Source organism: Pseudogymnoascus destructans, assembly GCF_001641265.1.
Source record: "Pseudogymnoascus destructans isolate 20631-21 unplaced genomic scaffold scaffold_34, whole genome shotgun sequence".
In the NCBI taxonomy this organism is placed as follows: domain Eukaryota; kingdom Fungi; phylum Ascomycota; class Leotiomycetes; order Thelebolales; family Thelebolaceae; genus Pseudogymnoascus; species Pseudogymnoascus destructans.
The window spans coordinates 118,621-181,880 of record NW_020167553.1 but is presented as its reverse complement, the minus strand read 5'-3'; the positions used below and the strand labels follow the sequence as shown (position 1 = coordinate 181,880).

The 63,260-nt window shown below is 51.0% G+C and overlaps 15 protein-coding genes across 15 annotated transcripts; 8 read left to right on the top strand and 7 right to left on the bottom strand.

Annotated features, from left to right (window-relative positions):
- Positions 1 to 15,777: 15,777 nt before the first annotated feature.
- Positions 15,778 to 19,787, top strand: VC83_09210 (uncharacterized protein). Its single transcript, XM_024472655.1, has 4 exons — positions 15,778 to 18,177; positions 18,240 to 18,924; positions 18,971 to 19,458; positions 19,509 to 19,787. Exons 1-4 carry the CDS (start codon positions 17,632 to 17,634, stop codon positions 19,716 to 19,718), a joined length of 1,929 nt encoding a protein of 642 aa, XP_024319874.1. The 5' UTR covers positions 15,778 to 17,631; the 3' UTR covers positions 19,719 to 19,787.
- TSR3 (ribosome biogenesis protein tsr3) lies at positions 16,123 to 17,286 on the bottom strand (the record flags this gene model as incomplete). Its single annotated transcript, XM_024472656.1, has 1 exon — positions 16,123 to 17,286. The coding sequence occupies one exon, from the start codon at positions 17,284 to 17,286 to the stop codon at positions 16,123 to 16,125; it is 1,164 nt and encodes a 387-aa protein (XP_024319873.1).
- Positions 19,774 to 20,985, bottom strand: VC83_09209 (uncharacterized protein). Its single transcript, XM_024472654.1, has one exon. It carries the CDS (start codon positions 20,968 to 20,970, stop codon positions 19,921 to 19,923), a length of 1,050 nt encoding a protein of 349 aa, XP_024319867.1. The 5' UTR covers positions 20,971 to 20,985; the 3' UTR covers positions 19,774 to 19,920.
- Positions 20,986 to 21,045: 60 nt separating this feature from the next.
- VC83_09208 (uncharacterized protein) lies at positions 21,046 to 24,465 on the top strand. Its single transcript, XM_024472653.1, has 3 exons — positions 21,046 to 21,172; positions 21,223 to 24,118; positions 24,181 to 24,465. The coding sequence occupies exons 1-3, from the start codon at positions 21,083 to 21,085 to the stop codon at positions 24,330 to 24,332; spliced, it is 3,138 nt and encodes a 1,045-aa protein (XP_024319866.1). The 5' UTR covers positions 21,046 to 21,082; the 3' UTR covers positions 24,333 to 24,465.
- Positions 24,466 to 26,200: 1,735 nt separating this feature from the next.
- ASF1 (Histone chaperone asf1) lies at positions 26,201 to 27,464 on the top strand (the record flags this gene model as incomplete). The annotated part of the gene is made up of 3 exons (XM_024472652.1): positions 26,201 to 26,557; positions 26,633 to 27,029; positions 27,083 to 27,464. The coding sequence occupies exons 1-3, from the start codon at positions 26,449 to 26,451 to the stop codon at positions 27,462 to 27,464; spliced, it is 888 nt and encodes a 295-aa protein (XP_024319865.1). The 5' UTR covers positions 26,201 to 26,448.
- A 397-nt stretch (positions 27,465 to 27,861) lies between these two features.
- On the bottom strand, positions 27,862 to 30,946 carry VC83_09206 (uncharacterized protein; the record flags this gene model as incomplete). The annotated part of the gene is made up of 3 exons (XM_024472651.1): positions 27,862 to 28,589; positions 28,646 to 30,768; positions 30,828 to 30,946. 3 exons carry the CDS (start codon positions 30,944 to 30,946, stop codon positions 27,862 to 27,864), a joined length of 2,970 nt encoding a protein of 989 aa, XP_024319864.1.
- A 414-nt stretch (positions 30,947 to 31,360) lies between these two features.
- On the bottom strand, positions 31,361 to 32,838 carry VC83_09205 (uncharacterized protein). Its single transcript, XM_024472650.1, has 3 exons — positions 32,607 to 32,838; positions 31,956 to 32,536; positions 31,361 to 31,901 (listed from the first exon to the last, which is right to left on the bottom strand). Exons 1-3 carry the CDS (start codon positions 32,677 to 32,679, stop codon positions 31,782 to 31,784), a joined length of 774 nt encoding a protein of 257 aa, XP_024319863.1. The 5' UTR covers positions 32,680 to 32,838; the 3' UTR covers positions 31,361 to 31,781.
- Positions 32,839 to 33,913: 1,075 nt separating this feature from the next.
- On the top strand, positions 33,914 to 37,360 carry RNA14 (mRNA 3'-end-processing protein rna14; the record flags this gene model as incomplete). Its single annotated transcript, XM_024472649.1, has 5 exons — positions 33,914 to 34,702; positions 34,764 to 35,195; positions 35,247 to 36,270; positions 36,321 to 37,250; positions 37,339 to 37,360. 4 exons carry the CDS (start codon positions 33,914 to 33,916, stop codon positions 37,067 to 37,069), a joined length of 2,994 nt encoding a protein of 997 aa, XP_024319862.1. The 3' UTR covers positions 37,070 to 37,250; positions 37,339 to 37,360.
- Positions 37,361 to 38,542: 1,182 nt separating this feature from the next.
- VC83_09203 (uncharacterized protein) lies at positions 38,543 to 42,461 on the top strand. Its single transcript, XM_024472648.1, has 2 exons — positions 38,543 to 39,272; positions 39,324 to 42,461. The coding sequence occupies exons 1-2, from the start codon at positions 39,093 to 39,095 to the stop codon at positions 42,111 to 42,113; spliced, it is 2,970 nt and encodes a 989-aa protein (XP_024319861.1). The 5' UTR covers positions 38,543 to 39,092; the 3' UTR covers positions 42,114 to 42,461.
- On the bottom strand, positions 42,443 to 44,184 carry VC83_09202 (uncharacterized protein). Its single transcript, XM_024472647.1, has 3 exons — positions 43,295 to 44,184; positions 42,841 to 43,240; positions 42,443 to 42,789 (listed from the first exon to the last, which is right to left on the bottom strand). Exons 1-3 carry the CDS (start codon positions 43,965 to 43,967, stop codon positions 42,579 to 42,581), a joined length of 1,284 nt encoding a protein of 427 aa, XP_024319860.1. The 5' UTR covers positions 43,968 to 44,184; the 3' UTR covers positions 42,443 to 42,578.
- Positions 44,185 to 44,334: 150 nt separating this feature from the next.
- On the bottom strand, positions 44,335 to 44,978 carry VC83_09201 (uncharacterized protein; the record flags this gene model as incomplete). The annotated part of the gene is made up of 3 exons (XM_024472646.1): positions 44,335 to 44,426; positions 44,562 to 44,702; positions 44,801 to 44,978. 3 exons carry the CDS (start codon positions 44,976 to 44,978, stop codon positions 44,335 to 44,337), a joined length of 411 nt encoding a protein of 136 aa, XP_024319859.1.
- A 9,935-nt stretch (positions 44,979 to 54,913) lies between these two features.
- On the top strand, positions 54,914 to 55,462 carry VC83_09200 (uncharacterized protein; the record flags this gene model as incomplete). Its single annotated transcript, XM_024472645.1, has 2 exons — positions 54,914 to 55,127; positions 55,176 to 55,462. The coding sequence occupies 2 exons, from the start codon at positions 54,914 to 54,916 to the stop codon at positions 55,460 to 55,462; spliced, it is 501 nt and encodes a 166-aa protein (XP_024319858.1).
- Positions 55,463 to 55,644: 182 nt separating this feature from the next.
- On the top strand, positions 55,645 to 60,025 carry VC83_09199 (uncharacterized protein; the record flags this gene model as incomplete). The annotated part of the gene is made up of 4 exons (XM_024472644.1): positions 55,645 to 56,257; positions 56,306 to 56,772; positions 56,796 to 58,784; positions 59,786 to 60,025. The coding sequence occupies 4 exons, from the start codon at positions 55,645 to 55,647 to the stop codon at positions 60,023 to 60,025; spliced, it is 3,309 nt and encodes a 1,102-aa protein (XP_024319843.1).
- Positions 60,026 to 60,037: 12 nt separating this feature from the next.
- On the top strand, positions 60,038 to 61,037 carry VC83_09198 (uncharacterized protein; the record flags this gene model as incomplete). Its single annotated transcript, XM_024472643.1, has 3 exons — positions 60,038 to 60,070; positions 60,320 to 60,759; positions 60,794 to 61,037. The coding sequence occupies 3 exons, from the start codon at positions 60,038 to 60,040 to the stop codon at positions 61,035 to 61,037; spliced, it is 717 nt and encodes a 238-aa protein (XP_024319842.1).
- Positions 61,038 to 61,167: 130 nt separating this feature from the next.
- On the bottom strand, positions 61,168 to 62,500 carry VC83_09197 (uncharacterized protein; the record flags this gene model as incomplete). Its single annotated transcript, XM_024472642.1, has 3 exons — positions 61,168 to 61,521; positions 61,560 to 61,861; positions 62,308 to 62,500. 3 exons carry the CDS (start codon positions 62,498 to 62,500, stop codon positions 61,168 to 61,170), a joined length of 849 nt encoding a protein of 282 aa, XP_024319846.1.
- Positions 62,501 to 63,260: the final 760 nt, after the last annotated feature.

The window sequence follows — 63,260 nt, the reverse complement described above, 5'->3', positions numbered from 1 at the left end:
GTTACCACCCTCTCACTTCCCCGTTTATCCCCCATACTATCCTCTCCCTTCCCATTTCCCCAACTCTCACTTCATCTTCAACCCTCTCTCACTTCCCACTTCACTTCCACCCACCTCCCCTCTCACTTCCTACTTCACTTCCCCTTTCCTCCTCCCACTCTCCCTTTAAACTCTACCACTCCCCGTTTAACTCCTTCCCTCCTCCCACTCTCCCTTTAAACTCACCACTCCCTTTAACTCCCTTTCCTCCCCACTCTCCTTTAAACTCTACCACTCCCCATTAACTCCCTCTCCCTACTTCCCATTTTCTTCTCGCTCATTAAAACTCACTTCCTGTTCAAACCTCCCAACTCCCCATCTAACTGCCTCTCACTTCCCATTTCACTCCCCGTTTCCCTTATATAAAACCCTATCAAAATTCCAAAAACCCCATTACGTTCGTCTCATATAACTACCCTATTAACAATATTAAACCTTTTATTGACCCATCTTATTCCCAAAAATATATCTCGTCCATTATAATTACTGCTTTATATAACCCCCCCCTCCATCCCAAATTCAAAATTCGTCTCTCATTTTATCTCGTATCAAAATTCTGAATACGCCATTCTTTTCCTCTCCAAAAATTACCCCTATAACATCCCTTCACCTCCCGTCACCCCCAACTCAAAAACACACCCCCCCCCTACTTGACCGAAATCGAATTATCTCCCTTATTTAAACTTGTAATAAAATTCTGAAAACGCTATTTTGTAAGTCTCGTAAAAACTACTCTATTAACGATATTATTTTCGGATATATTTCCCTATCTTATTCCCAAAACTATATTCTCATCTGTTATAATTATTCCCTTATATATCCTACCCCCTATTCACACCAACTCGAAATTCGTCCCCCATTTCAACTCGTATCGAAATTCTGAAAAGCCATTCTCTCCGCTTGCAAAACTACCCTATTGACGATATCAAACTATTCCTCTACAATGTCCCCTTACTTCCCCTCATTCCCATCCAAAATAACTGCCGCCCCCCCCCCCCCCAAACTCAACTGAATTCGAAATTCGCCTTCCATTTCCACCTCGTATCAAAATTCCGAAGAAGCCATTCTCTTCCCCTTCAAAAACTACCCTATTAACGATATCGAACGCTCCTTATACATCACCTCTATCATAACTTATAATACCTCACTCAAATATTTGCTGCCTTACCTTTGCCACCCCGACGTAAATCGAAGTAACTCACCCATTTCAATTTGTAACCCTAACCCTAAAGACACCATTCTCTTCTCCTCGTATTTCTCGTCATTTCCTGAGTCGAACGATAAATTCTGTCTGTTGCTGGCACATGTTAACTTGGGGATAAAAATCGGGTCTTCCTGGAACCCCCCAAACCACCACCCGTCTAAATCCGGAATATCTCTCTCGTTTCAAATCGTATCAGAAATACGAAGATGCCATTCCTTCCCCTTGCAATCCTCTTTTAATACCACCCTCGAACGATAAATCTGTTGCTTACTGCAAAACTTATTGCTCTCCTTATACCTGCCCCCCCCACCCATTGCCAGTCGTCTAAATCCGAAATAACTCTCTCGTTTCAAATCATATCAAAATTATGAAGACGCTATTTTGTTCCCCTCCAAATTCTCTTTCAGACGTGATGCCGGAACGATAAATTCGGCCGCCTATTGCAATACTTATAGCCCCTCATCTGACATACCCTCCTCCCCCCTTCCGCCTGACCATATCCGGAATATCTCCACCGTTTTAATTCGTATCAAAAATCGGAGGACGCCATTTGATTCCCCTTGAATTCTCTATCATTGACGATGACGAACGTTAAGATCGGGTTGTCGCTTCAAAAGTTATCACCCCTCCAAGAACTATGCCTCCCTTCCACCCCCTGTCACCTACACCACCACCAAAATCCGAATAACAACCAATTTGAATCGTACTGAAATTCCAGAGTACGCCATTTTATTCCTCTTGAAACGCGCTTCAATTTGCCGTGTTGAACGTTAGATTCCGTCTGTCGATTGAGAAGTTATTGGCCTTCGAAAATTAAGGTCCACTGGCCCCCTTGCCACCAACCATCCGTTTAAATCCGCAATAACTAACTCACTTCTACTCGTATTAGAAATCGGAGGACGCCATTTTCTTCCCCTTGTAAATCTCTTTGAATTACGACATCGAACGTTACGCCCTTGCCTCTCGGTCCGGGTTTTATACCATCTCCGTTCCATGCCCTCTTCTTCTTAATCACCCATCGAAATCCGTTATAACACAATCATTTCAACTCGTATCAAAAATCGGAGGAGGCCATTCGATTCTGCTTGCAATTATCTTTCAATGGCGCTATCGAACGTTGAGTTCTGCGCACCGCTGCAAAAGTTATACCACGTCTCATATGTACAACCCCACCCACTGCTGCCCGTCTAAATCATAAATATCTTCACCATTTTAACTCGGATCACAAATCGGGATACGCCATTCGATTCCCATTGTAAATCTCTTCCATTAACGATGCCGACCGTTAAGTTTCGGCCGTCGCTGCAAAAGTTGGAATCCTTCTCACATGTTGCCATGGGGCCCCATTTCCTGGGCCCGGCCCAACAAATCCGAAGCAACTTACTTGTTTCAAGCCGTATCAAAAATCGTAAGAGGCCATTCGATTCCTCTTGTAAATCTCTTTCGAACGTTAGCTTTCGACCGTAGCTGCAAAAGTTATAATCCTTCAAAGTAGGTGCTCCACCACACCCACTGATTCCCCCAGCGAAATCTGCAATATCTCACCCGTCTCAACTCATATCACAAATCGGAGGACGTCATTTGATTCGTCTTGCAAATCTCTTTTATTAACGCCATCGAACGCACCGTCTGCATGCTGCGTCAGGTTCTTACAATCCATCCTATAACATGCCCCCCCCAACCACCCCTCCCATGCATCGCCCGACTAGAACCGGAATGTCTCCACCATCTGAAGTCTGATCAACAATCAGAGTACGTCAATTTGTTCCCCTTGCAAAGCTGCACAAGAGACGTCAGCGAACATTTACATCGGTCGCGAGGCTGTCAACTTACAGTCCTTGCAAGAACGTGAGTTCGAAAATGGGCCATGGGACAAGCTCCCTACTCCTCCTCACCTGGCTGCCAGTTGCTCTGCTTCGTGAAGAAGACGCAGGAGTAGCGCGTGCCCTCGAAGGGTGCGATCCAGTGCTCGAGGACTGCAGAGCGGAACAGGACAACATCCCCTGGCTGGAAGGGAATCTTATAAACAAGGGCTGGCAGGCACAGCTCCCCTCCTTCGAACTCTCCAAAGCAGGCCATCGCAACCCAGCCATCCCAGCACATCGTGGTTGTCCTTGTGTGGCCCAACCTGGGCGTTTATCAGGATCGCGAGGCAGTGCCAGCAGCTCCTGTTGCTGAACTTGAAGACCTCCAGCTCAGGCGTGGCTGCACACTCGCGGAGGTAGTTCTGCCTGTACTGCTCGTAGGCCCTGGGATCGATCTCCTGGAAGAGCCTCCCAATGGTCTGCGCGAGGGGGGCCATCTTCTTGTAGAGGGCCAGGGTGGCCCGAAGCCATTTCCAGTCCTGCGCATGTCAGAGCAGATGGTGGGAGGCGAATTTGTCTGGCCTGTGGCATGCCACAACCCAAGGTGGTAGACTCCCCACTTCTTCCCCTCGCGCTCAGCCTTCCTGGCCTGCTCCATCTCGTGCCTCTTGTCACTGCTGGGCTTGGGGGGTGGCGCGAGCTCCGTGTACTGCTCAATGGCACCAGCCATGAGGCGGCAGAGGTCCTGTTCCTGTCCGGGAGGCTCAGCCCCCCCTCATGTAGACGAGGAGCTGCTCTGGGTCCTTGTCAGCAGAGTTGAAGACGGTGACGGGCTGGATGTCGAGGCCATCCTTCCCACCATCCTTGGGGATGCCTGGAGCAGCGTGAGGTGCTTGCTGAGCTCGAGGCCCTGCTCCAGTGTGGTGGTGACCTTGGGGTTGGGTGGCGTGATGAGGTTGGTCCAGGCGAGGTCTGTGGTGATGACCCGGGCATTGCCGCGGAACTTGGCCTTCCAGTTATGGGAGAACTCACTCCTCTCCTTCCACTCATATGGCGAGTGGGCTGTGTGGTGCTGGTGGCGCTTCTGGATGGAGGGTACTGGTGGCATGGTGTCGCGAGCTCAGGTCTTGATGGTACCTCACTATAAGATGGTATAGTCTAGGATCCCCAAGGCAGATGACACAGGATGGTGTGCCCTCTTGACACTCGAGACTGAGCTGTGTGCTGGCGTGAAGAAAGCGTGGAAAAATGTTGGGTGGTTGTTGCGCGAGCTCAGGTTTTGATGGTACCTCACTATAAGATGGTATAGTCTAGGATCCCCAAAGACAGATGACACAAGATGGTGTGCCCCTCTGCCACTCGAGACTGAGCTGTGTGCTGCGTGAAGAAAGTGTGAAGAAATGTTGGGTGGTGTTGCGCGAGCTCAGGTTTTGATGGTACCTCACTATAAGATGGTATAGTCTAGGATCCCCAAAGACAGATGACACAAGATGGTGTGCCCCTCTGCCACTCGATACTGAGCTGTGTGCTGGCGTGAAGAAAGTGGTGAAGAAATGCCGGGTGGTTGCCGCGCGAGAAGGAAAAAATGTGTAAAGGACTAAGTTTGGACTTGACGGTAGAAGTTCTGATATAGACTGAGACGAGCCACGCCCGCTAGCTGCGTGGCAACTCACATGACTGACCACCCCATCAAAATTGGGTTGAAAAAAAAAAAACGTCGAGATCCGAGGCCGGGAGGAGCATGGCTGCGTTCGTCTGGGCGAGGGCTACGCAGTTACATGAAAAGGGGGATGGATTTGATGGCATCTCGCTAAGAAAATGGCGATCTCGTTAAAAAATGCCCCATCTTCTAACCCTGGTCGGGAGAGGCCATGGCAGTGGTGTGGACATGGGAGTTGCATGTTGGGATTCGTCCTTGCCAGTCTCACCTGGGTATGTAATTATAAGATAATCGTACGAGTATCAGAACTAGAGTATTGCCTCGAAATATCCCAAGGGCTAGTCTGGTATTCGAGCTATGGGGGTCTATAAACGCTTCCGATTAATTGGGGGTGATGGGGAGGGGCAGCCCATGCCCTAAACATAGCAACGATCAATGTTCGGGAGTGTCACAACCAAACGCGGTTAGGCGAAAACCTTAAAAAGATGTCAACCCTACATCTCGAGTTCGACGTTTAATATACAGCTTATATTGCTGTAATAAGATCATATGTATTGGCGGTATGTGTCATCGTCAGTAATTTAATGCAGTTCATATCTCGTCGAGGAGTGTGATTATTATAATCCGTTCCAATTTATTTAAATTGCAGAGAATAATATTTCTCAACTCACGACATAATTAATATGGCTCTATGGCTACAGTCTATATTATAAATACATGGCGCTACCAGTCGAACACCCATTCGCTAGTTTAATATGCCTCGAACTCGAGCAGCGCTGCTGCTGCGATCTTTACCCCCCAGATGCCCTTCCCACCTGCAAACTCGGCCACCTGCCCACACCATGACAGGAACACATCCACGTCATTGAACGCCCCTGCTGCCCCTGCCCTCACTGCCTGCTCACCGAACCTCTCCTGCAGCCACTGTTCGCCCCCAGTCTTGTGGAACACGCCGTAGCAGAGCGGCATCACGATGTCTGCGTACCTGCACTGCTCGAGGCCACTGGCCGGGTCTGCACGTTGACAGACCGACTGTGGGTTGTAGCACCAGTAGCACGCCGCGAAGCTGAGATCCATGGCCCGCGGCCCTGCCCCCTCCTTCTGGCCTGGTCGCGCGCCCTGAAGAAGTCGAACCGCTGGTGGCACTTGGTGAACTGGTGGTCCCACTGCTCCCCGAGCCCTCGACAGAGCAGGCACGTCCCCTTCACGGTGAGGAGGTCCTCCTTGTAGCGGCTGAGCTCGAGGTATGCCAAACGCCGCTTCTCGTGGATGGCTGCACTCCCTGTGTGCGGCATTGCCTCTGTGGCATCGTCACGGGCACGTGTGATGGGCTGGGGCCACTGCTGCAGACATCGCACGCCACATCATCCCTGGTGCCATCGCACTGCCGAAGCTCTGATGCCTCATCGAGGTGCGCACTCAGACACGTGCGCCTGCACTCCCGGCCTTCGAGGTAGCGGTAGAGTGCCCTCGTCTCGACATCCATACCGGCGTTGCCCGCCTGCGACTGCCACTTGTGCGGCAGGAGCACGGCTGAGTATGCCTCCCTCCCATCGCGCCCAGCCCGACCGGACTCCTGCGCAAAGTCGACGAGGGAGCGTGGCTCGTCCAGGTGCATGACGAGCCGGACATGTGGGTAGTCGAAGCCGGCGCTAAGGGCCGACGTCGCCACAATGTATGGCAGCTCGGGTGTGGTGAGCCACGTCCTGAGCAGCTCCTGCTTCTCCTCTGCCGTGCCGGCCATCGCGGTGTAGACCAGGCAGCGGAGCAGGCTGCCCAGGTCCTGTGCCTCCTCCCGTGTCCGCACGTAGAGTATGATCTTGGTCTCGGGTCTGGTCGAGCAGCCCCGCTCGCCCGCCACGCGTCCCTGGCCCTCCGCGCGCCCTCTTCTAGCAGGCTCCCCTGCCCTGTGGCCCGCTGCACGAGGTACGAGAGGTTCCGCCTGTTCGTTGAGGCCCGCACGACCTTTGGCTTCACGAGGTTGTTCTGCCTCTCGAACGCGGCCTGTAGCATTGGCGGCAGGGTGGCCGTCAGGTAGACGAACTGCGTGCGCACGCTGCGGATGAGGGCGAGGTCGGCCATGGCGTGACGGTACTCGGACGCCGTGATTGTGAGGTGCGCCTCGTCTATCACGATGCGGCCGAGCTGCTGCGTCGCGGCCAGCCTGTGCGCATACGCCCGGAACTGAGACGTGCTCGCGGCCTCGACCGTGACGAACACCAGCGGTGCGTCCCGCTCCTCGCCCGGGGCCCACACGAGGTGGTCTATCCGAGCTCCTGCACACGCCGCAGCAGGTCGCCACGCAGGGACACGAGCGGCAGCACGAGGATCGTCACGCCCGCATCAGGCAGGACACAGGGCAGCATGAACAGCAGGCTCTTCCCCTCGCCGGTGCCCAGGATGACGACGACCTGCTCCGTCCATGACATGACGACCGTCATCGCCCGCTCCTGTGCGGCCGACTTCCACTGCAGCTTGTCGTCGTGGTAGAGCCCCCTCGCGCACTTCAGCAGGGCTGCAGCAGACCACCTCTTCCGCGGCCGGTGCACGCCCACGGCAATCCTCTTCAGCATCCGCGGCCTGTCGGACCCTGCCACCTCTGCCACCTCGCGCTTCCTCTTCCCTGCTGCTGCGACCGCATCCCCGAGCACCGTGTCGAGATCCCACAGCCCCCTCCACAGGGATGACGCGCGCAGGTTCCGACGGATGAGGCCATCCCACACATTCCCAAAGTTCGCGTTCAGCTGGTTCGCGTAGCTGCGGTTCACCACCCGCGTGCTGTGGTTCCGCTGCCTCGTCATGGTCCGGATGTCATCCTCCATCTCCTCTGCATCCTCATCGTCGTCGTCGGCCCCGATGCCCTCGAAGCACGCAAGGTCGCCCGCAAACTTGGTCTTCACAATGTTGACCGTCATCTGGCGCCAGTTGGCGATGTGCAGCCGTGGCACCTTGGCCCGCACGCACGCCTGCTCCATGCACCGCGTCAGCCGGTTGTCGGCCCACACGGCCCCGTCCTTCCACCACAGGTACGCGGACATGATTGCGCGTGGGGAGGACTGGCGCAGGAAGGCCTGGCGGAGCGGCACGACGTAGACGAGGTAGTCCAGCAGGAGGTCTCCGATGGCGGCTGGCAGGAAGCGGATGTTGTCCTTGAACCTGCCCGTCTGCTGCTGGCCCTTGTGGTAGGTGGTGTGCAGCATCACGAGCCCGTGCTTGAGGTAGACGCTACGCCTCCGCTGCGTGTTGCGCCAGGTGAGGGAGAACAGCTCGCTCTCGCGCAGCGGCTGGCCCGAGGCCATGTGGATGAGGACGAGGAGCCGCTTGAGGAACTCGTCAGCGACGGCCTCGTACTGGTCGATGGCCTTCTGTCGCCACATGACCCTCGTGACCCCTGCATCAGCCTCTCCATCCTCTCCATCCTCAGCAGTAGGTGCAGCAGTGGTGTCGAGGAATGACGCTCGGAGTGACTGCGACTCCCGTATGACATTGCGCAGTGAGCCCGCGAGCGGCTTCAGCAGTGCCGCGTTCTCCCGGTGCTCGCCAAAGTGCCAGCTAAAGTTGTCGGCGTCGAGGTTGTCCTTGAGTGCCCACGCGCGCATCCGTGGCAGGCCCGCTGCGCCAAACATGAGCTCGCCGTGCAGCAGATGCTGCGCCTGCCTGAACTCCGACAGCAGCAGCTGCTGCACCTCGTCCATGTTCAGGTCGACGTCCCTGTAGGTGAGGATCTGCTCGTCCTCGTCCCAGTGCGCCTGGTGCGAGCCCACTCCGTCCTTCGACACCGCGAACAGCAGCAGGCGCCAGCCCAGTATCTCGCCCATGGGCGTCTCCGTGTCCGGCCGCAGGTACTGCTCGCAGATGCTGTTGATGTGCTCGAGCGTGCTGCCGGCGCCCGACCTCTCGAGGTATGCGGCCGTGCTGAAGATGAGCAGCTGCACAGCCCAGATCAGGCCGGACAGGCAGCTGTTGAAGTTGCCCGGCTCCTTCCACGACTTGGTGCGTGGCTTGACGCTCAGCATCGCGCAGAAGCTGAGGAGCGGCGAGCTGAAGCGGTCGCCGCCGAACTCGTGGCAGACGAGGGCCATGCAGAGGGATCGGAGGGCGTCGTTCAGCGCTAAGCGGTCTCCGTCGGCAGCGCACTCCAGGGCGGCCTCCCAAGCTGTCGTCTGCTCGTCCGTCAGCCGGATCCGGTCCTCGGGGCGCCTGCCCTGGTCCGCGCTCAGAGGTGGCGTGAAGTGGCTGCCGCAGTAGGCGACGCGGTAGCAGTACGCCATGAACTGCTTCCAGTACCCAAAGTTTGTGCGCAGTGTGGATGGCTCCTTCTTGGGGTCGAAGCCGCGCACCCTGCCTGCCCTGCAACTGGCTGGTGCCGATGAGGTAGGGGCGCCATGGAAGCGGCTCAGCGCGAGCTGCCTCGGCCACGTCAGCATGCAGTCCGGCCCGTCGAAGCACCAGCCGTGCACCTCAGCGAGGATCTCGTCCATGACCTCGAGCATCAGGAACAGCTCGGGCTCTCCCTCATCTGCGCTCTTCGGCAGCGCAAAGGCGGCGTGCATCTCGTCCTTCTCTAGGCCCCGCACGTGGTTCTCGATGCCAGTCCGCCTCAGCCACGGGACCGCAGCCGAGGGGTGGCTGTCGAAGCCGTGCACCTTGTTGCCCTCCGTCTTGATGTCGTCCGCTACCATGGTCGCGTCCGCGTCGGCCAGGTCGAAGAAGGCCTGCTCCTGCGGCTCGAGGGCGATGGCGGCAGTAGCTGCGTCCCCTTCCGCCCTGTCGTCGTCTGTAACCACAAAGTACCGGACATGCTCGGTCTTTGCGAAGAAGGTCTGCACCGTGCATCTCTGCCACGCGCCACCCTCACTCTGCTGCGACGGCTTCTGCCCGTGCTCCCGGGACACGTGCGCCCTGATGGCCGGCCCGGACCGGGTCAGGGTCGGCCGGCCGTCGTCGCAGAGGATGCAGGAGAATGCCGGATGGCGGCGCAGTCCCTCGATGGCGATGCAGGGCTGGTCTGGCAGGGCGACCTGTCCCGGGGGCCGCAGCTCATGCGTCGCGAAGAGGTCGAGCAGGGTGCGCAGCTCCGGCCCCTTGAGGTCGTGGGGTGGGTGCCTCAGGTGCCACTCCTGGCTGGCGCGCGCGGGCATGAGGCAGGTCCCGCAGTCGCGGCAGAGCAGCACCCCGTGAGTTGCGAGGTAGGAGAAGCTGGCCGCCATCCTTCCCTTGCGCGAGCGGTGTGTGTGCGCTATTCGCCCTTCGTTGCATGCTCTGTATGCGTGCTTGATGCGCCTGCGCCGTCCCGGGGGTCTCCCAATTTGCTGCACAATAATCGCTCCACAATGGCCCGTGCGCGCGCGAGCGACAGGGGTCGCTCGCGTGGGGATTCCCAATTTGCACTACAGATACGGCCGCTTCTAGGGGTAGGTTGCTGAATACACCAGGACGTCATCTAGGTAGACAATGGTAAAGATGTCTAAGTATTCGTGCAAAGCATCATTCATCAGTCGTTGCATGGATGCGGGTGCGTTTGTTAGCCCAAAGGGCATGACTTGATACTCGAATAGGCCATAGCGGGTGCGGAATGCTGTTTTCCACTCTTCCCCAGCCTTGATTCGGATCAGGTTGTATGCTCCTCGCAGATCTAGCTTACTGAAGATCTTTGCTCCTTGAAATCTATCGTGTAGTTCGTTGATTAACGGCAGGGCATACCTGTCCTTGATTGTGATGTTGTTCAACGCTCGATAGTCCACACATAACCGTAGGGAGCCGTCTTTCTTTGGTACGAAAAGCACCGGACTTCCTGCTGGTGATGTGGATGGTCTGATGAATCCTTTCGCTAGGTTATCATCGATGTACTCCTTAAGTACCTTCAGCTCCTTTTCCGATAGCTGATATATTGGTCCGAACGGTGGACTCTTGTCTTTTTCCAAAGGTATCTCGTGATCCCATGGTTGGTGCTTAGGAAGCGCCTCGTTCTTAGGGCCTTCCTGGAATAATTGCTCGTATTCCTTGTACTCCACCGGTATACTCGTCGGTGAGGATGCCTGGGCTAGGTCATCGAGCTCGGAGGTTGCACATAACTCCTTCCGGCCCTGGGAGGGTTTCTCCCGTTGTCGCGTGTCCGTCCGTTGTTCACACGCGCACTGGCTCATCACAACTTTCTCGTTCCACCAGTCGATCTGGGGGTTGTGTTTCTTGAGCCATGGCACACCAAGGATGCACGCATGGTTGTCCATGTGCACGATGTCAAACTGAATCGTTTCCTTGTGCCCGTGTAGCATGACCATTTCCAATGGGACCGTTTCGTGGGTCACCATTCCTTCATTAGTCGAGATGGGCTCTCCATCTACGACCATTAACGGGTATGGTTCGGTTTTCAATTGCGTCTTGAAACCTTGCGTGTCTGCTACTTTCTTTGTCATAAAGTTGCCCGTCGCTCCTGAGTCAATCATTGCTCGGAGGTGTCGCTGTTGTGTCATACTGACATTCGTTGCACTCAGTTTGCTATCAAACTCAAGAGCAAACTTAGAAATCTCCTCCTCAAACCTACAAGTCACCATACATATCTGGGCTTATCACACCAACAACAGAAGCAATACTACTCAACGATTGCTGAAAACTCTTCTACTACATCTGTTTATGCTACATACATCACGGCATATCATTTGGACACTCATTGAACAAGTTATTAAGAAAATCTCCTCCTTAAGGGGGTGGGCCAATACTACCACATGGCATATCTCTACCAACTAGAGGCCTAGGAACATGAACGATAGCTCTAGAAGCTTCTACAACCCTCTATGATTCATTACACGTCATCGCTCCTTAGTTACCCACAAGATTGGTTAAGTTATGACATAATTTGTCTATAGGTACTCTGACCTTGGACCTCCTTTTCACTTCCTATAGGCTAGGAACCCAAGAGATGGTTCTATGGGATTCTCTTACGTTCACTACATGATTAGCAAGCTAGTTGTGGGTCGCACTTGATTTCTAATACATTTACCAAGCCTGGTTAGTCATGGAAAGTCATGGAAAATAAGAGAACTACACTCCTTTGGCATAAATAGGATTGCCCTTTCCTTAAGAAAGGGCAAGCAGGCAATACAGTAAATCGACTAGCACATACTTCTACGTCTTTTCCAAGCTTCCAAGCATTGATCTTGTTATTCTCTGTTTTTGAAAAGTCAGTGAGGTGCTAACCTCTGACTTACCCCTGAGTTCTCAGACTCAACATTTGTTGCAACTTGTCTAAACCACTTCACCACATCATACACCTGATTGCTGCGTTGTGGAATAGTCTAAGCTACGACCCTTTGGCTCTGTTTCCTAAGACAGTGTGTTGTCTTAGTAAATTCATCCCTTCCTTGGGTGGCTAGATTCTCATATCTGGTGCACCCACCATTACATGTTGTATCTTAGCGACCACATATAGTTGCATGCTGCCCGTCGTGGCGCGTAGCTGGTCTGTACTAGGCCTCTTCGTGTCGCTCGCCGGTGGCCTACCGTCGAGGACTCCTAGTTTTTTGACTCGTCCGAGGAAGGATAGTATTCATCCGCTTCCAATGGTGGTCCTTGGGGAGATCATTTCCCTCGCTCTTCTGCTTCGTCTAGCAGATGTGGATATTTCTCGTATACCTGTTCGCTTTTGATAGGCAAGTCCCCTTCAGACTGGCTTCGCCTGAGGGCGTGAACTTGCTCTGCGTCTCTGAAGTGTATCCTGGGCGAGGATTGGGGAAACAACTGATTCTGGTGTTTCTTTTTCCAGTGGAGCTTGCAGTCATCTTCGCTGCAATACTCCCAGTAGACATACGCGTGCCAGGGATGATCAGTCTCTGTTGCGTCTGTCGTTGATAGTTCCCGCTGTCCTCTCACCCATGCACTATCTTCCCTCGGAGGCGTGGAGAACGTGTCTAGTTGCTCCATGGCTCTCCTTTCGATGTGTGGAGTGGGTCTCGTATTTTCCCGTCGCAGCATACCTCTGGCTTTCTCGTCGTACTTCTCCAGGGCTCTCCTGCGGTCCTGGTAGTAAAGTTCGACGCTTTTCATATACTTCAGTTTAGCCATATGCTCGACATCCTTCTCCAGTTCTTCTGCTTCTTGGGCTTCCAACTTAGCTACATCTGGGGACGTGCCAAGCAGCCTGCGGGTATTCGTTAGTTGGTCGTAGTATCTCCAGAGGTCATCCTTGCAGTCGTCCACCTTGCACTCTAACGGAAGTCCCTGTAACAGGTTCCCGTAGATGCCCTTAAGCGTGGAGATTCTCCTCTGGCCACTGGGCTTGTCTCGTTCGGCCCTAATCTTCGCGTGGGCGTGTTTTGCCATGCGTCTTACTACGCTCTTGCACCGTGGACTCATTGGTTCCGTAGGTGCGAGTTCGTCGAAGGTTTCCTGTTTCGAGACGGTGAACGATTCCGCCTCCGACCCTTCATCTGAGCTCTCGTCTTCCGGGGTGCTTTCGCCGTTTATTCCCCAGTCCTGTTTGCTCACAAACGTTGCATTCAACTGTCCTGTCCAGGTGGCATTGAGTTGTTTGCCGACTTTGCGTCCGCCGTTCCCTTTCTTTGGCTGTCTGTAGTCTCGGGCCATGTGGCCTGGCTTGGCGCAGTTAAAACAGAGTCGTTCCTTGAATTGTCTGTCTTTCTTAGGGTCACGGGGTCGTCCAGGTTTGAACGTGGCATCGAGTTCCATTGGGTCCGACCAACGGTTGTCTCGCGGGTGTTGATCCCGTCGTCTGCCCTCGTTTCCCCGGTAGGGGTAACTTTTCTTGGGCTTGTCATAGGTCCGACGTTCCTTCTGGAATTCGTATAGTCGATTGTCGATTCGGACCGTATGTTCGATTAGCGCTACCATGTCCGTTGGTTGTTGTTCCAAACGGGCAAGTTCCATACGTATATGGCTCTTCAGCCCACATCAGTAGTGGCTGATGAGTGCGCTGGCGTCCCATCCTGTCTGATTGCCATATCTCTGGAATTCTGTGGAGTACGTGAGGGCGCTGCCAGTCTGCTTAAGTGCAAACAGATGGTCTTCCGCGGTCTTAATCTCATCGATGTCTCCGAACATGCGTCGGATTTCCTTACAGAATCCTTTCCAGCTGCCAAACATAGTCTGCGTAGTTGCCATGCTTCCATTGGTACTCTCATATTTGAAATAATCCTTGAGGAATGGTTGGATCCATCGCAGGGCTTCCCCCCTAAGGTAGGACGCAGTCCACAGGGCATAGCTCTCCTGGGTGGGAAACTTCTCGTCATTGAAGTGCTGGTACAGTTCGACCTGTAGCAAAAACACCTCAAGTTCCTTTCGGTTGCCGGAGTAAGTGTCGGGCAACTTGACGCGTAGAGTTTCCTTGAGTTCGTTGACGGTGGGTGCGTCGGGCATCTCTTCATTCTCAGGCTTAGACCTCTGAGACGAAGTTGGCGTGGTGGGGGTTTTCCCCTTCGAACTGACGAGAGACATGTTGCTTTGTGTATGAGCCAGTGCCTCGTAGAAGTGGTGCTCAAAGTGTAACGCTGACTTCTAAACGATAGAAGGCACAGAGGTTCTCTTGCGTAAAGGTTTACTTATCAGAGGAGGCAGGGGATCAGACACAAAGGCTTCAAGTAACACGTTACTAGTATATAACAAATACTGTATTGAGTTGAGCACGAAGCTCCTATCTAAGAACTAACTATCTACTTATATAGTGGCGTCGTGCCTAGTGGACTCCTGGGAACTCACTCGAGTCCTCGGAGTCCTGGACTCTTAGGATTCTTCTCATCATCCTGCGAGTCCGTCACGTGCCTAGTGGACTCCTGGGAACTCACTCGAGTCCTCGGAGTCCTGGACTCTTAGGACTCTTCTCATCATCCTGCGAGTCCGTCACGTGATACTTTCGGAACTACTATTCCCCGCTGCCCCTCCAGGTACCAGGGCCGGTCTCATGCCACCTCCCTCCTTCCTGTCCTGTAGTTGGCCAGCCTTCTTGTTCCGTCGTAACACTCTGACTTACCCCTGAGTTCCCAGACTCAACATTTGTTGCAACTTGTCTGAACCACTTCACTACATCACACACCTGATTGCTGCGTTGTGGAATAGTCTAAGCTACGACCCTTTGGCTCTGTTTTCTAAGACAGTGTGTTGTCTTAGTAAATTCATCCCTTCCTTGGGTGGCTAGATTCTCACATCTGGTGCACCCACCATTACACTCGCCTAAATCAAGGCTGATAGCAAGGCAGAGCGAGAGGTAACTGGGGTTCTCTCGCCCAATGCAGGGCCTAGGTTTCTGGGTACCAGATGCGAATGATGAGCTATCGAAACTGCTACTATATTGTGAAACACAAGTCAGCTGGATGGATGCACGTCGTGAGAAATGTGTGTCTCAAGAGGCCAGACCTGCAAAGAAACGAGCGAGATAAGGCCGTGGACCGCGAGGCCTCTGCTCTGCTCGATGAGTAAGAAATGGGGGCGGTTGATCGAGAGGTGAGTTGAGATGGAAACAGCGTTGGATTTATGTTTGAGGTAATGCTAGCGTGGGCAGGTATAATGCGTTCAAGCAGCGAGGGCGCTAGAGCGGCCATGTAGGCTTGGCGGCGCTTTCCCTGTTGTAGACCCCCTGATTACCTGATACAGAATCGCCAACATGTATATAGCTAGGGCTATTATATTGATCCTTAGAAGAAGACATAGTTATAGTAAAGATAGTATAAAGTGTTGTTATAGTATAAAGTGTTGTTATGTATAAAGTGTTGTTATTGTTGCTTTTGTTTTAATAGAAAAGTTAGTTAAGGAGCAAGTTAAAGGCTCTATATATACCTAGATTATAGATTCTAGAATATTCTATATAGATATATTTATAAGCATTTATAAGCATCTTGAACTCTCTAGAAGTTTGTACAAGTTTGTAGAATTCTCTAGAAACATTTCATTTTTCTTATCTTATCTTTAAGCTCATCTGAACTATACCTTATTAGGCTTAGTTATTACCTAATTGGGTATAGTTCAGATAAGCAATAAGATAAGATAAGAAAAATGAAATGTTTCTAGAGAATTCTACAAACTTGTACAAACTTCTAGAGAGTTCAAGATGCTTATAAATGCTTATAAATATATCTATATAGAATATTCTAGAATCTAGGTATATATAGAGCCTTTAACTCGCTCCTTAACTAACTTTTCTATTAAAACAAAAGCAACAAATGATTTTCCGATAGAGGGGTAAGAAACCAGGAGCCTCCTATGCGGAAAGGATTTGGTTAACTCCAGGGTATTGCTTGTGCTCAGGTGCCCAAAGGGGTTATTTGCATATTCTAAAAGGTCCCCCCTCGCCAAAGATGCTTTATGGTGTATGGCGTCCCAAAATCTAGAACACATGCCGCGCAGACACACGCACACCACCCGTTCCACCTTTACACTACTTTTGCCCACCCTCTGCATACCCATGCCTACCTCTTCTTCGGCGCTCCGATCACCGTTCGTGAATAGCTAACGCTCGCAAGCGGAACATCCTCCCTCCTCGCCCTTTGCTTCGCTTCGATCCCCGTCCGGTCAGTAACAACTGTTGCATCAATAATTCTATCGAACTCGTCATCATCTCCATCGGATCCATTATCTGAATCCGCCTGTACAGCAACCGGCTCGGGGCGCGGAATATGCGCCGGAGAGGGTTTAGAAGTTGAGGCGGGGCTAGAGAAGGGTTTCGAGGCGAGAACCTGCCGGCGCAGTTCAGCCATCTCGGCTTCGTCGTCGGAGTCGTCAGAGATATCGAAGGGATCGCGGTCGTTTTGGGGGAGAGACAAAGATGGGTCGGAGGGGATTTTCGGGGGTTTGGAGCCGAGGTATATTCGGTCTATGCTACCCTCTTCGTCGTCGTCTTCTGCATCCTCATCGTCGTCTTCGTCGGAACTCACGGCGGCTCTGTGGTTGGTGTTCCCGGTCTTCCAAATATCATCCGCTGCCCCTTCCTCCCTACTATCCGTATATTCCTTCTCCAATCTCTCCATCCACGCCTCCTGTGCCTTCTTCACACCCGCTTCATCCTCACACGCAGCGTAACGCTTCAGGATACTGCTATTAATTTGCAAGAACGCGCTGCCATAGCTAAATGGCGCCAACACCTCCTTTGCCCACTCAGGATGTCCACATATATAAAACGCTGCCGCCAGGGCCTCCACGCAATTTAGCCGCCATGGCTTTCCGTAGTTCACCGAGTTCGCCGCCACAAGATAAGGTAGCAGACGCTCGCACTTCCCGCCGATACGTGGCCAGGGCACTTCGCTCGTTCGCGCCCATGAGCACTCTACCACCGCCGCGCCGTAGGCCTCCATCGTCTCGCGATCGGCGGGGGAGACGGTCGCCTTGCCGTTCGGGGTGATGATGACGCCGGAATGCTTCTGGCCGATCGCCAGTTCGCGCATGAGGCCTTGCTTCATAAGTTTGCGGCCGGAGCAACGCTTCGGATCGCAGTGACCGAGATCCCAGCAGGCGGCTCGAAAAGAGGGGCGGGCATGAGGAGCATCGGAGTCGTCGTCCCTGGGGCCTCGTTGGCGGGGGGCGTTGGCGTATTTCTTGCCTTTAGGGCCGAAGCCATCTTTCTTGTGGCGAACCATCGCAGGAGAAATAAACGTTGTTGTTTGTAGTATTTGATTTCTTAGATCGTAGCGAGATGGAAATCGTAAATGTGCCTTGCTTCGTCTTTTGTGAGTCGTATGTGTAGTTTGGGGCAGGTTGATATGCTGCCAAATTCTATTATCACGATAATAACATCGTGCCGCTCTACACCGCCCGGTGACTTGCCCCCGACCCTCCGATGTGGCTGCGCAGTGCCAAGCTATATCTAGGTCGACATCACCACACCACATCATAGCTCTCAGCTTCCTTCTATTTCGAATTTCTTTGCATGCCCTCTCCCCGAACCAGCTCACACCGGGCTTCATAACCACCCAAACCCGCCCATGGAAGCTGCTTCAGCGCGTATGGCTACGCGCGACCGCTTCTCACAAGCGGGCGACTTGGGTCCCACCCCGCTCCAGCGCTTCATCCAGCAAGCCTGCTCGCCCGAGTACTTTGAGCCGAACCTGTCGCTCAATCTCGAGATCGCGGACCTCATAAACTCCAAGAAGGGGAATGCGCCGCGCGAGGCCGCCGTTGCGATCGTCAACTATATCAACCACCGGAACCCTAACGTGGCCTTGCTGGCACTAAGCCTCCTCGACATCTGCGTGAAGAACTGCGGGTATCCGTTCCAGCTGCAGGTCGGCACGAAGGAATTTCTCAATGAGCTTGTTAGGAGGTTCCCGGAGAGGCCGCCTGTGAGGGCTACGAGGGTCCAGTTGAGGATTTTGGAGGCGATTGAGGAGTGGAAGAGCACTATTTGCCAGACAAGTCGGTATAAAGAGGACTTGGGGTTCATACGGGATATGCATAGGCTGCTTAGTTATAAGGGCTATACGTTTCCGCAGGTTAGGAGGGAGGATGCCGCGGTGTTGAATCCGAGTGATGTAAGTACTTTGGTTCCTTGCAATTTAGTTCTCAACAGCTGGCCGAAACTGACACGTAATAGAACCTCAAGTCGGCAGAGGAGATGGAGGAGGAAGAGAGATCTGCGCAATCGGCAAAGTTGCAGGAACTGATCCGGAGAAGTGGGCCGGAGGATTTGCAGGAGGCGAATCGGTTGATGAAGATAATGGCTGGATATGATACCCGATCGAAAACTGATTATAGAGCGAAGGCAGCCGAGGAGGTGGGCAAAATTCAACAAAAGGCTAAGTTGCTAGAAGAGCGGCTTGAGGCTTTCCAGCCCGGAGAAACAATGACCGAAGGTGATGTGTACGAGGAGCTTGCCGCATCACTGCAGAGTGCCCACCCCAAAATACAGAAGATGTGCGAGGAAGAGTCAGATGACCATGAAGCCGTGGCGAAACTATTCGAGATCAACGATAGCATAAATCGCACGGTCGAGCGGTATAAGCTAATGAAGAAGGGAGATATTGAGGCGGCATCGAAAATCGCTAAAGGGACTCTGGGAACAACTACTGGAGTGGCAAAGAACGCTGCGAATGAGCTCTCATTAATCGACTTTGATGCCGATGGAGAGGGTGTGGGTGGAGCTTCTTCAAGTGCACCACCGTCAAAGCCAGGTGGACTCGAAGACGACCTGCTTGGGTTATCAATGGGTGAAAGTACTATTAGCGACGCCCCCTTTGGGCAGTCTGGTGCTATTGGACTTGGCTTTGGTGCAAACAGAAGTATGTCATTTGGTCACACCCTATATGGCAAGGCTAACATATTTAGACATCCCTGGGCCATCATTGATATCCTCGACCACGGAAAACAACAGTGCGCGAGCTCCAACTCCTGCGGCGTCAACGGCGTCGCCAGCATTAACACAGGCAAATTATGCCGGATTCCAGCCTCCTGCACAGCAACCGCCCTCTGATCCATTTGCAGCTCTCACTCAGCCACTCAGACAGTCGACGCCACAACTTTCTTCCACCACTCCTTCCATGTTTGACTTCGGTTCCAATACATCTACCCCAAATCCAAACGCCACAAATCCGCCAGTGTCCACAGATGATGATGAATGGGAGTTTGAATCTGCACTACCAAAAAACAACGGGTTGCCATCGAATGTGATCACTTTGACCGACTCTGTTATAAATATCACAGCTGAAGCAAGTCGTAAATCGAATTCAGATCCGGCTATCACGATATCCCTAAGGTATTCCAACAAGACCCCCATGCCAATCTCAGATCTCGAACTCAGGGTAGCAGTGCCGAAGGTATACTCCCCCACGCTCGTGTCATCCCATGCCTCACTAACTTGAAATAGAAGTTGCAGGGAATTTCACTCAAATGGGAAACTCTGACAGGGACAACTCTGCAACCACTTCAGAAAGACGGAATCTCACAAGTGGTACATCTTAATGGCGTAGCACTTGGACAGGGAAACAATGTTAGACTGCGGTGGCAGCTATTGTACAAGCTCGGCGGCGACTCTAGGCAAGAACAGGGCGAGATACCAACTCTTGGTGTTGCATAAAAAGCTGGTATTATAGTAGGGGTAGGGAAAGCGTTTTAGACTTGAATCTATGTAGCGGCATTGCCAGCGTCTTGATTTTCAAGAACATAACCATGTCCCAACTGCAGTTTGTGAGGTGTCCATATGTATTGTCCTTAATTACCCAAATACTGGGCACTCTTATGCGAATATATATTCTATGTTGTTGCATATCATAACCCCACTATGCCATATCCATGCCAGGCATCCCTTGCATTCCACCCACCCTCGCCCAGAACGCCTCAAAGTCTACTCCCTCCCTTTCAAACAATTCGTTTGCCTTCTTCATTGTTTCCTGTTGCCTCTCGGCGGTAAACCCGCCTTCCCGCGCACTCTCATACTGTACAAGCTCGATCCAGCGGAAGAACAAGCTCTCTTTCCCCATCAATGTCAGCTCGTCCTTAAATAGTACAATCTTCTTCCGCGCCTCTTCTTCCTTATTGCCACCCTGCACGTTCTCATCCCAGGTCACCCATCCATAAGCTGGGCTATGCACCAAGGCCTGTGTCTTAAAATCTGGTAGCACAGTATCCTTGGCATCTATCATCTCCGTAGCATATATCATGAGCTTCCAATCCAAATCCCACTTTGCATTCAGAAGCATGTATCCAGTCTTTTCGTGCATTGCCATCACGCTCGTTGCGCGTCTGACCTCTTCATCAAAAAGCTTTCTTGCTGGCTCCTCCTTTTCTAGTACAATATCGACACTGGGAATTATCGCTTCGACATCCCAAGCCTTCGATCTTCGGACTATGACTTCGCTATTCCGGAAGCCGATGTTGGTTCGCCATAGGACTGGCGATCCGTGCTTCGTGCCCAAAAGAAATTCGCGCGGCCATATGAGTAAGAAGTAGTGGAAGTAATCGATCAAAAAACCCAGGAATCGGTTTAATATGGAGGAGAGTGTGAGAGGCGCGGTGGTGTCGTTCCTGGCGAAGGAGGTCGCGAGGGAGATGTAGAGAGGTAGCGTGTAGCTGATCCGCCACACGATGAGGGCAACTATGGCTAGGTTCGTAAGGACGGGTACGGCAAAAACTTTCTTTTTGAATGGTTGAGGGGAGGCATCGAGGGAGAGTAGATAGATGTGCTTTTGGGAAAGCTGGGATAATAGAGGTTCGAGTTGAGTCGCTGCGAGAGAGAATGGCGCCGGGGGCGTTGAAGAGCGCGGATTCTTGGGGGTGGAAGACGACTTGAATAATGCCTTTGAAGGCTTGCCTTTGGATTTCGGCGGCATTGCGAGGATGAAGAGTGAATCAATTGTTTATAAATTCAATCAATGTTCGAGTGGCGATGCCGTCAGCGGCTCTCACCGGAACATTTCCGCGCCGACTTTCGTTTGGACCTGGATGTCCCATAATAAATTTTGGGAACCAACGTCGCTTTCAGACGCTGAACTCCGACGTATCGCAAAAATGAGAGTCGGAAGGATATGGAGTGTAAGTTTACATATTTGAAGCGTGTAATTGTCAATGCTGATGCTTAATAGCAATCCCCTCGCTCTTCGATTTGCGCGTTTTGCGCCCATCGACTGGGACCAGCCAGGGCCCCGTCACATACCTCACGACGCTTCCTACAAACATCGAACTCGAAACTGAATTCATCGGCGGCTGCAGAAGCGCGCCAGTTTCAGGGTGCTGATGACAGAACACAGCTGCCCACGTCTCAGTCCGCAAAATCCAACTTCTCGACAGGGGGAGGATTCGGTCGGCCTACATTTGGCAGCCGGCCAGCATTTGGAAACACAGGCGGCGGGGGGGGTGGCGCGGTTGCCAAATCTGGACGTCCTGCATTTGGCTCGGGGAAGATTGAGTTGACTGACGATGAAAAGAGGTTGAGGGATGCGCTGAAGACACAAGGAGAGGCTGAGGGGCAAACCCAAGCCCGGTCAGGACCGCTAAAGATACGAAGACCAATTAAGGTATATGGTGGGGCTGGGCCTGAAGCATCAAGGGCAGGACGGCCACAGCTCCTCGATCGTGTACAGAATGCGGCAGTTATGGCGAAGGAGGCACGACTGGAAAGGGCGAGGCAAATGGGTGATGGGAGGCGAAAACGTAATGAGGCTCTACCTAAAGATACCGCAGATGGTACACCACGGTCCTGGAACCAGCTGAATAGGCGTATTTTAACCCAAGGCGGAGGCTCCGATAACATCTCCAAAGCTGGATCACAGGATGGCGAGCATCACGAGTCAAGGGGATATACGTCGCCCTCTGCAAGAAACCGATATACGCGCCAACAGCAGCAACCCGAATTTTCTTCCCACAGGCAAATCTCTATAAACAAGTCGTTTTCAGAAGCGTCTGCGCCAGGACTTACACCGGACCCCCCGTTAACTACTTGGCGAGCTGCACCCCAGAAAGTCGAACCTGAGCTTAGCCCGGCGGTACTAAGGTTACGACAAGAGGAAATAGAGAGAGCAGCGGAACTAGAGCAACGACAGAAACTACGTGAGCAACGCCCACTGCAGCGCTCGGCCGAACACTTGACGTCGTCTTCCCGTGAAAGCGAAAACCTTGGCTTCAAGGGCCGTGGTAAAGACAAGAACAAAGATCGCCGAAGGGAAGAATTTGCCACAGAAGAGGACAACCACGTAAACGCTGTCGCCGACCGAAAGGCAGAACTAAAGAAGGAAAGGAAGGCGGCGAAGGCGGCGAAGAAGGCTGCTGCACCTGCCCCGGTGCTATTGCCGGAATATATCAGCGTTGCGAACCTAGCCACGGTGCTGAAGGTTCGCTTAGAACATTTCGTCGAGAAGATGGAGGAGTTGGGCTTCGAGGAGACGGGAACTGACTACGTTCTCAATGGCGAAACTGCTGGACTCATCGCCCAAGAGTATAACTTTGAGCCGCTCATTGACCGCAGCGAGTCGGAAGACTTGAAGGCTAGACCAGCTGCTGAGGATCCGTCAATTTTCCCTCAAAGAGCCCCGGTCGTGACGATTATGGGACATGTTGATCATGGGAAAACTACGATCCTAGATTACCTGCGAAAATCTTCTGTTGCGGCAGGTGAAGCAGGAGGTATCACTCAGCACATTGGAGCCTTTTCAGTGTCTATGCCATCCGGAAAGGTCATCACATTCTTAGATACCCCAGGTCACGCGGCATTCCTCAATATGAGACAACGAGGTGCAAACGTCACGGATATTGTCATCCTTGTCGTTGCAGCAGACGATAGTGTCAAACCCCAGACGATTGAGGCAATTAACCACGCTAAGGGCGCTCGCGTCCCCATAATCGTCGCCATTAACAAGATAGACAAGGAAGACACCAACATAGATCGCGTCAAGCAGGATCTCGCTCGTCACGGCGTGGATGTTGAAGATTACGGAGGCGATACCCAAGTTGTATGCGTGAGCGGGAAAACGGGACAGGGCATGGATGAGCTTGAAGAAGCTGCCCTCACTCTCTCAGATGTTCTCGATATGCGGGCCGACACTAAAGGTGCAGCTGAGGGCTGGGTCCTAGAAGCTAGCATCAAATCAATGGGCAAGGTTGCCACGGTTCTAGTCCGGTGCGGCACGATGCGTCCGGGCGACTTCATCGTCGCGGGAAAGACCTGGGCACGCATCAGGTGCATGCGCAATGAAGCAGGCGTTGAGATTACAGAAGCTGGCCCAGGAACCCCAGTCGAAATCGACGGGTGGAAAGAGCAGCCGCTTGCTGGCGACGAGGTTCTCCAGGCACGTACGGAACAGAAGGCAAAGAGCGTGGTGGATTACCGAGTTGAGAAGGAAGAGCGCGATCGCTTGGCAGAGGATATGGAGGCTATTAATGAAGACCGCAAGATGACGCATGAGAAGAGAACGAAGGAGAAATTGGAACTCGAAGCCTCGAAAAGGCGCACCGCTGAAGAGAATGCCGAGCATACTGCCCTAGAGGAGGTTCTCGAAGAAGAGCATGGGCCGAAGCAGGTCTATTTCATCCTTAAAGGCGACGTCTCTGGATCTGTCGAAGCGGTTACTGACAGCATCGCTGCAATCGGCAACAGCGAGATTCGGCCGGTAATATTGCGTTCGGGCGTCGGCCACCTCTCCGAGTTCGACGTTGAGCACGCGGCGGTTGCGAAGGGATTTTTGATCTCGTTCAACAACCCCATCGACCCTATGATCCAGAAGAAGGCCGATGCGGCAAAGGTCAAAATTCTAGACCATAACATTATATACCGACTTGTGGACGACGTGAAAGGAACATTGTCGGAGTTCTTGCCGCCGATTGTGAGCCATAAGGTCTTGGGAGAGGCTGAGGTCGCGCAGGTGTTTAATATTACGATTAAAGGACGCAAACAGAAGCCGATTGCAGGGTGCAGGATACGCAATGGAGTTGTGGGACGTAACAGCAGGGTTCGGGTGTTCAGACAGGGAAGAAAGGTTTTTGATGGTGAGTTTGATATACCCGGCTGCTTTATTTTCTATCTAGCGGGAAAAACTAACAAAATCCAGGTGAACTTGAGAGTTTGAAGAACGTCAAGAAGGATGTCGCTGAAGCTAGGAAGGGTGGTGAGTGTGGTATGAGCTTCGAGGGCTGGAATGAGTTCGAGGTTGGTGACCAGGTCCAGTGCTATGAGGTGAAGGAGGAAAAGAGGTTTTTGTAAGATGGAGAATGCTGTACGATGCGTTGTAACATATAGAGTCGCTATAATTTGTGTAAGTAGAAACGAAACGATAGGCACCGGGTGGATTTGGAAGACTATCCATAGCATAAGGGCACTGGAGGAGTTTGGGACACATACTGTACATATAGATAGAGACTGAGATAATTCTCCGCTGCGCAAAAAGGCCATTTCCAAGAACCATAAATGCCCGGCCAGCTGCAGTTCCCATCCTCTTCTCACGTCCGGCGGATCGCTATTGTTCTCGGCGGACCCCAAATACCACAAAAATCCTTCCAAGCCTCCCTAATCCCAGCATCCCTCTCCCGCTCTTTAGCACCCTTTTGGTCTATCACCACGGCCAGTGCAATTCTCATTCGGTCCACCTGGACGTTTGATGCTATTAGGTCCGTTATCTGTAGTATTCTTCTTTCTAGCTCCGCAACAGGATTCACGTGTGTTGGCGGCGGAAACTCGGCAAAGTAGGCGGCTCTTTCGGCATTGACTTTGTCACATTGGACACAACGTGGGATTGAGCGGTTAACTGAACTGGGCGAGACTGAAGGAAATACAGATTCCAAGGTCTCGATCGACGGAGGGAAATAGAGTGTATCGGAGCATCTTGGACATCTGCTTGAGGTCGAGGCGAGAGGAATGGAAGAGAGAGCTTCAGAGGATGAAGAGTTCGATGAGTGTGCCATGCTGGATGGATGCTCGTCTGGGAATTAATGCTGTAGGTGCCAATGGTGACGAAAGGAGGGTTGTCTTGACGGAAGGGAAAGGTGACGATTTATAGATACTGGCAATTATTGGAAGATAAAGATATAACAAAGAGACTCAAACGAGGCGGAGTGAGTCGAATAATAGTAGATAGTTCACGAGGGGAATCTTTTGTCCAACAAAAGGCCATCGTCCAACAAAGGTCATAGAGGCAAACAAAAGAAGCCCCAACATGGACAAGGTCGTTGACCGGTATTTCCTTCCGTACCAATGTTGGTAATTGCTAGCCACCTTGGAGGCCAAATTTATTCCGTGGTTCTTTCCTCAGACTATATAACTTGCCTTTTGCTGAGATTATTCCTACTGACCCTCGTTTATGAAGTAGTCAGCGTTATCTGATGCTGACTGTATTGGTTGTCAGTGATCCAGTAGCCCAGTTGACCCCCGTCAGACATAAACCAGCCATGGTCTTACCCTCTGTATCTCACACAGATGGTAATTAAAGACCGAAACAAGTAATTATTTCCCTTTCATTCATGCCCGTCGGGACTACTCGATTAACGTTCCAACAACGGGGGCGCTGGTTACTCGACCCAACGTTCCAGGTCGAAATGTCTACACTGCCCAACAACATATCGACCTTGACATTGCCCGTGTTGTATTCTGTCTTGGGGTAGAGGTCATATGCCATGTAATGTTGGTAGATACGTAAAGTACGTTCGACCCATCCTAGACAGAGTTAATGAGGCCTATTTTCGCTGTTGGGGATAGATAAAGTACCAAAGCTGCCAACACTCGTTGTATACTACATGAATAGCCCAAAGCAATCTCTATTCGATGTTGTCCTGGCAGCGTCAATAGGCGCCGACGGCCTCGGCCACCAAAAGTAGTAGTCGGTTCCCAGTTCTATAGCCAGAATTTGAGAACAACATAAAGTATTTTGACTCAAGCCCGGCGTAATATCACAGCTTAGAGATGTCGCTTCAGTTGTATTTGAAGCGCGCGCAAGCATGGCGCCATGGTGGGCTTCAAACATTCAAACAACCAACCTTGAGGTCTGTTTGATACTGGCGAGGCTGAGGCGAGGCTGAGTTGGTCTCTCCAAGCGCTCAACCAACTTACCCCTCAAAACACAATTCTAACTGTATCTGATTAGCGCATCTCTAGTATGTGATCAGATCGATCATGGGCAAACGCTGAAGGCGGTCTGTCGCCTTAAGTTAGTCGCGCGCCTGGTCTCAAACGCGGTTTCTTCGCCTACGAGCGCGTTCGATCTCACCACATTCCCACCCACATCAACCTAAGACAACCAATATCAAATTCTGTTCCACTATAACTCATCTTCTGCATCCGCAACTTTGTACAAGCTGTACAGTTGTACAGCCAGCTATTTGACACGATGTCTGTGGTTTCATTGCTCGGCGTTAATGTTCTCAACAACCCCGCCAAATTCGGCGATTCGTATGAGTTTGAGATCACTTTCGAGTGTTTGGAGCAACTCCAGAAGGGTTGGTCTCTCCCATTCAATACATGCAATATCAGACGATTCAAAACCACAAACCCTCACTAACATCCCGTAATAGACCTAGAATGGAAGCTCACCTACGTCGGCTCTGCCACCTCGTGCGTTACCCCTTCCCAACTCCACCCTTCGGCCACTAACGTCCTCAGTGACGAGCACGACCAAGAACTCGACTCCCTCCTCGTCGGCCCCATCCCCGTCGGCGTCAACAAGTTCATCTTCGAAGCCGACCCACCGGACACCAAGCGCATCCCCGACGCTGAGATCCTCGGCGTCACCGTCATCCTCCTCACCTGTGCCTACGATGGCCGCGAGTTCGTCCGAGTCGGATACTACGTCAACAACGAATACGACTCCGACGAGCTCAATGCCGACCCGCCGGCGAAGCCACTCCTCGACCGCGTCCGCAGGAATGTGCTCGCTGAGAAGCCCCGCGTCACTCGCTTTGCGATTAGATGGTTTGCGTACACCCCACGACGCGTTCGAAATAACAAGCTAACTGGTTTTTTAGGGACTCGGAGGAGTCTGCACCTGCTGAATTCCCACCTGAGCAGCCAGAGGCCGACTTGGTAGCCGATGGTGAGGAGTACGGCGCCGAGGAGGTTGAGGACGAAGAGGAGGAGGAAGAAGCTGCCGAGGGATCTGGTGAGGCTAGCGGCACTGCCGAAGGCGATGATGAGGCTATGGCTGGCGTTGAGGGAGTGGCCCCAACTGAGGAGGAAGACGATGAGGGAAGCGAGGATCTCGAGGGCGAGAGCAGCGGCAGCGAAGCTGAGGAGGATGAGGAGGAGGAGGGTGAGGGCGAGGCTGATGATGGCATGGAGGTTGACGAGCCTGAGAAGGCAGCCAACGGCTCCAAGGTGGCTGTGTCTGACGCCGTCATGTCCCATTAGCGGAAAAGTTACGATACCCCCCTACGCCGTTTACTGGACGAAAGGATGTAATAACTTCTTTACGGAATCTTGTTCTTTAGATGGGTTCGGATTTACCGCTTGGAGTATTTCAGCGTAGAGTCTTTGATGTTTTGAGCACAATTCATCATTCTAAATGTGCTTACTTTACATGACCTTGTGCATGCTCAGGGCTACATTCGTGTTTCAGCACCAGGGAAATGTACAATATGAGTTCAACATGTGGCATGTTGGCTTAATGTCATTTTTATTCATAAAATCATTTCCTTTAAACGCACAGTCAACGCTAGAATCCGTGCAACCATTTTCTGGTCGAGACATGCTCAAACTGGTCCCTTGCCAGTCCTCTATTGGCACCCCAGTCCCGCAGTCCCTGCTTTTAAAAGAACTTCCCAGCCACAGACTTAAACAAAATATTCCTCTTCTGCTTGCTCACAAACTTGCTCGCATCATCCGCCCACCCGGCACTGCTCTCATGTGTACGCTCCATCGTATCACCCATAACACCCAGCTGCTCCGTCCTCTCATTAAACTGTCTCGTCATATAATCACCCCAGCCCTCCGTTTTGGCACTAGGTCCTGGCCGTGCTTGGTTCGACGCTCGCTGCTCCTCGGCCGCCGCCGCCATCATACGCTTGCTAGGCGGGCGATCCGGCCCTCCAATGAGTAAATCCAGGTCTGTGGGACTGACATACATCGTCCCTGAGATCCACTGCATGTTGGAGATCGTCGGTCGCGGCGGGATAAGTGCCTCGATATTGAACAGCCGGTCATCAGAGCGCGCGAGTGGCTGCCCGGTGCCCCAAGCGTTCAGCATCGCAAGCTCGGAGGGACCGGCCCAGCCGAATATGTCGCCTGAGGGCGTGACGATGCTGCTTGAGATGCGGGATTTGTCGAGCATCGGCAGGTTCTGCACACCTAGCTCTTTGAGGGCGGGGATAGAGTAGGCGCGTGCGGTACCGTCACCGAAGACACCAACGATGGCGTAGCCGTGGAGGAGGAAGTGGGTTACTGATGCGGCGTGGCACATGACTGTCGAATCATCCCAAGTTTTCTGCGCTCCCTTCGCGGTAGCCGGTTTGAAGACCCGTACTTCAGCTTCGGTGACTGCAAAATTGGGTTAGCCCCTTGTAATACTACTATCAAAGGGGTAAATAACGTACCGACTACAAGCATTCCAGGGATGATTCGTCCTTCGCGGAGTGATGCTACTGTGGGACCATCGGCTACAGCTGGCTGTCCAGAAGTTGCGATAATCGGGCAGATGGAGACAACACGGTCATTCAGCTGTGAGACTCCCGCAAACTGTGCCGTGTAGCCTCCATTGGGCTGCGGCAGAATCTTAAATGTAGCTACTCGCCCCAGGTTAGTGCCAACGAAGCAGCATATGCTTGAATATTCGTCGTTGTCGAGGGTCAAGACACCAAAGGCAATCGAGACAGCCCAGTCAGCTTGGGGTCCACCGTGGCTGCTGCTTCTGTTGAAAAGGCTACCTCTTTTTTCTTGCTTCGCAAAGTCATTTAGAGAACCGTCAAATATTATTGCTGGGCCCCGAAGATCGATAATCGCGAAAGTGCCATCTTCTGATCCAACGCTGATGAAGCCCACATCAGACATCTTCAACGCAGAAATAGGCCCATGAGCCATGTTATAAAGAACAAACGGTTGCAAGCCCTCCCTCAACCCAGGCTCGACTCTGTCGCTAATATTCTCGATGGTTCCTGGCCTGACAGCAACAGGAGGGGGGGGCTCAAACCCCTTGAGTTTGTTTCCACCCCACCTATAAATGGCAACCTCACCTGACTTCGTGCCAACAGCCATCTCTCCGGTTTGGCCAGCCATATTTATGGCCGTGATTTCAATGTTTTCATACCGTCCAAGTGATCGAGCTACATCAATCTGAAGAACCCCGCTATTCTCCAACTTGTCCGAGGTTCCTGCATCCCAGATTCGAACTGTGCCATCGCCATGTGCTGTCTGTATGATTGTCCTGTCTTCGTGTTTGCGGACGCTTTTGCTTCCTCCCACGCCGCCACGCAATATGGGGGGACCTTGCTGACGTTTCTCCGTCATTCCTAGCCACCTAGTTCTATTGACGGTTGTGACTGAACATGAAACAACAAATGGATGAACAAATGTCAGCGACGGGTGCAGCTGGTTAGTGGGCGATATAGGATGCCCACTGGGAAATGATAGTGTAATAAGCTCCCCTGATGACAATAAGGCGATGACAGCAATAGGATCTTGTGCGCCGTCAAAATGAGGTGAGGCGCGAGGGATAAGGCAGTAATCAATGACCTCTGCACCGGCCGGTGTCTCGAGGAGCTTCTGCTGTTTTCCCTTGAAATGGTCGGTTAAAGTTTGCCATGACGAAGTTGCATAAACCGGTGTAGGACCAAGCTCCAAAAATGTAAGTCCCTTAGTTTGCGCAGACATTGGAACCCCACCGCCGATTAACAAGCCCGTGTCATCAGGGTTGGTCTTCGCACACCATGAAATCTTAGAATACGGCTCTTTAATAGACAGGCCCCCTTTGGAGCCACCAGGCTTGTTACCTGGCTGATCTACGTGTAGATCGTCTAGAGTGCGAGCCATGACAACTCTACAATCCTTTGGATCCCAGAAAACAAGGCTGCCATCTTCATGTGCCGTAAGAACAAATGTCCCAGTTGGATGCCATAAACACTGTGTGAGCCGGGGCCTGCGGGCATCTCTAACGACGTTAGGGTCGGAGGCACCCCCTGGGGCGCCGGGTGGAACTTCATACTGAAAGAACTTCGTAGCTTTTGCCTCTTTGAATGAATAAATCACGGCACCTTCTGTGTATCCAATAAGAAGCTGGCCAATATCCCTGGGGTGTAATTGCAAGGTAACAACAGATAGAATCCGAGACCTCGGACTTCTCTCACGCCAAAAGTTTGGCAATCGGAGCGGCGCTGCCCTCTCACGGTCAAGATCAAACGCAACAATTTCGCCCTGTTGTAGTCCCAGGAATGCCCAGTCAAGCATAGGATCTGTTGCCAGGCATGTAACTATGCCAGGTGCTGTGTAGCTGCAGATCTTCTTGCCGCCTCCGATTAGGTCCCAAACCGTCAGCTCATTCTTCGTGTCAAGGCTCAGCAATTTGTCTGCACAGAACCGCAATTCTTTGACCGATGCTCGCCGAGACAATTTAATTGTGACTTGGACTCGGTCCCTGCCGAATATATAGATTTGTCCACTTCCATACTGTGATTCGTTTGTGCCAACTGCCAGCAGTGATTGCACCGGGTCGTACGCAAACGTACTGCGGAACGGGTGGAATCAGTTACCAGTCCAGATATGAGCATTAGTAAAGCGGATTACCTTATTTGTGAGTTGATGCCATATCGAGCTTCGTCGTCAATTGTAAACAGTCCGGGCAAGATAGACGCAGACAGGTCAGTCTGCATGCCAGACTGCTTGGACCGGATAAAGGCGGCCATAGTGGGCTAGTTCTCTGGTATATCACCCGTATATGGTTTTCGAATACTCTGGTCTTTAATCTGTATTCTTTTTGTGTGAGGAATCGATTTGTCTGCTTGATGCAACAAAGCATAAAGGCCAAGGCGACATGTGGTTCTTGGTGATCCGACAATGTACAGTACAGTACGTAACTGCCCCGCGGGGAAACGGCACAAGGCTGGAGCCGTAGCCCCTGCTGTCTCGGCCTTGCGCCAAGCGTGTTGGCGACGTTTTATGATCTAAGAAGCCAGAGAATAACTGTGCGAATGCTAAATATATTAATAATAAATCTAAGAGACTCCGTCTTTGTATTTTGAGCTGATTGTACTTATGCTCATCTTCACAAGCTCACATTTTCCACGACGGCAAAATAATCAGATGATTCATAAATAAATGGCGTAGAACCTATTAAAGTCAAATAAATCACAACGAATAACCTTCTCCCTTGGGTTTACAAGACAACAGTGTCAGAAAATACCTTTGGCGTGGCATAGCAACTAGAGGCTAGATTTGAGATGAAGGGATAAATTCTTGGTCCGAATTAAGAGGTGGATAGGAAGAAACAGGACGAGAAAGATAATAACTGGCCGAGACGACCGCCCCACGAAGCACTGGCATCAGCACCGTCCACCATTATTTGTCATAGTAAATCTCATATAGTATAATCTATGTAAGAGAACGTATGCGAGATCGTTATCCACTCTCCCACGATGATAATTCCAGCAGGCGGCTGGTAAAAGTTCTGTTGAAGATGTCTGGAGGACCCAAGCTTTCGCCTTGTGGGCCTCTCGAACTAATCTAAGAACAGCAGCAAGTTTACTTCTTGACAACCTTCTTCTTGGTGGGACCCATGGCAGCCTCCTTCCTCTTCTGCTCACGGGCCTCGATTTCCGCCTTCTTGGCCTTATCAGCCTCTTCGCGCTCTTCCTTCTCAGCCTAGAACCGGTTAGTATCGTGGGTATCAAATCGGTATCATCGTCTATAACGTACCTGCTTCCTCGCAGCCTCTGCCTCTCTCTTCTCCTTAATCAGCTTCAGTCTTGCCAAATCAGCCTTCGCTTCATCGGTCTTGCCAGCCTCATGCATCTTCTGATATCTCTCCTTGGCCTGCTGCGCTTGTAACGCCTCCCTCTCGCGTCTGCTCAACTCGCCAACTGGCTTTGGCTTGCCCTTGCCGCCGACGCTAAGGCCCTTGACACCGTCGGCAGCCTCGTCCACACTGATAGGTGGTGCGCTCGCCTGGTTCCTGGCCGCCTTGCTATGGTTGGGGTTCGCAGGCATATCGTCATCCTCGCTATCCTCCTCTTCCTCCGAGCTGCTTGGAAGATCGCCGGGCTGTGCCACGGTGTTCTTCTTCTTCGCGATAGCAGCCTCTTTCTTGGCCTTAGCAGCGGCACGGCGCTCCTCACGGGTCATCTCGGGCTTGTTGGCGTCTTCCTCGCTCTCCTCTTCAGAGTCGCCCTCCTCTTCTTCCTCAGAGGATTCGGCAGCCTCAGCGCCTTCACCCCACATTCCGAGCTCGTTTCCATCGGCATCGAGAGGTCGTAGGTTCTTCGAGAAGTGCTTGCCGCCTGTAGAGAAGGGTGGATGGTCAGCTGGTAAAAAGAGAGAGGGATACAGGCTGAGTTGATGGTAACTAACCTCCGCGAGTGAACTTCTTGAACTTTCCGCCACGTCCTCTGCTGCTGCTTCCTGGGGGTCCTCCTGGCGCCATTTTCGGTCGTATGAGGAAGTATTTGAAATAGAAAGTGTGTTGTAAGTTTCAAACTTGAGAGAGAATAACAGTCAAAGAACTGGCCGTGTTAGTTTTGAAGTGAGGTGGTATTGTTTACCTGTTTACTTGCTTTTGCTTTCGTTTTGGCGTGAATCACAGTTGCTGCCCGAAAAGGAGGGGTAGTTCACCGCCCCTCCAACCTGTGTTTTCAAAAAGCGCCAAGATGCATTTTCGCGCCATCCCGAATCTGGCTCTAGGGCACATGCCTCGCGCCAAGACATCACACGTGATGAGCCGAGTGAAATTTCCGACTATTTAATCTTCCCTAATCTCTCGCTCTTCTTTCTTCTCCACATAAAACTATAATCCTTCATATTCACTCTGTTCCTTTCTTCTCAGTGGAGGCTTAGAGGGGAAATGACAGGAAAGAATACATTCCATTCTGCGTCGACTATCTATCCTTGAGTTTTGGCGTGCAAACGCGTAGGCTGGAGATTGATGGCTGGCGGTACATTCTTGCTACAAGACACCCCTTTTTGATATGAGGATTTGTTGGCTACCAATATTCTGATACCAGCATTAAAAGTAAACATCTATAAGTAAACGTCTATAATGAAATCCGAAGAAGAATACAGACTGTTACATATCTCTTGTTGCTCAGCATCGCGTTTTTGACATGCTGTTGTCCTCGGAACTTTCCTGGCAACTTTCACGCCTGATATGCCCTCCAAAGAGGCTCCGAACTTCGTCTTGACCTGGAGATATTGAAGATACACCTGATACATCCATCTGTAGAGTACCATTGCAACGTTCCTTCCCTTCTGTTTGCCCATAAAAAACTTCGCTGGTGGTGTTGATTGTCCTAGCAGTATTTGTATTGGAGGCATTTTATTGGCTGATTTGATTTGAGCCTCTCAACACTTAGTAAGCAGCTGTCATTGATTGGAGATGAATGTTGCGCCTCAAATTGCTTCGTGACAACTTCTTTGACGATATCAACTTCACAGCTTCTAGACTGAAATACCGAATCTATTCAGTTTTGATTTACTTTGAGCTAACGAACAGACTCTGCGACAAGATCAATTTGCGATGACTGCTGCTGTTATTACGCGCTTCTAGTTGCCAAACTCCCGTATGATTTCATCTCTTCCTCCAAACCACCGAGATCATATCAGCTAATGAACAACAGGCCTCGAACTACGTACCCTTTCAAGAACATTTTTCAATTGGCAGTATGGCGGAGGATGATGCGGAGATTGCGCTGTTGCATCAGATGCAGAGTGGGCAAGAGAGCGTTTCGTGGGGACAAGGCGCAGATGATACAGAAGAGGGTGTTGATGCTACAAATACAGAAAATAGCGACCAACCTGTGAAAGAAGAAGAAAAAGATTTCTCCGATGATCAAGTCCTTTGTGCTTTATCCCCATCTGATGCTCTGTCTGATGGCGAAGAATATAACCCGGAATCAGCCAATCCAATTCCAAGTCACACAACTACGAGTCTAGCTGGCACGGGGCCTCCATCGAGAGCGTCTCCGGCGCGGAAGTCCAAGACCATTGGTGGGTTTTTGGCGGATGAGTCTGACGACGAAGATGATGTTGAGATTGCGACGTCAAAGTCGGCTACACTTCTCCAGCTCCCGACCAGTGGTCCAACTCGCTCTGTGTCAAGATCTCCTCTACACCTCGAAGCTGTGCCTCAAGACTCTGCAGCTCAAACCCCTGTTCCAGCTTTGGAGACTCTTAACCCTCTAGGTGATGGTGAACAAACTAGCGCTGGTGTCTCCAATCAAGCTTCTACCCCCAACGCCTCAGCAACTGTCACTGCACCAATCGCAGGTACTAGCTTACCCAAAGCACGACTTCCCCATGATAGAGTAGGTATCTTAGAGGACCGAATCAAGGAAGATTCAAGGGGCGACTTGGATGCCTGGCTATCTCTCATCACAGAACACCGAAACCGCAATAAGCTGGATGATGCTCGGGTTGTCTACGACCGGTTTTTCAAAGTGTTCCCTATGGCGGTATGCAATCCAACCCCCAGGTTCTTATATCTCTAGGAATTTTCGCTAACATCAATGCCAGGCTGATATTTGGGTCGCATATGCTGAAATGGAGTTGGGCATTGACAACTTCTTCGCTGCGGAGCAGATCTTCGGCAAGTCGCTACTCACAGTACCCCATGTCCAGCTATGGTCCGTCTACCTCAATTATATTCGCCGCCGCAATGACTTAACCAACGACGTTACTGGATCTGCACGGGCGACCATATCACAGGCATATGATTTTGTGCTGGCAAACGTTGGTATTGATAGAGACTCGGGCAAAATCTGGCAAGAATATATTCAATTCATCCGCAGCGCCCCTGGACAGATTGGAGGCAGTAGCTGGCAGGACCAGCAAAAAATGGATCAAATGCGCAAAGCTTATCAACGTGCCGTTTGCGTCCCAATGTCTAACGTAAATGCTCTATGGAAAGAGTACGACCAGTTTGAGATGAGCCTGAACAAGATTACTGTGCGTTCAAGTCTATGAAGTGGTTAATAATCGCAGCTGACATGTATTTAGGGCCGGAAATTCCTCCAGGAAAAGTCTCCATCGTACATGACAGCAAGAAGCGCAAACACTGCGATGGAAAGAATTACACGCGGCCTTGTGCGTACTAATCTTCCACGCCTCCCTCCGGCACTCGGGTTTGAAGGGGACAAGGAGTACTTGGAGCAGGTTGGCTTTTGGAGAAAGTGGATCAACTGGGAACAAGAGGATCCTCTAGTCTTCCGAGACGAAGATATTCAAGCCTACAAACAGAGAGTCATTTACGTCTACAAACACGCGGTTATGGCATTGAGGTTCTGGCCAGAGATGTGGGTCGAAGCTGCAGAATGGTCCTTCAACAACGGCATGGAGAAAGAAGGCAACGATTTCCTAAGCCAAGGGATTGCTGCAAACCCAGAGAGCTGCCTTCTGGCTTTTAAACAGGCTGATCGCTTGGAGACCATGCTGCCGATGGAGGAAGGGGAAGAAGGCCTTGTCAGCAGAGGAGCTGCCGTCAGGGCTCCATACAATACACTGCTTGACGCGTTGTACGATTTAATTAAGAAGCTGAAAACTCGCGAAAATGCAGAATTGGCTAGAATCCAAGAGTTTGCAATGCTGGATTCATCCGCCATCCCTGCCTTTGATAGGGTGGACGATGATGAGGATGATACCGACAGACTACTGAAGGAGGCGAAAGAATCCGCTCGAGACAACCAACTGAAGATTGTGAAACAAGGATACCACATGCAGTCGGAACTGACGCAGCGCACGCTGTCATTTGCATGGATCGCTCTTATGAGAGCTATGCGAAGAGTACAGGGCAAAGGCAAAGTCAATGCCCCTGTTGGTGGCTCACGCCAGATTCTGAGCGATGCCCGTGTCAAAGGGAAGATTACTAGCGATGTATACATCGCTAGTGCTTTGATTGAGCACAACGTATACAAAGATCCGGCTGGGACAAAGATATTCGAGAAGGGCGCAAAGTTGTTTCCAGAAGATGAACTATTCATATTGGAATACCTCAAGCACCTGTTGTCGATTGGCGACACTACAAGTATGTATACGGAGAAATTCAGACTGTTGGCTTATTCTAACAATTCATAGATGCTAGAGCCGTCTTCGAGACATCCGTGAATCGACTCACCCAGAAACTTGAAAACGTTGCGAAAGCCAAGCCACTCTACGTGTTTTTCCACAAATATGAGTCTGAATATGGCGAACTTTCTCAAATCAACAGGCTGGAGCAGCGAATGGCGGATTTGTTCCCAGACGACCAAAGACTCGCGAGGTTCTCATCGCGCTACTCATCTGAAAGATTCGACCCTACTGTTGTCCGCCTAATCATCTCACCAGTGGCACAGATGCGTCCAAAGTCTATCATGCAGTCTATCGAAGAGCCGATTTCGGTGCAGCCGAGCCCAAGGCCGCAATACAGGGAGATTAGCCCCCGCCCACAGCCTCGACAGGAGGCTAACCCCATCCCGGCTTATTTACAGCCAACAAACTCTCCAAAGCGTCCGCTTGGAGGTGAAGAATCTGACAACGAGTCTGGCCGCCCAAGGAAGCTTGTTCGTGGGGAGTCACCCCTGAAAGGAGCTGCAGGTCGCCGCCTGGACCAACAGAAGAGGATGCAGCAGACTCATGGTGGTGTTCAACAGTGGCAATCCAATGGTGCGGCACAGTTCATGATTCCCAGGGATATCACATTTTTGCTCAGCATCATCCCACGGGCAGAGACATATAATGCCACGCTGTTCAACGCAGAAGCTATGGTACGACTACTGGACAAAACACCCATTCCAGATTACAGCGCTTGGAAGGCGTCGCGTGACCAGGCGCCAAGGTATTATTAAGGAGGGACGGGGCTTGTATGTTGACAGGATTTACGGTGAATTGAGGGCACAGACGATCTGTGGATTTGTATCATATGAGGGAGATTTGGGACTGAAGATGGCCAGCGTGGAGTTGTCTAGGCAGTTGTTATCCAGGAAAGGTGTACTAGTGTCGCATAGCCAAATGAAATCAGCAACTCTGGTATTGTTAATTTTTTATTGCTTCATTTGTGATGATTCCCAATGCAATTATGATATGTTCAAGAAAGCTTACGTCAAGAAATTCTCAGACAAGAGAAGACAACCGTGTTCACTTTAGTCCCGTGGTTGTTATATTTTCGTATCTGTTGCCTTCATGAGGCCCAAAACAGGAATAAGGACAGACGAAAGTCTCAATTCCAAATGTAAGGCAGGTGCTCTTTTTCATATACTCAATCCATTTTCTAGAACTCAGTCTTATTTCAAGACTCTCATTGCCCTGTGATATCACATTGGTCTCTTGCGATACCTCGGTTATTAGGCCTCTCAGTTCCAGATTCAGCAGGCACGCTATCACACCCCCATCCTTCCTTCCTTCCTTTCTTGTTATCCTCAGGCTTCCTCATCAATTGAAGGAGGTGAATAGTAAGGAAACTACGCTAATAGCTTAGCGCCATTGGAGCCGAATACCTTGTTGTTGAGCCCCTTTGTCCATAATCCTTTTCTTCTACTGCTTCCTCTCTTCCTTTTTCCTCTCTTCCTTTCTTCCTTCCCATATTTCGCTCTTTGCCCTCTACCTCTAGGGGCTCAAACCCAACCAACACTCACTGTTCTTCATCATATTTACAAATCTCAGTCAAGATAAGCCCTCCAACTACCCTCTTGCCTGCTTCAGGCTTCAACTCCGTGTCAGGACTTGTGCAGGCCTGTTGCAATACACAACAACCCACACAATAACTCACACAACAACGCAAACAACCCAAACACCAACTCAAACAGACACGCCATAGTTCACACGCTGAGCAATTGTAAGATCTGCAACTCTGCAACTCACTTGCTCCTGACAATATATGCTAACCCGATTGGTGATTTAGGTGATCCAGGCAAGCCTCAACACTCAGAACGCACACAACTTCGAACTGAGAGCTGAAACTCTCATTTTGATTTGATCCAAGTGAGTTTCTATTCCAACCTATAGCTAGAAAACATCACTTGATGTCCATTGGGTTTTATGGCTACTGGGATACAATCTTTTCATATCAAGCTGAGACGGATCATCTGATAAGCTATTCTAACAAAGGTCACAGGAATATCTGTTTGTCGCCTGACAAATAACTCTGCAAGATGTCAATGGCATTTCCAGAGCGTCCCCTTCATGGGCGAGTCGAGCTTCCCGTCCAATGGATTGTGAATGGAGATGGAACGGTAAGTTTTCAACTTTTATTTCTATCTTCCATCTGTAACTGCCTTCGATTTGTCTTCGGGATCACCATGTACAAACTGTTTCTATCGTTACTCCATACTGCGTGCTACCCCACAAGCCCCGTTGTTTTCTTTTGGGTCGTTTGCCATACCTGATATGAGCTTTCATACCCGTTTCCCAGTCGCCCGAGATGAGGAAGCATCGCACATGCATCATCATGTGGGACTTGGAATTGGCAAGCGCCATTCTCATATTCTACTGCCGAGTGTAGGCGCATATTGCCTTGCCATGCTACCGACTCCAAGTATCAACACTCAATAGTCGGGCAACTACCTGGCAATTTCGGGGGTATATATTCTGGGCCACGCCCGACTTCCGTCCTTCTTCCTTCTTCCTTCCTACATATCACACACCTTGACCAAGAACCGAGCCCGTCGAAAATATCCTTTCATACATCCATACATTCATACACTCAACCCATTCATCCTTTCAAACATTGCTATACACATCATCAGCCCAAAAAATTCATCAATAACCTGTGGTATCACTCTGTGATATCACAACTACCACATCTCGTATTTATCTCCAGTATCCTTTGCCTCATTCTTATCCCAAGTTATCTTTATTCAACTCGACCTCATCATGGAGCCAGGTCATCTGTGGACGTATAACCGCGAGTCTAACGTGAAGAAGTTCGAGTTCCCACCAGTCCTTCCACCTCGACCCAGCTACAATTCCGACCCCGGAGCAAAGAGTGTCACCCTCAGAGTGAACCAGTTCCGAATTTCTGAGTGGTCAGACAAGTCGGTCTGGCAGTACGATGTATGTTAACCTCACTTTCAACTGAAGCTATTCACATTAACCCCATACCAGGTGAAGATTGGAACTGGAGCCGAGAATCGCGGTCTCCTCAAGGTTGTCTGGAACAGCAAGCCCGTCCAGGAGTTCTTGTCCGGTCATGCGAAATACTGGCTCTGGGATGGGAACAAAATCGCATGGTGCGACAAGCCAACCAAGAAGATGAACTTCGAGAAGAAGATCACGGTGAACCTGGATGAGCTCAAGAACAGACAGCCCCGAGTCATCAATGGCGTCCCGAAACCGGACATCACATTTGTCACCATCAAGTGCACGACAGAAATCCCCATGGGAGTTATTCGAGCCTATCTGTTCAAGGGAATGGATTTCGACAACACCGTCCTCATGGCAATCAACTTCTTGGACCACTGCCTTCGTCAATGGCCATCGGAGAACTTCATCCAAGTTAAGCGTTCTTTCTTTCCGAGAGGCACTCAAAGGCAGGTTCTTCATGGCCTGGCCACACTCATCGAAGCACAAAAGGGTGTTTATTCATCCATTCGCCTTTGCGAATCTCCTAGTACTCCGGGTGCCTTGAGCACAGGTCTTGGTGTCAATGTTGACGTCGCCAATGGGACATTCTGGGTGCCACAGCTTCTAAGTCAGGCAGCTCGAAACTTGACTTACGAGCGAAACACTGGCTTGAACTGGGATCAGTTCTCGGAGAGTCTGAGACCTGTCGTTGTGAACGGCAAAAAGACCAGCTCTGGTGCTCAGTACCACATCATGTCGAGGGAATTCAAGGAGCTTCGCAAGCTCCACAAACTTCGATTCCACATCAAGCACCGCGGAAAAGAGCAAAACGAACGTGTCTATCAGGTCAAGAACTTTGTATTCTCCCCGGATCAGTACGGTTCATGGGGTGGCCATGCTAAAGCAGTCACCTTTGAGAAGAAGGACCCCCAAAACCCAGACGCTACCGCAAAGGAAATCACGATCTACGACTACTTTGAGAGGACGTATAATGTTAATCTCCAGTACTGGAAGCTGCCACTGGTGCAGACAGTGAAGGGTGGAATCTTCCCAATGGAACTCTGTACGATTGCACCAGACCAGCGCTACATGTTCAAGTTGGATCCCAAACAGACCGCGGATATGATCAACTTCGCTGTTGTTCCACCGAACCAGCGCCTGGAGTCCATTAGAAAGGGCGTTGACTTACTGAACTGGGGCAAAGATCCATATCTTAACCACTACGGCATCAAGATTGAGAGCACGCCAACGATCACCACTGCAAAGCAATTGCAACCCCCGGATATCCACTTTGGGAAAACCTCGCAGAAAGCAGTTGTCAAGCCAGGCTTTGCTGGGTTTTGGACCCTCGACAGAAGCCAGTTGCTGCTGGTTCCACCGAAGCCCTTGAAGAACTGGGGTGTGTTCATGGCCGCGGATAGAAATGGAAGGCCAATTGTCACCGAGCCGAGATGGGACGAGTTTATTGCCACTTTCAAGCAGCAGTACATCGCCCTCGGCCACAAGGGTGCTATCCCGGATCCAAGGAAGTTCTTGTTCAACAGCGACAATATCGAGTCAATGATTGACAGACTACTGGCGCCGCTTGCTTCCACTCCAGAGAACATTCCCCAAATCTTGCTGTTCATTGTCCCAGATAAGAATTCTTGGACGTATGACAGGATCAAGAAGCACATGGATTGCAAATATGCTCTCGTGTCGCAGGTCATGGTGAAGGGACATATCGAGAAGAACAACCCCAAGTATTGCAAGAACGTCATCATGAAGCTCAATGCCAAGCTCGGTGGCACAACCAGCAGGGCTTGCAAGGCCAATACGAAGGAGCCTACTTTTTTCAATACGCCTGGACAGACCGCAAAGAACCTTGTGATGATGATTGGCGCTGACGTGAGCCACCCAGCCCCAGGCTCAGAGCAGCCGTCGTTTGCAGCTGTCACCATGTCTCTTGATAGCGACTGCTGCAGATATGCGGCAGCATGCGAAGTCAATGGCTTCAATAAGGAGATGATCCAAAAGCATGTCTGGGACAAGAAAGTCAAGTCAATGGTCAACTGGTGGCTGGAGACTGTGGGAACTGTCAACGGCCAAAAGAAGGTTCCTTCTCACATCTACTATATGCGCGACGGTGTCTCCGAAGGTCAGTACTTACAAGTGCTCAACGACGAAGTCAAATGGCTCAAAGACATGTTGGAGACCGTGAATCCTCAGTTCAAGCAGACCAAGTTTGTTGTGGTCATCGCATCGAAGCGTCACCACATCCGTTTCTTGCCTCGGACTGAAGACCAATGCAAAGACAAAGACTTCAATCCTTTGCCTGGAGTTCTGGTTGAGCACGACATCACTCATCCATTCCAGTACGATTTCTACCTCAATGCCCACAAGGCAATCAAGGGAACTGCCAGACCAGTTCATTACCACGTCATTCTCGACGAGGTCAAGCACAAGCCAGGCCAGCTTCAGGAGATGATCTACGCACACTCCTACCAGTATATGAGGTCCACGACGCCTGTTTCCATCCACCCGGCTGTGTATTATGCGCACTTGGCATCCAACAGAGCCCGTTCTCACGAGAACGTACCAATAGTTGATGAGCCTCGTGGTGGTCAAAAGGCCATGGAGAGAAGACAGGCAGCCAAGCTGGAGAGCGATTTGAGGCTGGAGAACGCGTCTGAGGCTGGACTGACCGCCAAGCGCTCGTCTGGCAAGTCGCCATCGATCCAATACCAGATGGTGGAGAATGAGGTGATTGGGAAGCTCTGGAGAGAGCAACCGCAGCCGGTGAGATTCAAGGCGCTGACCCAGGCCTTCTTATACGGCATGTGGTATATTTAGACCTTCGGAGGTTCTTGTCAGCTTCGCTGGCATAATATTTTCACTTCTAGCTCTATTGTCGGCCATGGACCTTTTCGGTGGCTGGCATTAGAGCCGCAGCTCATGGATCACACTCGCTTTGGCCTTCTGTTTTGCCAGAGTGAGTGCCATCTGCGTGCTTACTACGAACAATTTCTTTCCTTGGGCGCGGTATCAGTGAGAACTTCTTTCGGCAAGCTACAGGAGTAACTCTCGCCTTGGTGGTGGAGTTGATGGTGTTGAATAGATAGGTCGGATATTTGCCTTCCTCCCCCCGCGCTAGCTTTCATCCACTGTTTCGCTTTTGAGATTGGGGCAGATAGGTCCATACAATCAATAAAACCATCTAAACTAAACCTTGAAAACAGTAATTGTGACTTTGCCTGATGTTTGTACGTGGCTATGACTACGGATTGCACAGTGCTAAATACCCACTATAATAAAATATCAAGCATTTCCAACCTTGACACCGACAGCATCATTAATATACTTGTGGCACTCCTCTGCATCTCTGTACACATGCCACTTGTCCTTTGGGACACCCGTAAATGCCTTCTCGAACCGTGACGCGTCGTTCTTCTCTTCGAGTCCTACTTCGGCGATATTTTCGACGCGGCGGATCAGAATCAATCCGACCCAGTCTGGGTATTTGCGGTACCTGAAAAGTATTAGCAAAGATGACGACGGGGATGGGTAATGGTGGACTTGCATTTCGCCGTAGGCTTCGGGGTCGGACTGAGTGGAATCGCCAATGCAAATCATCTGACGGCGCGGCAGCCACGAGTGGATCTTTTCCATACGATCAACCTTGTATTCTTGGGTAGCCTGCGTCAAACTCGTGAGCAGACCCGCGAGGTTCCTCCAGCTGGCATCGCGGAGGATGAGGGTGCCTTGAGGATAGAATTCGTGAATGAACTCGTGGAGGAAGGCGTACAAGTTGTAGGGCGAAGCGGAGAGATAAAACCAGGGCGCGGATTTGGTTACGACGGTTTGAATGTAAGAATACAACAGGGGCATTCCTGGGACAGGAGCTGCGTCGGCGGCAAATGTGCTTCGCAGAATACCGATCGGGTCGCCAGTTTGCGTGACTTTGATAGTATCATCAACATCTGAAAGGTTTTCAGTTAGTAGGCGCAAGGTTCACCATGGGCTTCGCAACATACCCGATATGACACCCCACCCCTCTGGCTCTGCGTACACTGTTTTTATCCTCAGTATTCCATTTGTACCTTTGGGCACCCTTGCAACACCAGTCACCACAGCTTCATTCTTGGGCTGCGGGAGCTGTCGTATGTCGCTGCTGATGCCGTTCCGGCCGCCAGGGCCTAATTTGAGCTGCGTGCGACGCCCAAAGTCCACATCCACCACACGTCCTGGTAAGACAGACTGCATGAATGGCATCAAGCGGTCCTTGATCCTTTCCTCTGCTTGTCCGAGTCCCAGCTTCTCCGCAATATCAGCCACCACGAGGCTCACTTTGACGCCTGTTTCCTTGTCGAAAACGGCCGCGATCACCTCCGCCTCCCAGTTGTTTGTGGTCGGGTTTCGATATGCAGTGTTATCAAACAACCAAACCGTATCGTTTGAGGTGATTGGGTGCGGGCGAGGGTTCCATGTCCCTAGGAATGAGAGGATGTTTGTGGTTATCGAAGGACGCTCATCTGGGGCGGGGCTATTTCTAATGTTGGGAAGCTTTGCCTCTGTGTCCTCGAAATTGCGCGCCTTTCGTGCGCGGTCCTCCAGGTCTGATTCGTATCGGCCTGGAGCTGCGCGTGTGGGGTTGGGATCGAGTTTCGTTTCGAGGGCCGCGGCTGCTTTTCGGATGAAGCGCGACATGACTCTTTCTATTCCTGGCCGGCGTGCAAAACTGGGCTCACGGGATTCTGGTATCTTTCTGGGTCGCTGAAATCGCTGCAAGTTTTACTGTGGAGCGCAAATAGTGGTATCAATCGCATGTGAATAGGCTGAGCGCGAGAGCTATAGTTGTGGAGCGCAAGGGAAGACAGGAAGAGAGAAAGAGAAGGGGGAAGGGAAGGAGAGAGGAAGGAGAGAGGAAGGAGAGGGGAAGGAGAGAGGAAGGAGAGAGGAAGAGATGATTATAAGGACCTTGGTTGGAATGGACAGCCAAGGCGGCGGGGGAGAGCAAGGCATCGCCATGCGCATCGATGCAATCGCACGCGCCGCCTTTGGGATACTTCCCCATTTAGCTGGGCGCGACGTCCATCACAGCCATTTTCCAGCGCCATGAGAGGCTGAGCATCCGCCCATTCAGCCCATGCGGCCTCACGATCGTTGCTGCCATCGAAATAGGCAGTACAGTCAGCACACACACATGCAAGGTACCTCGCCCAAGCAGTAAATAATAGGTTGATAGAAGTACCTGACATGACCAGTGGACTCGAGGAACCACCACAGCTGATACAAACGTACTGAGGCGAACAACCACCACCGGCTCAAAAGTTGGAGCACGAGTACACTCGTCCAAGGCTCCTTCCTTTCTGTCGCTCAGATTGTCCAGATTGTCCAGGTCACGGGTTGTGGCATAGGTTGGTGGTGGTGGTAGCTCGCCGTCTTCTGATCAGAGCTAATGACCCTTGGGGCTCTTGGAACTTTCTTTGGATCCCTTGGATTTCTTGGATATTTTCACTGTAGATAATGATGAAGCCTACAACTTGACAACCCGGTGTCTATTTGCGACGAGCTGCCATGCTGGACACCTGTTGTCGTTGTCTTGGAGGTGGGTAAGACAGCTGCAGGAAGGGATTTTGAGGCGCTGCCACCCATGACATGCGCGTATCCGCGTGCAACAATGCCAGATGACTGGCCGATGTCGAGGAAACCACGCATTGTGATGCGGCATGAAATGATGTGAATGGCAGGCACATGGTTTCTGCTGTGGCTGATGCTTTCCTTGCTATCTCGGCGGCGAACTTGACGGGTTGCTAGAAGAGCAAGAGCGTATCGATGGAGATGTAAGGAAGGCCATCACGTGCCACCACGTGAGGTCCCTTTCTGTTGAACACATAATTGGAGTTTGACGACTTGATTGAAAAACTACGGGGGGCGAAGCCCCTATATATACACAGTTGGTATACAGGCTACGCATGTGCAGCGTACTACCAGGAATGCAGTTCCAACACGCCCCTTACGCTGTACTGTGTTGCCTCTGCAACAGCGCCCCTGCTTCTAGTTCCTCTAAACCCAAGTCTCTGCCTATCCCTCTTTCCTAGCCCATCCTATCCACAGTATGACCGCGCTCGCTACCCGCTACCTGCGCACCATCGCTATGGTGGTGTTAACCGCTTGCGCACCCTCATGGTGTCGAATCTGGCTGGTCTGTCCCGGCTACGCCTCGATCAATGAGGTTCAGTTGACCCAAAACTGAAGTTCCGACAGTTATCCCTAGCTCCTGTTCAAAGTAGTCGCTTGCTTGGTGTGCCCTGCACTCGTCTTATACTCAGTGCTGCTTCCGCTGTGTAGTTGGTGGTTATGAGCAAAGGCTTTCCGTAATGGCGATAAATACGCTCCACTCGTACGCCTATCGTACAACATAGCTGCTCTCTCTGTGCGAGAGCTATGAGGGAAGCCGTCAATTATGTGTCTTTGGCGCAGCGCGTCGTGCGCTAAACCCGGGCTCATAACCTGTTGAACACATAATTGGAGTTTGACGACTTGATTGAAAAACTATGGGGGGCGAAGCCCCTATATATACACAGTTGGTATACAGGCTACGCATGTGCAGCGTACTACCAGGAATGCAGTTCCAACACTTTCTGTTGGAGAGTAGGCCGTGGGCGCTGGGATACGGTGGTATTTGGCCCTATAATCCACTACGGCATCCCAGGATCTCCGACCGGTGCTGGAAACCACCACAGTCTCAACTGGGGTTTCAGCTCTGAAGCCACCAGAATAGGGGGCTTTTGGGGGGTCAAAGCAGAACCTCCGAAAGGCCTACAAATAGCCACGTAGGCCCATTAGATAGTGTAGTTAATCAATCGATCTTATTTTGCTATAGTAAGCTATATACTGTGTGAGAACTCCTGCCCCATTGCGCCCGTGAGAAGTCCCGACCACTGGAGAAAACACACGATTTGTGTGTGATCCCGTACCACGGTACTTCCTGTTCCAACACTTTCATTAGGGGCCCATAGGGCTCGGTAAAGTAGGGCACAAGGTGCATAGATAAAAGGTGTTGGAGGCCTCGGAAGAAGGCCTCCAGTCAATAGTCGCTGTACTTACGGAGACCTATTGTCCTTACGAATACGATACCCCTTTCCTGCCTCTTGACCTGGTTTCCTACAATTACAATGCCTACCCTGAGGCCCTACAGGACTTTGCAAGGAAGCAAGCCCAAATTCAAGAAGAAAGTCATCGTAAAAGGCGACACCAAGACATCGAGGATGAGTGGGAGGACCCCGTGTGGAAGGACGTGAGGAGGACACAGCTTCCACTGAGTCTAGGAAGACTGCACCCGCCCAAAGGCCAATTGTAAGGGTTAAGGAACCAAAGGTCTACAAGGGCGAGTCTACCCGCTAACTCAACGAGTTCATGGCCTCCCTCCGCGCCATTTTTCGATACCAACCAAGGGTCTTTCCAACTGAACAGTCGAAGGTGGCCTTCACAGCCCAGTACTTAGAAGGGTACCCTGTCATACTGACATTCGTTGCACTCAGTTTGCTATCAAACTCAAGAGCAAACTTAGAAATCTCCTCCTCAAACCTGCAAGTCACTATACATATTTTGGCTTGTCACACCAACAACAAGAGCAATAGTACTCAACGATTGCTACAACCCTCTATGATTCATTACACGTCATTGCTCCTTATTTGATATGACCACATAGCATATCTCTACAACCCTCTATGATTCATTACATGACATCACTCCTTAGTTACTGGGCTAATACTACACATGACATATCTCTATCAACTAGAGGCCTAGGAACATGAACAATAGCTCCAAAAGCTTCTACAACCCTCTATGATTCATTACACGTCATCGCTCCTTAGTTACCCACAAGATTGGTTAAGTTATGACATAATTTGTCTATAGGGGTATGTCATACTGACATTCGTTGCACTCAGTTTGCTATCAAACTCAAGAGCAAACTTGGAAATCTCCTCCTCAAACCTACAAGTCACTATACATATTTTGGCTTATCACACCAACAACAAGAGCAATACTACTCAACAATTGCTACAACCATCTATGATTCATTACACGTCATCGCTCCTTAGTTACTGGGCCGATATTACCACATAGCATATCTCTACAACCCTCTATGATTCATTACATGACATCACTCATACTACCACATGACATATCTCTACCAACTAGAGGCCTAGGAGCATGAACGATAGCTCTAAAAGCTCCTACGAACCTCTATGATTCATTACATGTCATCGCTCTTTAGTTACCCACAAGATTGGTTAGGTTATGACATAATTTGTCTATGACATAATTTGTCTATGACATAATTTGTCTATAGGGGTACTCTGACCTTGGACCTCCTTTTACTTCCTATAGGCTACGAACCTAAGAGATGGTTCTATGGGATTCTCTTATGTCGACTACAGTTACCAAGCCTGGTAATCATGGAAAGTCTTGGAAAATGAGAGAACTACACTCCTGTTACGACGGAACAAGAAGGCTGGCCAACTACAGGACAGGAAGGAGGGAGGTCGCATGAGACCGGCCCTGGTACCTGGAGGGGCAGCGGGGAATAGTAGTTCCGAAAGTATCAGGTGACGGACTCGCAGGATGATGAGAAGAGTCCTAAGAGTCCAGGACTCCGAGGACTCGAGTGAGTTCCCAGTAGTCCACTAGGCACGTGATGGACTCGCAGGATGATGAGAAGAGTCCTAAGAGTCCAGGACTCCGAGGACTCGAGTGAGTTCCCAAGAGTCCACTAGGCACGACGCCACTATATAAGTAGATAGTATTTCCTTAGATAGGAGCTTCGTGCTCAACTCAATACAGTATTTGTTATATACTAGTAACGTGTTACTTGAAGCCTTTGTGTCTGATCCCCTGCCTCCTCTGATAAGTAAACCTTTACGCAAGAGAACCTCTGTGTCTTCTATCGTTTAGAAGTCAGCGTTACACTTTGAGCACCACTTCTACGAGGTACCGGCTTACACACAAAGCAACATGTCTGTCGTCAGTTCAAAGGGGAAAACCCCCACCACGCCAACTTCGTCTCAGAGGTCTAAGCCTGAGAATGAAGAGATGCCCGATGCACCCACCGTCAATGAACTCAAGGAAACTCTACGCGTCAAGTTGCCCGACACTTACTCCGGCAACCGAAAGGAACTTGAGGTGTTTTTGCTACAGGTCGAACTGTACCAGCACTTCAATGACGAGAAGTTTCCCACCCAGGAGAGCTATGCCCTGTGGACTGCGTCCTACCTTAGGGGGGAAGACCTGCGATGGATCGAACCATTCCTCAAGGACTATTTCAAATATGAAAGTACCAATGGAAGCATGACAACTACGCAGACTATGTTTGGCAGCTGGAATGGATTCTGTAAGGAAATCCGACGCATGTTCGGAGACATCGATGAGATTAAGACCGCAGAAGACCATCTGTTTGCACTTAAGCAGACTGGCAGCGCCCTCACATACTCCACAGAATTCCAGAGATACGGCAATCAGACAGGATGGGACGCCAGCGCACTCATCAGCCACTACCAACGTGGGCTGAAGAGCCATATACGTATGGAACTTGCCCGTTTGGAACAACAACCAACGGACATGGTAGCGCTAATCGAACATACGGTCCGAATCGACAATCGACTATACGAATTCCAGAAGGAACGTCGGACCTATGACAAGCCCAAGAAAAGTTACCCCTACCGGGGAAACGAGGGCAGACGACGGGATCAACACCCGCGAGACAACCGTTGGTCGGACCCAATGGAACTCGATGCCACGTTCAAACCTGGACGACCCCGTGACCCTAAGAAAGACAGACAATTCAAGGAACGACTCTGTTTTAACTGTGACAAGCCAGGCCACATGGCCCGAGACTGCAGACAGCCAAAGAAAGGGAACGGCGGACGCAAAGTCGGCAAACAACTCAATGCCACCTGGACAGGACAGTTGAATGCAACGTTTGTGAGCAAACAGGACTGGGGAATAAACGGCGAAAGCACCCCAGAAGACGAGAGCTCAGATGAAGGGTCGGAGGCGGAATCGTTCACCGTCTCGGAACAGGAGACCTTCGATGAACTCGCACCTACGGCACCAATGAGTCCACGGTGCAAGAGCGTAGTAAGACGCATGGCAAAACACGCCCACGCAAAGATTAGGGCCGAACGAGACAAGCCCAATGGCCAGAGGAGAATCCCCATGCTTAAAGACCTCTACGGGAACCTGTTACAGGAACTTCCGTTAAAGTGCAAGGTGGACGACTGCAAGGATGACCTCTGGAGATACTACGACCAACTAACGAATACCCGCAGGCTGCTTGGCACGTCCCAAGACGTAGCTAAGTTGGAAGCCCAAGAAGCGGAAGAACTGGAGAAGGATGTCGAGCATATGGCTAAACTGAAGTATATGAAAAGCGTCGAACTTTACTACCAGGACCGCAGGAGAGCCCTGAAGAAGTACGACGAGAAAGCCAGAGATATGCTCCGACGGGAAAATGCGAGACCCACTCCACGCATCGAAAGGAGAGCCATGGAGCAACTAGACACGTTCTCCACGCCTCCGAGGGAAGATAGTGCATGGGTGAGAGGACAGCGGGAACTATCAACGACAGACGCAACAGAGACTGATCATCCCTGGCACGCGTATGTCTACTGGGAGTATTGCAGCGAAGATGACTGCAAGCTCCACTGGAAAAAGAAACACCAGAATCAGTTGTTTCCCCGATCCTCGCCCAGGATACACTTCAGAGACGCAGAGCAAGTTCACGCCCTCAGGCGAAGCCAGTCTGAAGGGGACTTGCCTATCAAAAGCGAACAGGTATACGAAAGATATCCACACCTGCTGAACGACGCAGCAGAGACAGGGAAACGATCTCCCCAAGGACCACCATTGGAAGCGGATGAATACTATCCTTCCTCGGACGAGTCGAAAAACTAGGAGTCCTCGACGGTAGGCCACCGGCGAGCGACATGAAGAGGCCTAGTACAGACCAGCTATGCGCCACGACGGGCAGCATGCAACTATATGTGGTCGCTAAGATACAACAGCGACACCTCCGAGCAATGATTGACTCAGGAGCGACGGGCAACTTTATGACAAAGAAAGTAGCAGACACGCAAGGTTTCAAGACGCAATTGAAAACCGAACCATACCCGTTAATGGTCGTAGATGGAGAGCCCATCTCGACTAATGAAGGAATGGTGACCCACGAAACGGTCCCATTGGAAATGGTCATGCTACACGGGCACAAGGAAACGATTCAGTTTGACATCGTGCACATGGACAACCATGCATGCATCCTTGGTGTGCCATGGCTCAAGAAACACAACCCCCAGATCGACTGGTGGAACGAGAAAGTTGTGATGAGCCAGTGCGCGTGTGAACAACGGACGGACACGCGACAACGGGAGAAACCCTCCCAGGGCCGGAAGGAGTTATGTGCAACCTCCGAGCTCGATGACCTAGCCCAGGCATCCTCACCGACGAGTATACCGGTGGAGTACAAGGAATACGAGCAATTATTCCAGGAAGGCCCTAAGAACGAGGCGCTTCCTAAGCACCAACCATGGGATCATGAGATACCTTTGGAGAAAGACAAGAGTCCACCGTTCGGACCAATATATCAGCTATCGGAAAAGGAGCTGAAGGTACTTAAGGAGTACATCGATGATAACCTAGCGAAAGGATTCATCAGACCATCCACATCACCAGCAGGAAGTCCGGTGCTTTTCGTACCAAAGAAAGACGGCTCCCTACGGTTATGTGTGGACTATCGAGCGTTGAACAACATCACAATCAAGGACAGGTATGCCCTGCCGTTAATCAACGAACTACACGATAGATTTCAAGGAGCAAAGATCTTCAGTAAGCTAGATCTGCGAGGAGCATACAACCTGATCCGAATCAAGGCTGGGGAAGAGTGGAAAACAGCATTCCGCACCCGCTATGGCCTATTCGAGTATCAAGTCATGCCCTTTGGGCTAACAAACGCACCCGCATCTATGCAACGACTGATGAATGATGCTTTGCATGAATACTTAGACATCTTTACCATTGTCTACCTAGATGATGTCCTGGTGTATTCAGCAACCAAGGAGGAGCATGTCAAGCATGTCAAACTCGTCCTGAAGAAACTAAAGGAGTACAGCTTACTCCTCAAACCAGAGAAGTGCGAGTTCCATAAAAACCAAGTCGAATTCTTGGGTTACATTATCGGAACGCACGGCATCAAGATGGACCAAGCAAAAGTAACGGCAGTGTTGGAATGGCCAACACCGACCACGGTCAAGGAAGTGCAAGCCTTCCTAGGCTTCGCCAACTTCTACCGAAGATTCATCTCGGGATATTCCAAGGTAGCTCAACCACTCACGGAGCTTACCAGAAAGGATCTCGAATTCAAATGGACGGAAAAGGCAGAGGCTGCTTTCCAGGAACTTAAGACGAAGTTCACGGAAGCACCTATCCTTGCTACATTTGACCCTGCAAAGAAGATCATCCTCGAAACGGACTCTTCTGACTTCGCAATTGGAGCATGTCTGAATCAACCAGTCGAGAACGGTAAGTTCAAACCAATCGCGTACTACTCTAGGAAACTGTCACCCGCGGAACTCAATTACGACATCCACGACAAGGAGCTACTGGCTATTGTCGTTGCCTTTGAGCAGTGGCGAGTATATCTTGAGGGACCCACCTACCCGGTGCAGGTATGGACGGATCACAAGAACCTCATATACTTCACCACGACCAAGGTTTTAAACCGCAGACAAGTCCGCTGGGCAGAAACCCTCACAGCCTACAACTTCACGATAACCTATCGCAAGGGCTCCGAGAATGCAAGAGCAGACGCTCTCAGCAGACGAACCGACTACGCCGGCCCAAAGGAAGAAAGACCTAGAGCAATTCTGAAGAAAACAGATGCAGGAATACAGTACAACGAGTTACTAGCGACGATCTCAGTCATCGAAGATACAGAACTCGAGGAAAGACTCAAGAAAGCTTACGCAACAGACGAATGCGCCAAGCGAGTCTTGTCCAAAGTTGAAGGCGACTTCGCCATCGACGAACAAGGATTGATTCGATACAAAGGGTTAGTGTATGTCCCAAGTCAAATGAGACGCCCGCTGGTGCAAGAACAACACTCGTTACCAGCACACGGTCATCAGGGAGTAACACGAACCTTCGAACGAATCACTCGACACTACTACTTCCCAGGTATGAGGAAGCAGGTAGAGACAGTGGTAAGAGAGTGCGACATTTGCAGCAAGTCAAAATCCAATAGGCATCTGCCATACGGACAACTCAAGTCGACACCAGTACCAAGAGGAGCGTGGAAATCAATAGCTTTGGACTTCATCGTCAAGCTTCCACCCTCCAAGGACCCGTTAACAGGAATAGAGTACGACTCTATCCTCGTCATCACGGAAAGACTCACGAAATATGGGAAGTTTATACCATATCTAGAAGCTAGCGACGCCGAGGCGCTCGCATATACCTTCATTCGAGTCATATTAGCCGATCATGGGATGCCAGAAGAAATCATCTCAGATAGAGACAAGCTCTTTACTTCGAAATTCTGGAAATCATTGATGGCGCTACTGGGAACAAATCATAAGCTATCAACAGCTTTTCATCCCCAGACAGACGGCCAAACAGAAAGATTAAATCAGACCCTTGAACAGTACCTGCGAAGCTATGTCAATCATCAACAGGATAACTGGGTTCAGATCTTACCCATCGCACAGTTTGCATATAACAGCGCGATGACAGAAGCAACGAAAGTCTCACCGTTCTTTGCCAATTATGGCTACCAGCCAGAAGCATATAGGCAACCAAGACCGGATGAATCACGAGCTGAACAAGCCCTGATCGTGGTGGAACAACTGAAATCGTTCCACGAACAACTTGCGACGGACATCCAATTCTTAAATGAACGATCCGCCGCATACGCAAACAAGAAGCGCAGTATGGAACCTGCCTTCAAGGAGGGGGATAAAGTATACCTACTCCGGAAACATATCAAAACGAAACGACCAAGCACAAGTTGGACTTCAAGAAATTGGGACCATTCAAAATATTGAACAAAGTCAGCTCAGTTAATTACAGACTGCAGCTACCCAGGAAGTCTAGACTACACCCGGTATTTCATGTCTCACTACTGGAACCAGCAAGAGGAAATACCCCAATTGCGACCGACACCGAACTCCAACCCGAGAATGAGATAATCGAATATGAGGTCGAAGCGATCCTAGACAGAAGGTTAGTAGGATGTCGAGAAGAGTTTTTGATAAAATGGGAAAATTACGAACCTACGGATAATTCGTGGGAACCAACAAGGAACATCAGCAAAGAACTGCTGGAGGAATATCGACGCCGCCATCCGCCAGCCATTGATCCCAAGATGCAGGGGAGTAGGCCAGTGGATCGGAGGAAGTGGAGGTCCCAGTCACAGACGAGGAGGCAGCGCTAACTGCCTGTTCCTCGACCTCAACAGCGTCACGCTTCTCAGCAGCCACACGTTCGGCCTCCTCTGCCGCATCAAGCTCGTCGAGGGTTTTCAAACCTCGCCGGAGCATATCTTTACCACGGGTTCGGATGAGGCGTTTCTGCTTCCGCAGACGAAGTAACTTCGAAAGGGTTTCTTCCTCTTCGCGATCCAGGCGATCCTCCTCCCGTTCGAGCTTCACCCAGTCGGGATGCTCAGGACCCATACAGTCACACTTTTCTTTCAAGTTGCGACGAACGCACTCGGCGCACCGCCGTGAATCATTTGGAGACGACACGCAAGTAATGTTTCGCCTCACGCAGTTCGAGCAAGAATCCATTTCGGGTAGTTCGTATCCGTGGTTCTTTATTCGACGGACAAGATCGTTGCGTTCCTGGAGTTTGCGGGCAGTGTCAGTAGGCATGTTGCATGTTGAAGGACTCGCTGAGGAGCAGCAGAGTCCTGGGGACATGGACGTACTTATAGGATTCGAGACGAATGCCCAGGGGAAGAGAGCGAGTGTTACGACGGAACAAGAAGGCTGGCCAACTACAGGACAGGAAGGAGGGAGGTCGCATGAGACCGGCCCTGGTACCTGGAGGGGCAGCGGGGAATAGTAGTTCCGAAAGTATCACGTGACAGACTCGCAGGATGATGAGAAGAGTCCTAAGAGTCCAGGACTCCGAGGACTCGAGTGAGTTCCCAGGAGTCCACTAGGCACGTGACGGACTCGCAGGATGATGAGAAGAGTCCTAAGAGTCCAGGACTCCGAGGACTCGAGTGAGTTCCCAAGAGTCCACTAGGCACGACGCCACTATATAAGTAGATAGTATTTCCTTAGATAGGAGCTTCGTGCTCAACTCAATACAGTCAGCGATGTGGATTTGCGGTGATGTGGTTGGTCGGGAATTGGGCAAAAGGTGGGGACGACCTGGCGATGTGGTTTCTGCGATGTGGATTTCCTACCCCCTATGCCACGGCACCGCACGATTAAAAATCAGCTTATATACTTTGCGTGATAGAGGGCATCCTATATCTCGTGTACTAGGGCCACAGGAGCATTGTGGTCGTCGTAATGAGTGAGCTTACGTATGATGCGAACCATTTTGTTGTGGTCTACCAAGCCTGCAGCAGCTGTGTGTCCCCTACCATGCGCGGGGGGCAGCGACACCTGAGCGAGTTCCCACAGAACCTATGCGGAGCTGTCCATAAGGCCACTACTGAGCTGCACCTAGAGCTGATGGTTGGACACTGCCTATACTGTCGCACGTTGCAGATGTCCTTCTCGCACACCCCTAACAGCTGTCCAAAGTACCTTGAGTATATCAAGGCTAAGGACAATGCAAAGATGACTAGGAAACACGGTTGGATTGCACTGTAGGTAGTGTGTTTCTTCTGCTACCAGCCCCAAGGGGTCTGCCATCGTGCAGATCCCAAGCATGAGGATAGTGAGTGCCAATTCCCTGCCATGGTCATGCCTCTGCATTATGGCGCCTTTGCTCGACCTGGTGCAGCGGGCTGGGTCAAGCGACATTTCCAGCGAGGCTTCAAAGACGTCCCACAGTACATGGCATGGCTGGGAGAGGTCGCATCGCTTGAGGGCAACAAGTGTATACAGGCAAACTGTGTTGCAGCACTACCACTTATGCCAATCCACGCCGCCGCCGCGGTGTGGATTTACGCGATTGCGGTTGGCTGAATTTTTGCGAAAAGCGGGTCTCCCCCTGCGGCGTGATCCCCTGCGGCGTGGATTTCCCGGTGCATGGGCTACATCCTCTGCACAGTGTCACGCACGATTAAAAATCAGCTTATATACTTTGCGTGATAGAGGGCATCCTATACCTCGTGTACTAGGGCTGCAGGAGCATTGTGGTCGCCATGATGAGCGAGTTTACATATGATGCGAACCATTTGGTTGTGGTCTGCCGAGCGTGTAGCAGCTGTGTGTCGCCTACCACCCGCTGGGGGCAGCGACACCTGAGAGAGTTCCCACACAACCTACGCGGAGCTGTCCATAAGGCCACTACTGAGCTGCTTGATGGGTATGGCAGGAGGAGGAGTCTGGACGAGCTGAAGGAAGAGGTGCGACGACTGAACCTACAAAGGATTGACTCAGGACAGCTGGCGCAACCCGTGCAAGGCCTAACGAGGCATGATGGGTTCTACTGCCTCCGCCCGCAATGCATCTACTGCACACGCAACCTAGCGAACATGAAGGAGCACTTGCGAGTAGAGCATAGGTTAAAGGCTGCGCAACAGAAGACCATGCATGGCCAGCTGTGGAAGGAGTGCGAGCTACAGACATACTTTAAAGGTGGTAATCGGATCAATTACTTTGCAGTTGCACCTCTAAGTAATACACAAGACATTACCCAGCTACCCCAAGCTACGACAACACAACAAGACCAGGAGCGCCAGCTGAAGGAAGACATGCTATTCGAGAAGATCAGCAAGGATGTTGAAGAGGCCACAAAAGACCAAGAGGAGGCTGCAAGTGTAGTGCGGGACCTTACCTCCAAGATAGACTGAGTGCCCTGGCTAGAGCGGACGGGATTCCCAAGCCACCTCACTGGGCTGAAGGATGAGGAGATCTACAGCTCGTACCAGCTGCCTAAGGTGCAACCACTTAGGAAGGCGGGGAATGACGGCCGTAGCGATGGAAGGAAGTATGATCCAGAGTCGTACCTGACGCACATTGTGCGGGCCGCAGAGAGTCTGCTGCGCGATGTGTACAGGCTGTGCAGTGACAACTCCAAGGAGCGCAAGATGACGCAGCAGAGGGCAAACATCCTGAACTCCTTCTACGCAGGAGCGTCAGGCCAGTCGGATGGCTTCAGATCATTCAAGAACCCGTCGACGCTGACAAAGTACTTTGCGACATTCAAGCAGCTGCTCGTCTACTACTACAACGTGCCATATAACATGGGCGACAAGGACGATGATGATGGAGAACGGAGTGTGCGCCACCACTTCACCAGCACCCAACCAGACCAGGTGCTGCCCCACGAGGTCATTGAGACTACCAAGGCCAGAGGAGGGCCATGGATAAGATAATGGCCATACTCGAGGACCGTGCCATGTTCCACATCCCGCCTGAAGAGAACCACGAACTCAAGGGCTGGATACGGAAGCTGTACATGGCGCTGATCTGCCAGATGGTGGGAAGCATGCCCTTCCGGTCAGCCGTGCTGAGCTTCTGCGCAATGATCAGCCGGAGGAAGAGTGGTGGCAGCGGACTATGGGAGGAAGCTGGCAACTACAACAGCCATCTGTCAGCGCTGACATGGACAGCGCAGCTGATAATCTTTGACTACGCCTGTCACCAAAACCAGGATGATGAGGACCGCATCCCAGCCTTCCTCACAGACGTCTGCTCAAAGACGTTCCAGCAGCTGGCAGAGACTCCATTCGGTCACATCCTGCAGTGGCGGCTGTACCTGTTCAAGGTGTCAAAGGCAGCCATTGCTATGCACCAGGCGCGGTGGTCGGTCGATGGGCAGAACATGACGTTTCGAGGGGTCGAGTTGAGGATGTCGCATATAGAGCAGCTGGTAGCGTCCGAGTTCCGTCAGGCTCACTCCTTACTATACGACAAGCTGATGTTCAAGTCGAATGAGCTGGTGCCAATGCAATCATGGAGGCTGAGGGATGATCTTGACACCGAGGATGCTGGCGTGTCATGGTTGACCAACAAGGGCAACACAGAGCTCGTGCAGTCTGCAGACATCGCACTGCTTGGTATGATTCAAGGCAGTGCTGAGCTCCGGCGGATGTTTATCATCGAGGCAAAGGACGGAGATGGGATGATGTTGTCTGTCAAGGCAATTGCTGTGTACGAAGGCTATGTGCAGCAATTCCTGAAGCAACTCCTTGTCCTCTGTCATATCACAGCAGGGCAGCCTCTTCGCGAGCCGGAGCTGCTGTCAATAACATGGTGCAACACTGCTCGGATGCGCCATGTATATATATGGGAGAAGCTCGTACTGATCTACACGCAATACCATAAGGGCCAGCAACAGTCTGGACTGTACAAGGACAATGTGCGCTTCCTCCCTCGAGCTATTGGAGACATGCTCCTCGACTACATTGCATACGTCATCCCTCTCCAGCAGATATTCCTCAGACAGCAGCAGCCAAAGGCCCTGATAAGTCCGTACCTGTGGGCAAAGACTGGTGGTGTGTGGTCTGATGGAGCCGTCACGGCCTGCCTGAGGAGAGCATGTGCGCGTGCTGATATACCATCACTGCATACAGCCAACTGGTGCCAGATGTCCATGTCTATCTGCAAGGAGAAGTTTGGTGGAGGAGATCGGGCCAGCTTTGATCTTGAGGGAGATGCTGGAGACGACGAGGAGAGTGAGCTCATGGCGATGGCCGAGCAGAGTAACCACAGCTACCGCACGTTCAACCAAGCGTATGCAGGCAGTAGTACACTCACGATGAACGTCCTGCTTCATCGCGCATACAAGGCCTCGAGCAGCTGGCACAGCTTCTTCCGGTTCGATCGTATCCTGGATGGCAAGCGACCACGTGGGATGTCCGAGGTCCTGTCCTTGCGGGTGATGGATGCGGCTAAGCATAGCCAGGCCAGGCCAAGAAAGGCCTATTCTGAATCAGACCTTCTTGATGCAGCGCGAAAGCTCTACAGTGCACCAGACCTGCAGTTCCGAGCAGGGCAAAGACGTGGGCTGGTGGCAATGATGGTGAAGCCTGTTGAGCAGCTGGTGCTCATCCTCGGGACAGGGTCTGGCAAGACGCTCGTCTTCCTGGTCGGGACTGCAGTGGCAGAGGACCGCACCACAATCCTCGTGATCCCAGCAGTAGCTCTCCGCGGAGACATGGTCAGCCGGTGCCGCGAGGTGGGGATACAGCCATTGGTGTGGACGATCGGATGTAAGCAGAAAGCATCCCTCGTCATCGTTTCTGCAGAGGCAGCTTGCACAGAAGGTTTCATGGACTACGTGCGCACGCTCCAATTCCAGCAAGAGCTCGACAGGATTGTCATCGACGAGGCCCACCTTGTCATACTGACATTCGTTGCACTCAGTTTGCTATCAAACTCAAGAGCAAACTTAGAAATCTCCTCCTCAAACCTACAAGTCACCATACATATCTTGGCTTATCACACCAACAACAGAAGCAATACTACTCAACGATTGCTGCAAACTCTTCTACTACATCTGTTTATGCTACATACATCACGGCATATCATTTGGACACTCATTGAACAAGTTATTAAGAAAATCTCCTCCTTAAGGGGGTGGGCCAATACTACCACATGGCATATCTCTACCAACTAGAGGCCTAGGAACATAAACGATAGCTCTAGAAGCTTCTACAACCCTCTATGATTCATTACACGTCATCGCTCCTTAGTTACCCACAAGATTGGTTAAGTTATGACATAATTTGTCTATAGGTACTCTGACCTTGGACCTCCTTTTCACTTCCTATAGGCTAGGAACCCAAGAGATGGTTCTATGGGATTCTCTTACGTTCACTACATGATTAGCAAGCTAGTTGTGGGTCGCACTTGATTTCTAATACATTTACCAAGCCTGGTTAGTCATGGAAAGTCATGGAAAATGAGAGAACTACACTCCTTTGGCATAAATAGGATTGCCCTTTCCTTAAGAAAGGGCAAGCAGGCAATACAGTAAATCGACTATCACATACTTCCACGTCTTTTACAAGCTTCCAAGCATTGATCTTGTTATTCTCTGTTTTTGAAAAGTCAGTGAGGTGCTAACCTCTGACTTACCCCTGAGTTCTCAGACTCAACATTTGTTGCAACTTGTCTAAACCACTTCACCACATCATACACCTGATTGCTGCGTTGTGGAATAGTCTAAGCTACAACCCTTTGGCTCTGTTTCCTAAGACAGTGTGTTGTCTTAGTAAATTCATCCCTTCCTTGGGTGGCTAGATTCTCATATCTGGTGCACCCACCATTACACACCTGACTGTGACTGCGAGCGACTACCGCCCATCCATGATGGAGCTTGGATGGTACGTCCGGCAGATCCGTACCCAGACCATCTGGCTCACAGCAACGCTCCCCCCAGCAATGGAGGAGGAGTTTGTGCAGCTGAACAAGCTGGTGCGGCCAGCCATCATCCGGGAGTCTACAAACAGGCCAAACATCCAGTACCTTGTCGACACCGCTGAAGGAGACATCTTTGACAGGGCAGCTACGCATGTGATAGATTCCTGGTCGAAGGGTCTCGACAGGTCCAATGGCAAGGTCATCATCTACTGCTGAACCAAGGCTGCCATGCAAGAGATGAGGGAGATCCTCGACTGCCCGGTATACACGTCCGACCTGGCGTCGGAGGAGGAAACGGCTGCAGTGATAGAGTCATGGCTCGGGGACAGGAACCAGCCCATCATGGCTGCGACGTCTGCCCTTGGTGTCGGGTTTGACTATCCTCAAGTCTGAGTAGTGATTCATGTCGATGAGCCTAATAGGATAACTGACTTCTCTCAAGAGTCTGGCAGAGCCGGTCGTGACGGGGAACCAGCTACATCTATAGTCATACTCTGATCATCCTGGAAGGTGAACGAGGATGGCAACCTCCCACCTGACACCCAAGGAATGCAGCTCTTCCTCTCCAAGGAGTTCTGCTCCCGCGGAGTACTGTCGCAGTTCCTGGATCAGAAGCTTGACTGGCGCTGGTGTATGGAGGGTGAGGTGCCCTGCTCTGTTTGCCAGTGCGGACACGCAGAGGTGAGGCCAGCAGGGCTCGAGTTCCAATTATCGCAAGAGGCTGTTGATGTGACCACTGGGCCAGAGGAGGTGTTCCGACAAGACCACATGAAGGATGAGGCACTAAGCAGGTATGAGCAGGATCTCAAGCTGATGCTGGGTCTCTGCCTGTACTGCTGCACGATGCAGCGGCCCTTTGTGCACAATGTCAACACATGCGCTATGGGGTTTAAATGGATACGGGCAAAGGATGATGCAAGGACGAAGGGAAGGCATGGCTGGATAGCACCGTATGTGGTCTGTTTCTTCTGCTACCAGCCACAGGGGATCTGCCACCGGGCAGATCCCGAGCACGAGGATGACGAGTGCCAATTCCCTGACATGGTCATGCCTCTGTGTTATCTTTGCTCGACCGGGTGCAGCGGGCTGGCTCAAGCGACATTTCCAGCGAGGCTTCAAAGACGTCCCGCAGTACATGGCATGGCTGGGAGAGGTCGCATCACTCGAGGGCAACAAGTGTATACAGGCAAACTGTGTTGCAGCACTGGTGTTGGCAGAGTTCGGATGATGGGTGGCGCACGGACCAGGCCATTTTGATCGAGGAGGAAAATGGGATGGCCAGTGCGCATAGATGTATTCACAAAGGGTTAGCTACACTGGTAGATTGAGCTCCCATCACATCTCCAACATCTTCCTCTCTATGCGTGGCCAGAGACGGTCACCCTGCTCAATGCAGCCTCGTTTCGGACGAGTCTCAGCCAGACGTTGAGGTCCTGCCATGTAAGGGTCCTTGTCACCCACGTGTCTGATATCTGCCCTAGGAAGAGGCAGACCGCGCCAGGGCCGAGCTTGTCTCGAACCAGGAACCAGGTTGCGACTTGCTGCAGGTGTTTGCTGAAGCGCAGGTACTCGCGCTCTCGCCGACCGGCATCAGGGATGTGCACCATGCTCCTTGCAAAGAGCTCCTTCTTCTTCTCGGACGACGCAGACTTGCCCTGGGTAGAAGGGGCATACTGCAGCGACTCCATATCCGCATGAAGCCAGATTGTGGTCTGTCCAGATGATATCGTCCATGAATGTGCTCTGCAACCTGATCAATCTGCTCCTGGATATCCTCTGGACAATGCTCATAATCCAACACAAGAACCTTCAGCATCGATCCCTTATCTCCATCTCCCAAGTCGATATTGCGCATGTATGGGACATGAGACTCAGCAATGGTAATCCTCTTGTTACGGCTCGCAATGAAGGTATGGTTCATAAGTGATTCCCGAATTGTATTCATCTCATCCTTGGAATGGAGACATTCATCATTAAGAATGCAAGCCTTTGCCTGGAATTCTGCTGGCAAAGGGGTGGTGTAAAGTGCATCGTGTTTGGTAGCCATGATGTCTATTCCCAGTTAGCATGATTAGAGTTGATGTGCATGGTGTACTTACATGTTGCAATTCAGGTAACGTGGTTTATCAGTACGTCGGACATATCAGTACCTCGGACACTTTTCATTGGCATTCTACTTTGAATATCAATAAATCAACCATAACATATTAAATTAACTATAACTAATCGTTGGTTCTCAAACCACTGCCTGGAGGCGGTTGGCGAAAGCGAACTGGGACGCGAAAGCGATTGTGGGACACTTCGGGAGCGGACTCGCGACGCGACACGACCGACCATGAACACGACTGACAACGTAACAATGCTGTAAATATATATAAGTTATAGAATTAAATAATTAAAAAAGATTTGATTGTCAGGCAGTGATTGATCATCACAGCCACCGTCACTTGCATCGTGAATCATGTCGTAGTCCAAGCCTGCAAAGTTCACGTACCCACTCTCCTCGATGGCTAACAGTCGGTCCGCCTCCTCCTCCTCCTCACGTTTTTTCTGTGTAACGTCCGGGTCAATGATTTCTGTACGTAAGCCAATTGGTGGCTCCGTGTCTGGGTTACTTTTTTGAAATTCATGTAGGTCCTTTTTCCGTGTACGTTCTGCCTTCCGTGCATCGATGCCAGCACGGAGCTGCATCTTACGCTCAACGTTCACCATGCGTGTTCTCTCTCTTTTCTCCCGTGCTTCTTCTAAAAGTTGCTCCTTTACCTTCTTCTCATAAATCCTTTGCCGTGCATGTTCAACTGTAATAGCACCGCCTTTTTGAATAGATTTCCGACTTCTAACCTTCCGCTGTCATTGCTCAGTCATAATAGTAGTAATTTGTACAAGCTCTGACTGGAACAGCTCAGCCTCTGTTAACTGAGTTTGGATTTCAGTATAAGAAGATGCCCACTTTTGCCGTGATGGTGAACTAAGGATCTTATCAAATGTTTGACTCCATGTTGAAAGATCATAACTTGCTTGAAATGCGCGTTGTGGTGTTTCTAAAACTTCTGGTTTTGCATATATAGCAACCTTCTCTTGAATCTTTTCATAGTTAGGTGGCCAAATACCTGCATCTCTAAAAGACTTGATACAGTTACCCTTTGTAAATGTCTGCTTACGGATAGTAGACAAGTCTCTAAAGAAAGATATAACATTATAATCTGTATCAAAATTCCGGATTGCTTGTTGAATTGCACGTCGGTGCCAATGTTTATATTGTGCAAACACAGTAACATCTAGCGGTTGTAGAATATGCGTAAGATGAGACGGAAACACATGTAAGTGTATATTGTGTTGATGTGCAAGTATTATAAACTCTGGAACTTCATGTGAGACATGAGAGTCCATTATTAACAATTTCGTTCTTATAGACGGTGTATGTTGAATAAAATGCTGTAGATATTCCATT

Excerpts from the sequence above, each read along its gene's own strand:
- VC83_09205 (XM_024472650.1), bottom strand. The coding sequence starts at position 32,679 with ATGGCGCCAGGAGGACCCCCAGGAAGCAGCAGCAGAGGACGTGGCGGA. Across the intron at positions 32,537-32,606 it reads CAAGAAGTTCACTCGCGGAG|GCGGCAAGCACTTCTCGAAG; the intron begins GTTAGTTACCAT and ends CCTTCTCTACAG. Across the intron at positions 31,902-31,955 it reads CAGAGGCTGCGAGGAAGCAG|GCTGAGAAGGAAGAGCGCGA; the intron begins GTACGTTATAGA and ends AACCGGTTCTAG.
- VC83_09208 (XM_024472653.1), top strand. The coding sequence starts at position 21,083 with ATGTCCCATAATAAATTTTGGGAACCAACGTCGCTTTCAGACGCTGAA. Across the intron at positions 21,173-21,222 it reads GAGTCGGAAGGATATGGAGT|CAATCCCCTCGCTCTTCGAT; the intron begins GTAAGTTTACAT and ends GATGCTTAATAG. Across the intron at positions 24,119-24,180 it reads GGGAAGAAAGGTTTTTGATG|GTGAACTTGAGAGTTTGAAG; the intron begins GTGAGTTTGATA and ends AACAAAATCCAG.
- VC83_09202 (XM_024472647.1), bottom strand. The coding sequence starts at position 43,967 with ATGTCGCGCTTCATCCGAAAAGCAGCCGCGGCCCTCGAAACGAAACTC. Across the intron at positions 43,241-43,294 it reads GGGGTGGGGTGTCATATCGG|ATGTTGATGATACTATCAAA; the intron begins GTATGTTGCGAA and ends AAAACCTTTCAG. Across the intron at positions 42,790-42,840 it reads CCCGAAGCCTACGGCGAAAT|GTACCGCAAATACCCAGACT; the intron begins GCAAGTCCACCA and ends AATACTTTTCAG.
- VC83_09210 (XM_024472655.1), top strand. The coding sequence starts at position 17,632 with ATGGAAGCTGCTTCAGCGCGTATGGCTACGCGCGACCGCTTCTCACAA. Across the intron at positions 18,925-18,970 it reads TGGCTTTGGTGCAAACAGAA|ACATCCCTGGGCCATCATTG; the intron begins GTATGTCATTTG and ends TAACATATTTAG. Across the intron at positions 19,459-19,508 it reads TCAGGGTAGCAGTGCCGAAG|AAGTTGCAGGGAATTTCACT; the intron begins GTATACTCCCCC and ends AACTTGAAATAG.
- VC83_09203 (XM_024472648.1), top strand. The coding sequence starts at position 39,093 with ATGGAGCCAGGTCATCTGTGGACGTATAACCGCGAGTCTAACGTGAAG. Across the intron at positions 39,273-39,323 it reads AGTCGGTCTGGCAGTACGAT|GTGAAGATTGGAACTGGAGC; the intron begins GTATGTTAACCT and ends ACCCCATACCAG.
- VC83_09209 (XM_024472654.1), bottom strand. The coding sequence starts at position 20,970 with ATGCCGCCGAAATCCAAAGGCAAGCCTTCAAAGGCATTATTCAAGTCG.